The sequence below is a fragment of the Nelumbo nucifera genome, chromosome 6 (genome assembly GCF_055504915.1).
Source record: "Nelumbo nucifera cultivar China Antique chromosome 6, China Antique-T2T, whole genome shotgun sequence".
In the NCBI taxonomy this organism is placed as follows: Eukaryota; Viridiplantae; Streptophyta; class Magnoliopsida; order Proteales; family Nelumbonaceae; genus Nelumbo; species Nelumbo nucifera.
The window spans coordinates 57,271,601-57,343,689 of record NC_142654.1 but is presented as its reverse complement, the minus strand read 5'-3'; the positions used below and the strand labels follow the sequence as shown (position 1 = coordinate 57,343,689).

Here is a 72,089-nt window from a genome sequence, read left to right as displayed (position 1 = left end):
TTGAAAAATTAGAGGAGAAGAAAACGTGACAAATAGAAGGAATTGAATTGAAATGTTTGGATGTATTCTTTGATGGGATTTGGAATTACCCCGTCCACGGGACGCAGTGAAAGGGCAATTGCAAGTCAGCAAGCCTTATCAAGTAGGGGTGCAATTTGGGCGGGACTAGCCCGAGTCTGAACCGACCCGGCCTGAAATTCTACATAGGTTGGGCTTGGATTTTCTGTCCTTGGGTTGAGCTTGGGCTTAAGAACTTGGGCTTTTTTATTTTTTGGGCCAGGCCTGAGACCGGGCTTAGTCCTTAAGTAGCCCGAATCTATACTGAGCTCTCGACCCAATTATACACATTCATATATATATATATATATATATATATATATAATTTTAGAGCAGATTTATTGACCAACTTGAGCCCAAACCCAATCCAGTGCATCAAATTACAGTGCGGGTTGAGCTCGAATAGAAAAAATTAGGCTTAACCTCGGGCTTGAGCCCAAATTTTGGGGTCAGGCTTGGATTGGCCATAAACCTGGCCCAACACACCCAACTTGCACCCCTACTTCTTACTCTTTGGGTAATATGGGTAGATCTAGATATCCACTACTCATCACCAAGAAATAGATTCGGGTTCTAATTATATTGCTTTTTAAGGCAAGAGAGCCTCCAATTATTTTTTAATCATATATATTTGGACTTATAATAAAATTTAAAAAAATTAATTAAATGCTCATTTATAATTATTTTGTCTGCTTTTACCAAGTACAATTTATAGATATCCCCGGATTGCTCAAGTGCACTCCAATATATATATAGTGAAATTTTTACAAATTTTTATTTCATTTTAATTCAAAGTTGGGTTCTAAAGCCTAATAAAAGATGAATATACAAAAAATTCTGATCATAAATTCTTTCAAACCTAATCATCTCACTAAGCCCGACCCGATACAACCCAAGACCCGGACCCAGCCTAAGTTGTATTGGGTTAAGCTCGGTTTGAGACTTGATTTATAAACTTGAGTCTCAAATTTGCTTTTAACTTCCCATTCAGATTGGGCTGTGAACTTTTTATAAGGACTGGGTTCGGGTTCATGTTCAAGAATAGTTCCAAGGATCAGGCCAGGCTCAAGGCTTGGACATTCTTTTGTTAATAAATCGTAAAGCCCAACCCGACCCTGGCTCAGGCATTGTGCTAAGTACCACACCCCCATCTTTGAACCTTACACTTTTTTTTTTTTTTCTAAGGTTGGTTTAAGGCCTGTCTCTGAAATGGAATTTGACCCCAATAGACTTCAAAACAAGGTTCTTAAAACCAGATCCGACAGGGAACCGTATTGGGGACCGGTTCCTGGGTCAAATGGTCTGAATAGATGGCCCGTTTCAACAAAATAAAAAATTAAAAAACAAAAAATTTGTCAAAAAACATTGTTCAGGTGCAGCAGTTCACTAACCAAATCAACAATTTATGCCCAAAAAGCGATTTTAGATCAAACAGAACCAATCATGGAATCAGGTTCGGGTTTGGTATGCCCAATTCAACCCGACCCCCAACCCAAGTTAAGATCCTGGTCCTTTGACGACTCGACAAATCAATTCCAATGTGATTTTGCCTTTTTTTTATTTTTTTTTTCAAAACCTGTTCAGAGGCCGGTTTAAGGCTTCTCCACCCTCTGAACTGGTCAGAACCCTAATACACCCTCTATAGGAACGTATCAAGAAACCACCGGCACAATACGTATTGATACTTTGAACCTTGGATTTAATTAATATTTAATTGATTGTTGCCATCATATTCATAAAATCTCTTGATTAAAAGCAGTTTAATCCTAATTGGATGGGATGGTCGAACCGATGAACCGTTGACCAATTAATCAACTTTCAGTTTGGAATATAACACATGCTACGACTACAGTTTGGAATAAATTGAAAAAAGGTTAAAAATGAAGGGAAGATGACGTGATTAAACAATAAACAATTGTAATGTATCAATCAATCCATCTTCCATCATTGACCTAGCACGACGTAGAAATTAGAAAATTGTTACTGTAGACATTTCCATTAGACCATTCATCTGAGATATGAAGCGTGGTCCAATCATATATCCAGTTCTCTACGTTCTCCTCCACACATGAGTCTGAAGAAAATCAGTTTTCTCTCAGAAATATCCCTTTCAATTTCATCAACATGGAAAAAAAATTGAAAGCTATGTGTGGTCCATCCTCTGTATTCTTGTGGTCATTGAGAGCATCTTTTTTAAATTTCTCGTGATAATATGGGGTCATGTGGCCCTGTTTTAGACGGGTCTTTGGTCCTCCATGTGTTTGTTCATTCATAGGTACAAAAACAAGTCCCACAAGAAATCAGACAAATTCAACTCAAAACAAGAGGATAAGAGTTACGATGACAATTTTCTTCGTTCCCATTGCTACGTGGTCTTCCCACGCAATGGGATTGGGGATGGAGATTGCCTTGGCAGGGACGGGGACGGGATAGGGATGAGATTAATAGGGATAAGAAAGTTTCTATTTCGCCCTGGTCCCGATTATATATATCAAAATATATTTAAAATACTAATAATATTTTAAAATTTTCTTTATATGAAGTAAATCTATTTTTCAAAAAAAATACCGATCATGTCAAATTTGTCAAAAAATAGTCCCATTTGTCCATTCAACCAAAAAGATTTTGTATCGAGCAATTTCATTGACCTATTCATCCACGACCTCATTACACACTTAAAGACCATCTCCATTGTCCAAGTGGGCATTTCAAAATCTTGACTATTAGACCTATTCATGGGCTGGGTGGCTAGATGGATCGACCTATTTATTGTTGGGCTTGGACAAGATTTTAGGCTCGCAAGCTCATGCTCAGGCCCAAAACACTAAGCCCAACTTTTGTTTCAAGCCAAGCCCAAGGTTTCTCAAAAACTATAAGCCAAAGCCCAAGCCCAACCTAATAATATTTTATATAGTTAAAAATATGTCATATATTTTTAACAAATGAGCCTATATATCAGACTTAAATTCACTGGGCTCGAGCTCGACTCGATTAGCAAATGAGCCTATATATCAGGCTTAAATTCAGCTTGAAGCTCGGTTTAAACCGAACTGAGCTCGAATAGCTTGTGAAAGGCTTAGCTCGTGGCCACCCCTAGTATCGGGTGATACGATTCGATATGCACCGATACGACAGTGTATCGGGTGTCCATGTCCATGCCTTCATTTGACAACAACAAATCGCATCTCATTTAAAAAAAAAATGAGACTGGCATAATTCATACAGAACTAAAGCCACCCAATGACCAAGAGCATATGCCTCTTCAACCACCCGATCGATACACATCTTTTATTAAAAATGTAAACAATGACAATAGCATGATTTGAACTCAAAACACCGCATGCATGACACCAAAAGTCTTAAACCCACCTTCAAACCACTAAGCCATGTTAATATTTAATGAAATAACATATTTTTTATTAATGTCTATCCAAACATATGGTATGGAAAGAATTTTGACCAATCAAAACCAACCCATGACACTATCACATTTATGATTTTGGTTTATTTGTAAGTTGTTTTTCAAATATCATATCTTTTTCAGATCATAGTCAAACCCAATCAATATTTATTGATGTAGCGCAATCCAGGCACTCCTACCTAGCGGACGCTTGGCTCCTAACTGGCGACGGATGGTACTTGAGAAGAGGAAGGTGAAGGATTCTCAGGGAGCTCGTCCGGTGGGAATACTCCGATGCTTAAGTTAGGATACTTGGGAGAGCTGTAAAGGATGCAAAGAGAGCTAAGAGTGCAGATAGCGCTAGATCAGTAAAATTCCAAATTACCTTCGCCCCTTCGACCCTGGGGCCTTTAAATGCAGGTGTTCTTGTCAAATCGGGCGTAACCACCACTGGCCCTCCGTCGCAGCCGTTATTTGCTAGGGCTGCACAGGTAACTGTCGCAGAGTACTGCCCAATCGGATGAGAGACACGACCTGGAAAGGACAGACACGCCACCACCTGTCGAGAGACGTGGGTGCAGTCTACTAGGCTGGCAGGGACTGCACCGTCAGTCAGGAGACATGGTGCAGTCTGACGGGTACGATCTCATCACATAAGAAACTTCCCGAAAATGCAGCGTCGCTTAACAGCGAGTTGCTTTGTAGTGAGCTATCCCATAGCAAGCTGCCTTGTAGCGAGCTCCTGGATTTATCCCAAGGTCATTCCTCCTGAGGTTGCCTTTGGGGTAGTCTTCTTGCCTAAGTATTGGAGCGAGCTGATTCTCTCAGCTTGCGAGTTGGGATAAACTTGGCTTGGAGTATTCCCTTTCTACATACCAGGGTCCTTGAGCTCGTGCTGTAAAGAGCTCATTCCATGGCGAGTTGTAATGTAGCGAGCTACCCTGCGAGGACTTTAACAAGCTCGTTACTTAGTCGAAGCCAGGCTGTTGTGCTGAGCTGTTGCTTTCATTGAGTCACATCCACGTGTCGCCTTCCTAGGAGGTCAAGTCAAATCACCCTCCATCAATTGCCCTCCATTCCTTGGGCTAAGGGTTCTACCCTAGCGCGAGGAGTTCATGGAGTGCGACGGGTGGATTTGACCTGAAATTCAAACTTGATTGACTAATCGCATTAAATATACACGCAGATATCAGGCGATTTCTAGACTTTTCGAATGCCAAAAAGCATGCCAAAACGGCTCTCACCTCCGGAAGTCGTGCAGCCGGCCTTTCCTTAATCATGGAAGACGTGCAGCCAGTCACATTTCGGTTTCAGATGACGTGCGGTCAGCTTGACTGCGAACTGTCAGATTTGCCTTAATCTGAGCCGTCGGTTTGTGGGCACAGTGGCTATAAATAGGAAGGCCCCAGGCCTCATTTCCTTCATGCCAACTTGCCTTGCCTTCAAATTCTGAGGTCGCGCCTTCACCTAGCTGCTTGAGCTCTTATCCTGTTCACACCGTCTTTTCGGTTCGACTTTTTCTTGGTGAGTCTTATCACTTTGTCAGCATGTCTGGGTATCCGTACAACATCTTTCCCTAGGGCGGTAACCAAGATGACTCCCCTTCGAGCTCAGGGAGAGTTTGGGGGTAGGCTTCGGAGGCTCGGGAGGCCTCCGACGAAATGGCTTCCACCTCCCGGGGCAGGGAGCCATATAACTTTGGTCCTTCCTCCATGTCAATGGAGAGACTTAGGACCTTGGTCCTTCAATTCAACCTTCCTAGAAACCTCATCTATAGTCTCCCATCCGATGACTATCCTTGGGAACACGATCACGATGAGATCGTGATCTTCTAGGAACAACTCATCGCTGGCCTTCATCTTCCTCTACATCCTCTGATAGTTGAGGTTTTAAACCATTTTAACGTTACCATAGACCAGCTTCACCCCAACTCAATCCAAAATGTAGTTGGGACAATTTCTTTATTTTATGAATATTGTCTTCCTCTTAACCTTGACATCTTCTCCACCATCCTTTCTATCAAGAATGCTTCTCTCGGAGCGCCTCCAGAAAGGCGTTCCTATTATTTTTCTCCCCGTCCTGGATTCAAGCTCCCGCACGAGCTGCCGAACAGGATCCCGGCCTGGAAGCAGGACTATTTTGTAGTTCGCAACCCCGAAGGGTGGCCCTTCCCAACCCATTGGAGGGCCGCCATCCAGGATTCGGGTGTTGACTTGGATCCCAAAGTTCGGGAAACGCTGCAATCCTAGGCAACGGTTGGCTTCCATTGGTCGGACTTCATGACCGAGGACAAGCTCGCGAAGGCCAGCCTGAGCCCCGGTAGGTTGCCTTTTAGGTCGCACAATGCCTTGTGATTTTTTTTTTCAAAGTTAGTAATGAAATGTTTTTTCTTTTTCTGCTAAGTATTGTGTGCTCTTTCTTTTCTGTCGAAGCGATTTTATCACTCAAGCTGTTAGAGCTACATACATGAAGTAGGATCTTTCGGTAGTTGTTGCCCCGAGCTGTTCCTCCATACTTGGGGTAGTCTTATGGTATACCCCGAGGTGGTTATCATAGTAAGCCCGAGTTGTATGCACCTGGGTTAAGTTGACATGGGTTGTCCCTTATCGAGTTCAACTAATATGCCGAGGCAGGCTACACTTCATAAGGTTCCCGCCCAAGCTGCCTATGCCTTCGGTATTAATACTTAGCCTTTGCCGATGAAACAGTTAGGTCTTACACAGTGCCGAGGTCTTGGTTAACTCGGCATTTTTAGACCTTAGGCCGAGGGAGTGATTCGTAGTCCACTCTTAGAGTTCGCCCATGCCATAGAGGCGACTGGGTCTTATCGCGCCAAGGTCTTCGTTAGCTCGACTTTTTGGCCCTTAGGCTCTGGGAGTGACTCGTGGTCTACTTAGTAGTTCGCCCATGCCATAGAGGCGACTGAGTCTTATCGCGCCGAGGTCGTCGTTAGCTCGGCATTTTGGCCCTTAGGCTCTGTGAGTGACTCATGGACTACTCAGTAGTTTATAGGTAATATTGCCTTAAGTTGATAATATTCCATGTCCGAGGCACTTGTTTCGCTTCTAGGGTTTCGAGCTCGTATGTTCCTTCCCTGAGCACTCGCTTTACTCGATAGGGTCCTTCCCAATTTGGCCTGAGCTTACCAACACCGGGCTCAGGCACCTTAACTTTACGAAGGACCAGGTCGCCGACGCGGAGGTTCCGCTTCTTGACCCTGGCGTTATAGTACCGAGCTACTCTCTACTGGTAGGCCGCGGTCCTAATATATGCGAGGTCCCATACTTCATCAAGTAGGTCGAGGTTGGTGCGTAGCTCGACTTCATTTGCTTTGTCATCATACGCTTCTAGTCATAGCGAGGGAACCTCGATCTCGGCTAGGATGACTGCTTTAGTACCGTAGGTGAGGTTGAAGGGGGTCTCGCCTGTAGCGATCTTCACTGTGGTCCGATAAGCCCATAGAACACTGGGTAGCTCGTCTGCCCATAGTCATTTAGCTAGGTCCAGGCGTGCCTTCAGTCCGCGGAGGATAACTCTATTCGTGACTTCCGCTTGGTCGTTTGCTTGAGGGTGTGCGACTGAGGTAAAGTTCTGTCGAATACCCATGTCTTGGCACCAATTCTGGAATTTAATATCCTTGAACTACTTACCATTGTCTGAGATCAGTACCCGAGATAGCCCGAAGCGACACACTATACTTTTCCAAAAGAAGTTATGTACGTTCTGAGTTGTGATTGTTACGAGAGGTTCGGCTTCTACCCACTTAGTGAAATAATCAACTACTACCACTAAGAACCTCTTTTGGCCTATTCCTGGTAGAAACGGTCCGAGTATATCGATCCCCCACTGTGCGAAAGGCCACAGGCTGGTGAGATACTTCAGGTCGGCGGCAGGTTGATAGTGGATATTGGCATGCTTCTAGCACTTGTCACACTTTCTAACGAGCTCGACCGCATCTGCTTTCATTGTTGGCCAGTAGTACCCCTATCGTAGCGCTTTTTGGGCGAGGGCCCTGCTCCCCAAGTGTCCGCCGCACAGGCCCTCATGAGTGTCGTAGAGCACGAGCTCGGCTTCGGAAGGTCGCAAGCGTGAAGATTCTTCGGTGCAGTCGTTCGTCTATTATGACGTATTTGGCCGCCTGACGCTCTACCCTTCTGGCGGCATTGCGGTCTGCAGGGAGGGTCCCTTGTAGCAGGAAGCTCGCGAGCGGATCAATCCAGCTCGGCTCTGCTTGAACGACAGGAGCGACCTCCTCTGCCCCCCCGAGAATGCTAGGCCGAGGCAGGTTCTCTATCTACACGGTTCCCATGGTATTATCCCTAGTGCTGGCTAACCGGGACAGGGCGTCGGCCTCAATGTTCTCCAATCTCAAGATTTGCTTGATGAAGTGTGACTAGAAGTTGGGCAAGGTCTCTCTTACTTTGGCTAAGTAGGCGATCATGGTTGGTTTGTGAGCTTCGTATTCGCCTGTGACTTGATTGACCACGAGTTGGGAATCACTGTAGATGACGATATGCTTGGCTTTCACTTCCTTGGCTAGAGCCAGCCCGGCTATTAATGCCTCGTACTCTGCTTCATTATTGGATGCCATGAACTCAAAGCGTAGTGCGTACTCCAATTTTGTGCCGCTTGGGCCGTACAATATGATTTTGGCTTCACTGCCCTGCTGGTTTGACGAGCCATCTACGTGAAGGATCCAGGGCTCCTCATCCCAATTCACGCTTGGCCTAATTAGGAGAGATGTTGCACTAGTTTCTACCTCACGGTGCTCGAGCTCAACCGGCCTGGGAACTTCGGGCTGGCCCGAGCTGGGGGCCTCGTGCTCGACTGACCTGGGGACTTCGGAGTTGAAAGTGCATTCCGTGATGAAGTCTGCCAAGGCTTGGGCCTTGATAGCAGTTCGCGGCTTGTATAGGAAATCATACTCGCTAAGCTCAATGGCCCACTTCGTCAGTCTACCGGAGACCTCGGGCTTGATCAGGACTTGCCTCAGAGGTTTGTTGGTGAGGACGATGACAGTGTGAGATTGGAAGTATAGACGAAGCTTTCGGGCTGCAATAACTAGTGCATAGGCCAACTTTTCTATCTCTGGATATCTCATCTCTGCTCCCTGCAACACTTTACTAACATAGTAGATAGGTCGTTGGACCCGATCTACTTCTTTTATCAGTACCGAGCTGACCACCTTGTCACTTGCTAAGAGGTACAGCTCTAAAACATTGCCCTCCTCGGATCGGGTTAAGACCGGTATACTAGCGAGGTACTTTTTGAATTTGTCGAACGCGAGCTGGCACTCTTCGATCCATTCAAAACCTTTGCTTTCAATTGCCTTGAAGAAAGGCAGGCAGCGGTTTGCCGACTTGGACATGAAGCGGCTCAGATCAGCTATTCGACCATTCAGCCTCTGAACCTCCTTCAGTTTTTGGGGTGGTCTCATGTCTAGGATGGCCTTTATTTTATCCGGGTTGGCCTTAATGCCGCACCAGTTAACGATGTACCCCAGGAATTTACCTGAGGTGACACCGAAGACACACTTATTGGGGTTCTGTTTCATGTTAAATTTACGCAAAATTTCAAAAACTGAATGCAAGTCTTGTATTAAATCATGCGAAAATTGGGTTTTGACGGCCATGTCGTCTACATAGCATTCTATTTTTCTGCCAATCAATGGCTCAAACAATTTATTTACAAGTCTCTGAAAGGTTGACCCAGCATTTTTCAACCCAAAGGGCATGACTTTGTAACAGTACAGGCCGAGCTCGGTTATGAAGGCAGTCTTTTCTTCATCAGCTAGGTCTATCCTGATCTGGTTGTAGCCCGAATAGGCGTCTAGGAAGCTCAGCAACTCATGCCCTGAGGCCGCGTCCACCAGACGGTCGATCCTGGGGAGTGGGAAACAGTTCTTTGGGCAAGCTCGGTTCAGGTTGGTGTAGTCAACGCACATGCGCCATTCACCGTTAGCCTTTTTTACCAGAACGGGGTTGGCCACCCTGCTCGGGTAATGGATTTTCCTGATAAAATCGGCTACGAGGAGCTTCCCGACCTCCTCGTTGACTGCCCTCCATCGCTCTGGGGCTAAGTTGTGTTTCTTCTGTCTAACGGGCCTAACTACAAGATTAATATTAAGCTTGTGAGTTATGATGCTAGGGTCTATGACGGACATCTCTACCGCGGACCATGCAAAAACATCTAAATTTTCAAGTAGGAAGCATACCAGTTGAGATCGCAGGGGCTCCTCAATAGAAGCACCGATCTGAAGTGTTCAAGTTGGGTCCTCTGTCAATGCCGAGATGGAGACAGTCTCTTCCGTGGGTGTAGCTCGCTCCTCGCATTGCTCTGTAGGTCGCTCCAGCTTGAGGTCGTCAGCAACCTTGGCTTTCCCTTTGAGGGCGGCGATGTAGCACTTACGAGACTCAAGCTGGTCACCTCGTGCTATCCCGATTCCGAAGCTCGTGGGGAACTTCATTACCAAATAGTAAGTGGAGACCACTGCACGTAGGGCATGGGTGATCGGCCGACCTACGATGGCATTGTACGGGGAGGGGGTTGCGACCACTAAGAAGTTGTGGTTGAGCCTCACAATGCTAGGCCAGGTGCCAACTTCCACAGGTATTGTAATCCTTCCTAGGGGCCTAACTTCCTCTCTGCTGAAGCCTACCAGGGGAGTATTCGCGGGCTTCAGGTTGCTTTCTTGGAGCTGGAGCTGGTTGAATGCTGTTTTGAAGAGGATATCTGTCGAGTTGTCGGAGTCGACGAGGACACGCCTGACTTCAAAGTCATTAATCTTTATCTTTATGACAAGCGCGCCATCATGGGGGTAGTGGACCCTGCGCGCGTCGTCCTTTGTGAAGAAGATCGGATCTTCCATCCTTGGCCGCTTCGGGGGATTCTACTCTTCCCTAGCGGCCTCGCGAGTTGATGCCCGAGCTATAGCCGAAGTGCAGCCCGCGACAATCGAACCTCCGACGATCACGTGGATAGTCCCCCGAATTGGTCTCTCTTCCGTGGGTTGCCTCTGTGATTGTTCTTCCTGCCTGCTGGATTCGGGAGCATCTCTACCCACTTCACATACGAGGCGTCCTTGATTGCCATAAGGATCTCGGCCCACTTCGCGTTTAGGGGCATGTTGTCCGTTCTTTTGGCTGCTGGAGCTCGAAAAGGCTGGCTCAGCCTTGCCCCCTGAGCTGGGTCTTTTTTCTTCTTACAGTCCCCTCGAATCAAGGACTCGCCTTCCCTTTTTCTCTTCTCGGGCGCACTTGCGTCCTTCTGGTTGATTTCCTCCTCTATCCCTATAAACTGATCTGCGAGCTTGAGGAACTCGGTCACAGTTTTGGGCTGATTAACAACCACATGCCACTTGAATTCTTTATGGGTAATGCCTTGCTTGGCCACGGTGAGACGAACTGCAGGGTCCAGATCGGGTATTTGCAAACAAGCGTCATTGAACCACTTGATATAGCTCCGAATGGACTCCCCTTCCTTCTGGACTATGCCAAGGAGGCTTTCTTAAGTTCTTGGGCACCTCTTGCTGGTGAAAAAACGGGAGGTGAAGACTTGCACGAACTGCACCCAGCTTCTTACTGATCCGGGTGCAAGGTTTCGGTACCATGTGCGGGCCACCCCCTTTAAGGTGGTGGAGAATGCCACGTACATACAAGATTCACTGGCCCTTGCCAGGTGCATCTGGGACTGGAAGGCATCCACATGGTCATTCGGATCGAAGGATCCATCCTACTTATCCAAGGGAAGAAGCTTGAAGTCCTTTGGCATAGGGACCGCAAGAAGTTCTGACGACAGCGGGGAAGGAACTGAAAGGAGAGGAGTAGCTTTGACTTCATCTGAGCTTACTTCCTCCTTACCCTTGAGCTCGGGCAGGACGCGGGTAGCAGTTCGGCGAGCTCATCAGCGCCTCCGTTGCTGCTTCGTTGGCTCGGCGTTGGTGCTGCTTGCTTCAGTATTACCGAGCTCGATGGGCTCGAACTGCTGATGATAGCTATGAACCGAAGGGCCCTGCCTGTAATCTGCGGCTAGGACCTCAAAATGGTTTTCTGCGAGTGGGAGCTCGAACTGAGAGTGCAGAGACGATGCGAGCCTGACCGGCTGGGAGGCCCCCGACCTACCTACAGGCTGTGAGGTGGGGGTGACTAGTCTCTTCTTCCTGCCGTGGGACGAGGCTTGGCTTTTGGAAGGATTCTGGGTTTGAGAGGCCTCTCCCCAGCGAGGATGTTCACTCCGGCGGGAGGGCTTAGCCTGCTTCGTGGCTGGATGCCGAGGGGGAAGCGGCTGCTGGGCCTGAGGCAGTGAAGGGAACTGTTGTTGGTACTAGTACTGAGAAACTTGATGCAGCACTTGCTGCTATTAGGGTTGAAACTGCTGGAACTATTGCGTTTGAGCTTGCATGGCTCGCATGCACTGCACCAGGTCTTCGAGCTGGTTTTGGTTGCTCACTGGGGGGACAACGGAAGGTTCAGTGAAGGTTGCTCCAACCGCGGAAGGGAGTGGAGCGTTCACAGGTGCCACTGTGTGAGACACGTTCAAGCTGGGAACTTCGTCCACAGAGAGGGGGACGGTGAACTATCCAATGCAGACAGTGGGGAGCTGAGGTTGTTTCCCAGAAGCGTTCTAGTCGACACCACGTCCGACATTACTAGAGGAAGCCATGAATGTTGAGTTCTTAGAGAAAGTTGCAGAGATTAGAGGAAGGCTTTTTGAAGCATTCCCATTGACGATGCCAAATGATGTAGCGCAATCCGGGCACTCCTAGCTGGCGGACGCTTGGCTCCTAACTGGCGATGGATGGTACATGAGAAGAGGAAGGTGAAGATTCTCGGGGAGCTCTCCCGGTTGGAATACTCCGATGCTTAAGTTAGGATACTTGGGAGAGCTATAAAGGATGCAAAGAGGGCTAAGAGTGCAAATAGCGCTAGATCAGTAAAATTCCATATTACCTTCGCCCCTTCGACCCTAGGGCCTTTAAATGCAGGTGTTCTTATCAAATCGGGCGTAACCGCCATTGGCCCTTTGTCGCAGTCGTTATTTGCCAGGGCTGCGCAGGTAACTGTCGCAGAGTACTGCCCAATTGGATGAGAGACACGACCCGGAAAGGACAGACACGCCACCACCTGTCGAGAGATGTGGGTGCAGTCTGCTGAGCTGGCAGGGACTGTGCCGTTAGTCAGGAGACGTGATGCAGCCTGACGGGTACGGTCTTGTCAGATAAGAAGCTTCCCGAAAATGCCGCATCACTTAACAGCGAGCTTCTTTGTAGCGAGCTATCCCATAACGAGCTGCCTTGTAGCGAGCTCCTGGATGTATCCTGAGGTGATTCTGCCTGAGGTTGCCTTTGGAGCAGTCTTCTTACCTAAGTATTGGGGCGAGCTGATTCTCTCAGCTTGCGAGCGAGGATAGACTTGGCTTGGAGCATTCCCTTTCCACATACCGGGGTCCTTGAGCTCACGCTATAGCGAGCTCATTCTGTGGTGAGTTGTAATGTAGCGAGTTGTCCTGCGAGGACTTTAACGAGCTCGTTACTTAATCGTAGCCAGGCTGTTATGCTGAGTCATTGCTTTCGTTGAGTAACGTCCACGTGTCGCCTTCCTAGGAGGTCAGGTCAAATCACCCTCCATCATTTATGTTTATCAACTCCAACTAAAAACTAAAATAAATAATATTTAAATTAGTGTTTTATATAGAAATGGAATAAACAATCTATCAATTCTATATTTACATCAAAAGATGATTTTAATCATAAAAATTATACAAATAAAATATTAATAGTAGAATAATTACCTTGCTACTTAATATTTATAAATTTGCACATGATATAAATCTTACAAATTCTATATGTTTTTATAATTATTAATTAATATTTTAAGTTACACTAAATGATAATATATTTATTATTTACAAAAATAACAAATTTATTCATAAGATATTTAAGAATATAATATTAAATTGAATCTATCAACTCCACTAATTTACATTTATATAAAAAATTATTTATAATCTCAGACAAATAAAAATTTTAGTAATGAAATAATTATTTTAATAATTAAAAATTATGAATTTGCATATGATATGTCTTAGAAATTTTAACTGATTTCATATATTTCCAGTTAAAATTACATATTTTATAAATCATTAAACGACGATTTAGTTTATATTTGAGAATTTAATACTTAGTTAACATTTTTTGTCATTATTAAAAAGTAAAATAATAAAATAGAGAATAATTGATATAATAATTAGGATAAATAATAATAGGTCCATCTTGGGCTCTTAATTAATGCACTGTATGATATCTGTGCATTCTGTTATATTAATTATAATATATTTTTATGTACAACATTAAATATATTTCATATATATTTATACTATTTATGGCTATTTGACCATAAATTTAGTATTATTGATGCATTTATGAAATTTACATGTGTTTCCCAAGTGTATCTATGGTTTTTCATATTTTTTGTCCATATCCATGTGTTCCAAAGTGTATCCGTATCCATATTCAAATTGTCCGATACAATACTAGACACCGATACTTTAATCCTTGATTACCACCTTTTGATAATAAAAGAAACACATTAACCTTTATCAACATTAAAGTCTACTAGTCTACATACAACCCAAATAAATATATACTAATTTTCAACAACTCCAACTATAAATTAAAAAGAATAATTTTTAAAATTAGTATTTTATGAACAATGGAATATTTAATTTATCAAATCTACATATATACCAAAAAATGGTTTTTAATTTCAAGAAATGTATAAAAATAAATTTATTATTAATAAAATAATTATTTTCATACTAAAAAATTATAAATTTTCACATTATATGTATATTGGAATTTTTATAAATTATTAATAATATTTTAATTTGTATTAAATAATAATTTATTTACTATTAACAAAAATAAAAGTATTATTTACAAAATATTTGAGATTTAAACATAAATTGAATTGGTCAACTCTACTAATCTACATTTATATAAAAATAAAATAATTTTGTATTTTAGAAATTTTATAAAATAAAAATATTAATATTGGTATAATTACTTTAGTAATTAAAATTTATGAATTTTCATGTGATATATATCTTCAAAATTTTAATAGATTTGATATATTTTAAGTTAATATTATATATTTTTATAAAATATCAATACTTTACATTTTATAGTAACATATTTATATTTTAAAAAATGAAAATATTGTTTACCAAATATTTGAAATTTGATTTTTTTGTTAGTTAAAAAATAAAAATAGTAAAATAGAAATATTGATATAGTAATTCAAATAGAATAGTTGTATAGGTTTTGTGCCTTGGACTTGAATAGAAAATAAAATAATAATAGCTTTGCACATGTATTAATTTATAAGAATCTATATAATGTCTTAGATTCTTGATTGATGCATTATCTATAAAATTGCATAATATCTATGCATCTTGCTATATTACTTGTAATATATTTTCTTCATATATACCATCAAAATATAAAGCTCCTATGCATTTATATATTATTTATAATTATTTTGACATTAAACTTAATATTATTAATATATTTATGGAATTTCTGTGCATTGCATATCTAAGCGTTTCCATATTTTTCGTTCATATCCATGTGTTTTCCAAGCATATTCATATTTGTATCCGTATCCAAATTATTTGATATGATACCCGATACAAATACTTTGATCCTTGATTGATTATATCATTTTAATTGGTTGGTTTTATTTTATTAGAATACACCTTGTTGTATGTTACATTTTATTATTAAGATAATTCTTTTTTATTGAAACAATAAGTATGTTGCAAGATTCTTTGGATTTGAGTTCTGAACCAAGACCAAGAAGAGAAGATCGAGGATTGAGAAGTTTTCATTGTTTCAATCCAAGTTGTCTAGGACCTCTAGGTAAGTTTCTTCTTCTTCTTCTTCTTCTTCTTCTTCTTCTTCTTCTTCTTCTTCTTCTTCATAAATAGGGTTCTGCCCCAACTTTCTAAATATTTCCTATATTTTTACACTATTTTTTAATAATATTGATTTTGGAACAAAACAAGGGCTCCGCCCCCTTATTTTTCTCTCTCCTTTAACGTTGCAATCAACCTTTTTATTAGCTTGAAATAGGGTCTCCGCCCCCTTAAACACAGTCCAAGTTATCCTCTTACTCATGTATTTTTATTTTCTTACTTTTTAACATATGTGTTTTGGGGACAAAACAAATCCCCCTTATTTTTCTCTACATTTCTCTTTTTTTTGTTGGCTTGATACATGTTATTAAACATTGAAATGAATATATTTTAATGATATATTTATGATGGACTTTTATGATTTTATATGAAATTTATACTTAATTACTTATTTGAATGATTTTATTGCTAATAGGTAGTATACAAGTGTGTTGGTTAGTATAAAAAACTAATAAAGTAGCTTAGGAGAAGTAGGGATCTTTAAATTTTATATTGTCATATTCCACCGCTTAGGATAAGTAGGGATCTTTATATTGTCATATTCCACCGCTCATCGTGGGCTGCTCGAGCAAGTGAGGAAGAAGAAGTATGATGAGATAAAGACAATACAAGTGGTGATCCCCTCGGTATTCACCAAGGTAGTCACTAAGGAATACATCAAGATCCCAAGCGACAACTAGGTCAAGACGGGGACCTCCGAGGTGGATCCTTGGGCACTGGAAAAGAGGTCGTTTGTGTTAGAATGGCATACCCCTATCATTGATATTTACCCCGGGAGTTATAATCAAGTGCCCAAGGCATTGTCCTGAGGTGGACTGGGAGGAGGTCAAGTTTTAATCTACTGAGGTTCTTTAACCCCATGCCTACATGAAGGCACTTGAGGTCAATATACTTTCCTTCTACCTACGTTGTTCGGTTCATTTTTCCTTGTCGACCTAAGTGATCTTCTCTTGCAAGGCACCTTTGTTGTGAATGTGATCTATGGTTGCTTCGCCCAAATGTTGGTCAAGGAAAAGGTGGAGAACAAAGGGTTGAAGACTAAGACAGAGGTGAAGGCTCGTAAGGTCAAGAACAAAAGCCTGAAGGCCAAGGTGAAGGCGACCACGGAAAGGGCTCAGGTGGTAAAGGAGAAAGCTAGAAAGGTTGAGCAAAAGGCTTTCAAGCTCGAAACTTGATTGTATAAGGAAGGGGTTCATGCATCGAAAGACCATCAAGATGCCTTGAGCGAAAGGCTTTCAGCTCAGTATTCTTCCGTTTATCCATTCAGAAAGCAAAGATTCCATTATGATGCCTATGTTAGCCTAAACACTCAAAACCTAGATTCCGTTGATCTTAACACATCCGAACCGATCAAACCACACCGTTAAACTCTAGATACATTAAAACACCTGCCCATTAAGTTTCAACCCTAAATTCCCCCATTTTTCTCTTCCATCAAACTAAAATTCTATTTCAAATCATCCCATTAGCCCAAATTCCTATGATCTTAACTCTCCAAGACTAATCAGACATCATCATCAGATCCCGAGCATCTCCAAATACCCATCTTTAAATTTTCAGCCCAAAACACCTTTGTTTACCCCTTCATTGCACCAAGGTTTCGTTTCAATATTCCAAATTGACTGAATCAAACCCTTTCAAATCTGCATGATCCAGACCCATTTGGCCCAATCTGACCCCACCAATCAAATTGGAATGTCCAAAAACCTCACCCTACCAAACTTCAATCAAAACTACCCCCACTTACATATCCATCTAAAAAGATTTTATTTCGGATAATCTTGTTGGCCCACATACACAAAACCACTCTCTGTGGTCAAGGCCACCTCAACTCTCAGATATTTGACCCAGAAATCCCCACCATTAAACCAAAAAACTGATTTGACCCAACTTTTCAAAATTACCAAAATGCCCATGAATGACCTGGTTGGATCGGAAACCTCCACCTCTTCTTCTTCTTCTTCTTCTTCTTCTTCTTCTTCTTCAGACCTTTCTGTTCTTCCCGATTGTCGTTGTGACTCACAACATCAGCAATCTACTCACAACCTCATTCTCCCAATTTTCTATCCCTATCTCTTTTCCCTCTTTCGTCCCTTTCTCCCTTCCACCAAACCAAATCACCAATCAACCGAAGGCAAAAAAAAGTTATTATTCATCTTCCCTAACCTCATGACACCCGAACAGCGGCGGTGGCAATCCCCCTTCCCTCCGAGAAGTCTTCACAGTTGCGGCAACCTCCCTGCCATTATCTCATTTTCTTCCTTTTCCCTCTCTCTGTTCTCCTAGGCGACTTCGAATATAACTAGCAACAATGATGAACCCTCTCTTCCATAGCCGAGGCGACGGCACCATCACCTCTCCCTTGCCGATCAAATAGAGTTGATCAGGGGGATTATCATCGGAGCTCTCATCTTCAGTCAACTGGTGAAATCCATTTTCGAATTCATTTAGTCTCTCCTAACCTCTTGGTAGTTCTCTCAAGAGACCATCATTGCTAGAAGGCAAGTGATCTATGACTGAGAGTGGACGGAGTCTCCCCTATACCAACAATCAAATCCAGGCCAATCTAGCTCAAACCAACCCAACTGGACCCCTACATCTTGTATGATCGTCATTCAAATTGGAAATAATATGCAATCATGATCAACGACTTCCAACGTTTTGCCTCCACCGATCTACATATAACCATCCACGAGGGTTACTACTATTCAAGTGCTAAGAATCTGAGATTACAACAAACAAAAACCCCCATTGTTTCAACCGTTCGATCTTAGGCCATATATCTCATTAGGAGATATCTATCCTCATAGCATTCTTTTTTATTTTATTTTTATTTTTCGTTTTTTTCCACTATTTTGTTGCATTACTTGCCCTTTTTGCCATGGTTTAAATAGGGTTAAGGGGGAGGAAGAGAATAGATGGAACTTGCAGTTCTTGTAAGTTATCGATGTCTTCCTAATCCCGTCGTAGTTAGCTCTAGGTATTGATGGGATGGGTGGATTGGTTTGTGTTGTTGCCAAAGATGGGGCCGAGGGAAATAAGGTAACTTCACTGATCTCCAAGGCCGATGGGTCCAACATGTGAGCAGGAGAAGAGAACACATCAGAGGCCCCAGGTGTAATCCCAGGGGCAGAGACTCCGATGGCCAAGTTAGTCAGGTGCTAAAGAGGGGATGGACCAAGCTTGAGATGACGGTTCAAAGCTTAGTCTTTAAGAGCTCAGAAGAGGTCTCTCAAGATTATGAATGCAAGAGAGAAAGAGTGAGCAGGATCGGTTTACCTTGAGCTGGGCACCCCCTTCTATAGTTAACCTTGCCATGGAGTGATTAGAGGCATTTAGATATGGACAGCCAGGATCCCATCCAGTTGATGCCATGTGCGTCCACATCACTTGCCCCCCACTCTCAAGGTCATAGTGGCCAAGGTCATGCGGCACACTAAGCAGAGACCACAGCCTCGGCCAAAGAGAGTACTGCATTGCTTCTTGGAGACGTCAGATAGCGCATTAGATAGAGACCTTAGCTTTGGTCGAAGAGTGCTTCATGCAATGGTGTGGAGGAATCAGCCTCGATTGCTGAGGGCTCTTCTTGGAAACTGTGTCCAACACGAGTGTGAGGCATCCGCACTTATTGGTCGTGCTCCATACGAGTGTTGTTGTCATCCAGTGTGGATCCATATGTGGAACAAGCATCGGTGATGACCGGCTGTGGCTATGCATGAGATGGTGCACTGGGTCACCCAGTTTGAGTCGCTCCTAACCCGGGGTTGACAGGCGAACCGATTACTCACCCGGCGTCATTTCGTCTCCCCAAGGTCGATGCCATGTATAACGCATCAGTTCGGGCTGTCATGTCGGCGATGTCATGGTCGTTGGATCAAAGCAATCTGAACCGTACATTTTCCTTTAAATAGGGTTGTTGGTTAAGGAAATTCCCACAATTCGCTCAATTCTGTTTGTGATCCCAAAGACCTCAACCACCAACCAGCCGATCCCTTAAGCTTCTTCTTCATATTCAGGCATTAATTAAAGGATTGTTGTCTTTGAATCATGTCGTATTCAGACTCCAGACCTGAGTGTTACGAACTCCCCTACTCGAGTGAGACCAATAGTCCCTCTTCCACTTTATCTAGTAGTAGGAGTACTAGTAGTGAATCCGAGAGCTCCCCTCGGGCGCCTAGTGTCCAAGTTCTGAGGGAGAGGACCGCCCCTAAAGGAGCCGAGCACGACCGTCGGGCAAGGATTCCCCTAACGAAAGTACTGGCTCCACGAGGCTAAGGGCCAACGCCACAGGGAATGCCCCAATGCATCCTAAAGTGGTGGAGCCGGAGGAAGCTGGAGATCCTACTCTTGAGGAGCTTGCAGAGGCTTGACGCTAATGTGTTTCCCATGCTCTGACCTAAATAATGAGCTCTGCAAGAGCAAGTAAGAGCTCTTTCCGAATTGTACCATATACCCGGGGACTATAGGGTTAGAGTCTCGAGTGTCGGTGACCAACCGTGGTGGCGTGCGCACACACACCTTCCCCTTAGTCAACTTGCTCCAAACACGGTTAGGACCATAGTTGTTGTACTGGTGAACTTAGACATCTTTCGAGGTTTGTTCACCATGAGGAGGCATTCCGTCGGGGACGGTTTGTGGTATCTCCATTTTGCTTTTTCCTTCTTATGATGACTATAAACTAACGCAGTCATGATCCACCCATAGAATGATGCAGTCTCATAAGGCATAGGATTAGTTTAAAAAAAACTAGAGCCTTCAATAATATTTTCGTTCTTTCTTTTTTTTTGGTTTAGAAAAATAACATTCATTTATTAAATCTTAAATGGATGATACATTGATAGATATATGTAGATGTATGACATTTCTCACAAGTAGATGTCAACATTTTTGTTTTTAAAATGATAAATTAAGAAATATCATCACATGCAATGCGTATGCACATTTACTAGTATATATAAATGTATAAATATATATAAGATTTTATACTTTTCTAATAAATTTTGTTAGTAGGGATACAATTGTATCATGGTCCCTTCCACAACAGATTTATTTTATCCTTGTAATTGGAAGAGAGTTAGAGAGGGAAAATAAAGAGAAAACCCTTCTTGATCGACCCTTTCAAGTCTCAAGCTCTCACCTCTCACAGAGTTACAAAGGACATTCAAGCTCTGACCTCTCACAACCACTTAGTTTCAACTCTCACCTTATTCGGTTGAAGACGAGACAAAGATGGTCGTCAACATTTGACAACCAATGGCACTCATTCTGTTCTTAATCTGGGTGTTTCTTTCTATGGCTGGGACTTGGAACTAGAAGTTGAAAGTACCTCGGTTTGATTCTTTTTCTTCTTCTTCTTCTTCTTCTTTTATTCTTGTTTGGGGTTCTTCTTTCTATAATTGAAACTTGAAAGGACTAATTTGCATTTGGCTCACATCAACTCCTCTATAATGCTAAGGACCACCACCCCAATTAAGGGTGGAAAAACAAAACCTCATGTTCAATGTAACATCCTAAATGGCCACTTTAGTTTTCATTTTTTATTTAGTTTTCAATTCATGCTCACTTTTGTGACTGCCTACTTTTGAGTTGGGTTCAATTAATTACCCTTTTACATTCAGTAACAGTAAAACCATAACCCTAAAATTCTATTGATTCATTAGTAAGTCTTTGTCGTATCTAAATAGAATAATTTCAAATGCCCTATCGACTTTGATGATGAAGAAATCTTTTTGTGTAATCATGTACCATTACAAGTTCTTTTGATTTGTAATCCACTCAATAATGTCCCAAAGTATTCTTATTTAAATTTATTTGGTTTAACAGATAAAAAGTGGCAATGCTGATGAAAACTTGAGTGGTAAAATGGTTTTAAAAGAAAATGCTGAAAAGGTGTAGAATAATGTATTTAAAATTGGGTGTGGATTTCATGGAATAAATAGTGGTTATGATTTCTTGACAAAGTAGAAAGATCATAGGAGGTTCGAAAAGAAATGTAAAAGAAATCAAAGATAGTGATATAGCCTATCTTGAAACTACAAAGTTTGTAAGAATTGTTCCAAATGAGTTATCTATGTCATAGATAAGATCATACAGGCAGGTTTGCAACCAGATTTTTCCTAGATTCTTCGTCTATGTGAAGCACATAAACTAAAGGAGGCAAGAAATGTATGGGTGTTACTTAATGAGAAAGTTATATACATTAAGAGAGATTAACGTATCACATAATTTTACATGGAAAGATAAAAAATAGAATTAAAAGTATGTTAGATGTTGCATTGTTTGTAATTTGTCCATGGATTGTACTATCCATCACCACCCAAATGTTTGTGCTCGTTAGTGTAGAGAAATTTGGACACATAAATATATGCTTATCATGACTTGTATATGTACATATGTACACATAAAAGCACACATTGTTGGATTTTAATCTCATAAAAGATTAAATCTAATGGATTTGATTGGTCAATTACATGAGGAATTGCACCTACACACTTGATTGAAAAATTAGCTTTTCTCTTGCAAAACCCAATTTTGAACTTGTCCCATATTGGAAAATTATAAGTTTTGTTTTCAGTACTTTAATAGGAGTTGATTTACATTCCTTAGAAATAGTAGAGGAGAGTATGGGGGTTTGATACCGCGCAACGTGTGTGCACGCAATGAGGCGCTTTAGAGGCGCACTTTGCGTGCACCCGTGTGGCTCGCGAAGGGCGGCCTTGGTTTTGGTGCATTGTTTATCACCATTGATGATATCAACAGTCACGATTCGATCGAGTGTGATCAAGAGGCACAATTTCAAGGTGCCTTCTCACCTTAACTCTTAGGGTGTATTAGGACTTTCCATTACTCAATTTTATTGAATAGATCATCACTTTCCTATGCTAAAAGGTTATAGATAAGAATATCCCCTTTCTCCTTTTCTTTTCACATTGATTGTTGATATGTTTGGAAGACTTGTGACAAGGGCTGATAAGAGGAATATGGTGAGGGGTTGGAGAGTAGGTATGAATGAGGTGCCAATTACCCACTTACAATTTGTTGATGACACTATTTTATTCTGTGAAGGTAGAAATCTTGGGCGGGTAAGGAATTTGAAGATGTTGATACAAGTTTTCGAGAGGATGTTGTGAGCATCAGAAAATGACTCACTTGGGCTAGATTTGGAGTCGCCAGCCATCAGTTACAGAAATGGAGGTGATGAGACCTCTAAGAATGATTTTCAAAATCATTTTTTTAATAGTGACTCTAACAACTCGAGGCACCGACTAAACCAATATGGGTAAGTCTCAGATGGGAGAGGGAAGGGGTTAGGCACCCCCCTCTCGAGTCCAATAGGTGGGGTCCACATGGGGTTCAAAGCAATCATAGGCATAAAAAGCACAATTAATTATTCAAACCAATAGGATAATAATCATTAAAGACATCAAACTATAAAATAAATGCACATAAAAGAAAATATTAACTATTTTTACTTATTTATTTATTTATTCATTATCTTTCCTTTTTTTAATTAATTTTATTATTATTATTGTTTTGTTATTTTCTTATGAAACCCTATTTGTTAATTTATTTATCAATAATTTATTGGATCTATCACTTATTTAACCTATTCTATCCTTCTTTTATTTGTTTCTTTTTATTTTATTTTTTAAATTTTCTTATTCTTTTTTTAATCAGAATTCTATTTGATATCGCATTTTCCCCTTTTTTTCCTTTTTTCTAATTCCCTTCGTAATTTCAATCCAACTCAGAGACCCACATCCTCCATCAACTCAAAAGGATGTTCCCTTCCATACTCATAGACCAATCCCCTTTTGGATGTAAGTGGGCCTTAGCAAAAAGGGTGGAAGATTGCTCCCTCACCCCTTTTTTATCAGAACCCTCACCTTTGGACTCAGTGGAATGGTCTAATGAGAGAGGAAGTTCAAACCTCTCGGACCGTTGGAGAATGCTTAGACTGATATTAAACTGAAAGACCATTCTTGCTCTTATCATCTCCTCGTAGATCATCCCTACTTTTCCCTTTCAGTTTTTTCTTATATATATTTATCTTTGTTAGAGTATTTAAAATAGCAGAAGTAAATAAGACAAGATATACATATCAGCGATTAACGAAACAAATCAGATAATCCTCATGAGCATACTAGATAAAGCAATTGATGAACTATTGAAATAGGGTGGAAGACACATGTATGTGAATATCTGAAACCTATTAACCCTTTCAAACACAGTCTAATCTAAATCAATAGAAAGAAAAACACAACTATTTGATATACTCACAATGGACTCTTGTAAACATTCGATCCAAGTCAAAAGAGGGAGACAAGGCACAGATCACTATAACAGAATTGGGTTGGGTCTGAGAACCCAAAAGAATTGGTTTCACCAATTCCATTGGATCTCTCCCCTTCCCTCAAATCCCGATCACACTACAGTCAAGCTCCAAGACTATTAACATAGAGGGACAAAAGTTTCTTCCTTGATCGACCGAAGGTGACTGATGCTTGCAACCAGAAGTCATCGATTCCTCTAGATTGATGTAATTGGGGATTTTCAGCTAGATCCTTCTCCAACTGTGGCTTATGGTGGGTATTCAGTGTGATGAAACACTGGCAGATAGTATCTAGTGAAGAGGACGGAAAATAGGGGACCTGCAATCAACTTTGGGGCATCGCAAGGGATGAGGAAGAAAGACATGAGAGAGGGAGAATGATGGGAGAAGAGAGAGGTGGAGGAGAAAGAGGAATGAATGTCATCGCTGCTACGAGTTGCAGCGGCGGTTCATGGAAACGACAGTGATAGAGGAGGGGAGGCGGTGATCTATAGAATGGAGGGAAAATTACGTGTGATGGATAGAAGAGATAAGAATAGCGGAGAGAAAGAGAAGAATGAGCGAGAATGATGACAAAAGAATGTCATTATTGTTGGCTTTAGTTGCAGCGGCGGGTGGAAAGTCGAACAAGGATGCCGATAAGGAGAAGGAAGCAGGGAGAGAAGGGGTGAAAGGGAGAAAGAGAGAAAGAAGGATGGAAAGAGATAAAATACGAGTTAAGAGGATATTTGAGAGAAAACATGTCGTCGTCGTCAGTGCTATTCTTGTCGGGAGGAAGAAGACGGTGAATAGTAAAATTTCTCACCCCCCCCCTTTTCGAATTCCAAAAGAAGAAGAAGAATAAGGAGGAGGAGGAGGGGGAGGAGGAGAGGGAGAGAGAGAGAGGGAGAGAAGCAGAGAGGGATGGCCAAAAGAGAATCGGAGATGGAGGGGGTCGCCCTCAAGGTTCAAAGTGTCGAAAACATAAGGTATATCAAAAATGTAATTTTAAGAGACTTATCAAAACACATTTTGGAAACGCGATGCCGCCAAAAAATCCTTAAAAAATATATGAAGAACAAGAAAAATGAGTTTTATGTGATTATAACTAACTTATTTAAACATAAAACCATTCTTTAATGATTTGTATAAAAATAATAGAGGAACTAAAATGTATGTGTGTGCACTAATATTTATTATATATAGATTTCGATCATATTTATTATGTATACAAGTTAATATATACCTTAATTTTTAATAAATAAATATGATTTGTATTCATCTTATTATTATATAAATATTAATAATCAACTTTTAGCATTTGTTGTAAAATATCCACCAAGGCAAGAAAGATTACTTTAAGTATAGAAAACATGTTGTTATAATAAGCAATTAAGGTTGGCATAGTGGTAAATTAATAATTGTTGTAAGCAAATAACATAGGTTCAAAACTTGTTACTTTAGTTTGTGATTTTTAACAAGTTATTTGACTTAAATAACATTTAATGATGTATTAAATGTTGTAATTAAAGTTAACTCAAATGAGCATTTGATTAAATAATACTAACATTTAATGACGTCTCAAATTTAAAGGCTTAATTAAAATTGATATTAATGAGAGAGATTACTTTAAGTATAGAAAACATGTTGTTATAATAAGCAATTAAGGTTGGCATAGTGGTAAATTAATAATTGTTGTAAGCAAATAACATAGGTTCAAAACTTGTTACTTTAGTTTGTGATTTTTAACAAGTTATTTGACTTAAATAACATTTAATGATGTATTAAATGTTGTAATTAAAGGTAACTCAAATGAGCATTTGATTAAATAATACTAACATTTAATGACGTCTCAAATTTAAAGGCTTAATTAAAATTGATATTAATGAGAGAGAGAGAGAAGAGATGAATTAAACTTAAATTTAAAAAAGAGGAAAATTAAATTCGACTGATACATAATGTGTACCAGCCCATTTATTGTATCGGCCAATATATACCCAAAACAAATAAAACACAATAAAAAGAGCTTACAAAATAGTTGAATATGTATTTCCTTTTATAGGGTTGGTTGGAAAGTTGCTCCTCTAGTTCTCTCATATTTCCATAAGTATTAAACATATCAAAGTATGCCCTTAATATTGATAACCACCATTTTGTTTTTTCCTTCTTATGATTTATAAACTAACGCAGTCATGATCCACACATAGAATGATGTAATCTCATAAGACATACAATTAGGATAAAAAAAACTAGAGCCTTCGATAATATTTTTGTTGTTTCATTTTTTTTTTGGTTTAGAAAATTGATATTCATTTATTAAATCTTAAATGGATGATACACTGATAGATATATGTAGATGTATGACATGTTTCACAATTAGATACATGCTTCTCTCTCTCTCTCTCTCTCTACCATTAGTAAATACTATGAATTGAAGCTTTCAAAAAAGTTATGGGTTCAAAGACGTCTTGAATTTTTAATGTTCTGAATTAATATGATTTTGTTTTTAAAATGATAAATTAAGAAACATCATTACATGCAACACATGTGTGCATTTACTAGTGTATATATATATAATAAATTCGAATAGAAATGCCGGTAAGGAGAAGGAAGCAGGGAGAGAAGGGGTGAAAGGGAGAAAAAGAGAAAGAAGGAAGGAAAGAGATAGAATACAACTTGAGAGGAGATTGGAGAGAAAACTTATCGTCGTCATCACCGTTGTTCTCGTCAAGATGAAGAAGATGGTGAATAGTAAAAATTTCTCCCCCCCCCTTTTGAATTCCAAAAGGAGGAGAGAGAGAGAGATGGCTAGAAGAGAATCAGAGATGGAGGGGGTCATCGTCGCTCCGCCTCTCTTTGAATGAAAAAGGAGATGAACAGTACCCTTTTTTCTTAGTCTGAAACTTAGGTTTGTATTTATAATAGGGATAATGGCAATTTTGTAATTTTGGGGGTTCTGAGGGGTATTTTGTAATTTTGAGAAAATTGAGTCAAACTAGGTCTAAGAGGGTCAAATCAGGATTCTGGTTCAATGGTGGGGATTTTTGGGTAAAAAAATGAAGGGTTGAGATGGGTTTGATCGCAGAGAGTGGTTTTGTGTACGCAGGTCAATAAGATTGGCTAAAATGGAATTTTTCCCTATGAGTCGGTAAATTGGGGTAGTTTTGGTTGAAACCTCACAAGGTAGGTTCTTTGAACATTTTGAGTTGATCGGCTTAACTGGGCCTAGCTCAAGCTGATCTAGAGGCACAATGGTTCGATCAGTATAGGGCTTTGAAATGAAATCTTGGTACAATGAAGGGGAAATAAAGGCAGTTTTGGTGAAACTTCACAAGGTAGGGTTTTTGGACAATCTGAGGTGATTGGTAAGGTCAGATTGGGCTATCTAGACCCGGATTGAAAGGATTTGGAATTCGGTCAATTTGGAGTCTCAAAATAGAATCTAAGTGCAATAAAGGGGTAAACATAGGTATTTTGGGCTGAAATTTTATAGGTGGGTATTTGGAGGTGTTCAATATCTAATGGGTATGTCTGATTAGTCTTGGATGGTCAAGATCGTAGGAATTTGGGCCAATACAATGTTCTAAAATTGAATCTTGGTTTGATGGAAGAGTAAATGGGAGTCTGGGGTTAAAACTTTATAGGTAGGTGTTTTGGTGTATTAAAAGTTTAATGGTGTGGTTTGATTGGTTTGGATGTGTTAATATCAAGGGAATTTGGGTTCCGAGTGTTTAAACTAATAAAAGGCATCAGAATGGAATCTTCGCTTGATAAAGGGGTGAGCGGAGGAATCTTAAGATGAAATTTTATGGGTACGTATTTTGAAAGGTCTTGAGTCTAATGGTGGTGCCTGATCTGAGGGTAAAAGTGTATACAAGGGTTGACCGAGGCCATCAGATTGGTATCGGGTAGGCTTAACGGTGGATCCAAGGGCTCTCAGGGTAAAATTCAGGTTTCTTGGGTTTTTAGGTATTTTAGAAGGATCAGAAGGGTCTGATCAGGAATTTGGGGTGAATTTGGATTTAGGCAGCGAACTAAGCAAAAATCGGGTGCTAACAAATGTCTAATTTGAAAATCAATTTTTATAAAAGTTGTTTTTTGGGTATAAATATGGAAGAGAGAGATAGATTGTTGTAGGTGCTCAAGTTTTGGGATGTGAAGTAATTCAATAGCCTTTGACTTATTTGGGGTTACCTTTGGAGATAATCCAAGAGGAATTAATTTTTGGAATCCTGTGGTTAAAAGATTCACAAAGAATTTGGCATCTTATAGATGAGTTACTTATCTTTGGGGGGAAGAATTTTGCTTATTAGGTTTACACTTGTTAACTTATCGGTGCATTTCCTATCAGTATTTAGGATTCCTAAAGGGATTAGCAAAATACTAGAAGATTTGATGAAAGATTTCCTTTGAGAGCCAGGTGAGGAGAGGAATGACCATAAAGTAAAGTGGGAAGTGGTTAAGAGAAATAAGAAGTTTGGTGAATTAGGATTAAGGAACATCCAAAAAAAGAATATTTCTTTGTTAGGGAAATGGTTGTGGAAATTTCCAATGGATAGAGACAAGTTGTGGACAAAAGTAATCATTAGTATTTAAGGGCTTGCAACTGATGGCTAGGACTCTCGAATTTTGGCTAGGGCTACTAGTGCTTCTCCCTAGAAATCCATCCATGCGATTTCACCATCCTTCTTGTCATTTGTTAGGTAAAACCTTTGCTCCAAAAATCTTGTCAAATTTTGGGAACATGTTTGGTTAGGTAATTCTCCTATAAAGGAGCAATTCCCTCTCTTTTTGCCATTTCCAGTTATAGGGATGAGCCCATTTCTTCTTTCCTTGTTTCCTTTATTTCAATGTCTAGGTTTAATTAGGACTTGGGATTTAGGAGAGGGCTACACGAGTCAGAATTAAGTATTGTCTTGTCACTTGTCCAAAAGTTGGAAGGGGTTTTCTTGGATCCAAACAAAAGGGATTGTGGAATATGGACTCTTTCTTCGTCTCAATCCTTCTCTTGTGCCTCTTTTTTCTCATCCTTAGTTCAGCCAATGGACAGCTTGGGGATGCCTTTTCCTGTTAAGGAGGTTTAAAGTAAGCCTATCCCTCCTCGAGTTAGAGAATTCTGGTAGGAAGCCTTTCTAGAGAGAATTAACACCCATGATTTACTTCAAAGAAAATGACCCAATTGGTGCTTGTCCCCTAACTAATGTTCTCTTTGCAAGGCTGAAGGTGAGTCTTGCTACCACTTATTAATTTCCAACCCTTTTATTTCGTCAATTTGGGAATAGTTTCTCTCTTTGTTTGTATGCAGGTGGAACCCCCCACCAAACGTACAAAGCTTGTTTGCCTCTACCTTTGTTAGTTGGCCAAAGAAGACGGGAAGATCATTATGGAGATGCACAGGGGCGGTTATGTGTTGGACAACTTGGGAAGAAAGGAATTAGAGGATTTTTCTTGATAAGAAAAGTAGAGTTACTCTAATTGACGTCATTACAATTAGGGTGATCCATTGGGTAAAGTCTTTGGATTTCTTTGAGGGGGTCCATGCAGATGATTTGGTGATAAATTGGATGGAAGTTGTTGACTTCACTCCTTTCAAGGTTGGCTTAAGTCCAAGTTGGTGCCCACCTTCACATGGTTTTATTAAGCTGAATTTTGATGGGAGTACTGAAGGAAATCTAGGCCCTTCTAGCATGGGGGAGTTTTTAGAAATGAGGAAGGAAGAATCATAGCCATTTACTAGGGTCTGATTGGGGTGGAAGACTCTATGAGGACTGAAATAATGGTTTTGTTGGAAGGCCTCCAAAGGGCTAAAGGACTACACATTCATAAGCTTCTAATTGAGAACTCAAAGTTAGTTATTGAGTGGTTGCAAAAAGAAGAGGTTGGGTAGTGGAACTATATTAATGAGAAAAGAAGGATTAAGTAGTTGTCTCAAGGAGTGGAAATTAATGTACAATGGGTGAAGAGGAATGCTAATTCCTTTGTTGGTACTTTAGCAAATTGTAGCTCAAAATTCACCCGTTTAACCCCCCATCAATCCTAGATCCTATTTCAGCAAATCTCATTAATTAGAGATTGCCATTCATCATCCATACTTCACATGACCAATCAGACCTTACCATTGTATTCGGATACCCAAAAAACCCCATAATGTCAAATATCATGACCAAACACCTCTGTTTGACCATTGAAAGAGTAAGATTCCATTTTAGGCCCTCTCGTTGATTGGAAAATCATAAGCTAAGGCCATGATCTGAACTAAAACAATCAATCTACACCTCTTATAAAAGATCCATCACTTTCATTAGATTCAAGATGATCAAAAGTGCCAACCCACCAAATTTCATCCCAAAATTCCCCCATTTGACCATTCATCAAGCAAATATTCTATTTCAACAAATTTTGTTGACCCAAACTTGTTAGCCATAAACTCAATCATCCCGACCCGATTTGTCCGAGCAGATCTCACCACTATGTTCAGAGGCCCAAAAAACCCCCATCATGCCAAATTTCATGAACAGACTCATCCGTTTGGTCGTTAAACTAGAAAGATACAATTTTAATGCACCAGATTAAATTGCCATGTCATATATCCCAACCTAAAGCCTCAAAAGGGTGATGGATGATGTCAGACCCATTCTTGACTCATTAAGACACTTAGACCAATGAAACAATGCCTAATAGGCTTAAAAAGCTCAAAATACCAAACAGACTCCCACTTAAAGCTAAAAAAAGACAAAACCACATTTAAAAGTTCATCAAATTTACATTTTTTGCCACTATCAGCCCCAAATACGGGGGGCTGCAATGTCTGGCACGCCCCAAACACCTATTGGACGCACAAAACCCATGAAAACCACCCCCAAATCAAAGAAAATGTTTCACCAAAGAGGTAAGCTTGACTAGGCACCCATTTCTTCAAAGAATCTTTGCCTATTTGTATGAAAAACCTTTGTTGAATCCCAGTCACTGTAGCTGAATGAATTCAGACCTGACCCCCCTCCCTTTCTCTATAAATACTGACCTAATCCGAGCTCAAAGAGGAGGGAAGAGAGGAAACCTGAGGGAGGTCCCTAGAGAAAGAAAAAGGTCAAGAGAAAAAAAAGGCATTTTTCTCAAATTCTGTAATACACCTATTCTGTTTGAAATCCTAAAGTCCCTGAAGCCAAGCTCAAGCCTCATCTCCTGTCTTCCAAACTTAACACCAGAAAGTTCAACTCAATTCTATGCCTTACTCAAGTTTCATTTGAAATACTAGTTGTTGGAAAATTTTCGACAAGGTACATACAAAAAGGTGAGCCCTTTTTTAGTTTTCCTGGGTTGCTTGTAGTTCTGAAATGTTAGAGAATCATTGCTTGCAATTCCTCCTTGACTGAGAATAGAGGCAGAGAGGCGAGGGTCTTGGAGAAATTAGTACCTAAGACCCGATAACATCACCTCAAAATCGGTCTTAGAAGAAATTGAAAGCATGTTCCTCCGGATTTAAGAAATTCTTGCAACCATTTTTGTTTTTTCCCGAAAGAAGCTAAGCCTAAATAACTCTCATTTCGGGCTACTAAAGCAGCTTGGAGAGAGGGATGCCTTCCCTCTCCCAACCCTTGGGACCTAAAATATCTTGGTTGTGTGCTTTTTCTATGGAGGACAGAGTCACTATCAAAGACTTAAATTGAGTTTTCAAACCTAAAAATGAGGGCCCATTTCCTCTAATAAAAATGGGTGGCAACTCCATATCTTTGAGCCAACCATGAGCTTCCCGGAGCTCACAATGTTGTTCTATAATCCTGTAATCATTTTTTTTTTGGGTGAGGGAGAGTTAAGAAAGTTTATCTCTCCATCTATCCTCTTTGTACATCTTTCTTTATTATTAATGAATAGGTTTTTGTTATTCATCATATATATATATATAGATATGTTAGATAGTGTATGCCCTTATCTCTAATCAGATTGATGTACTTTTGACATTTATAGTAAATGAATAATAGTACATAATTGATTCATGTTATTATGATGTGTTTCTGTGTAATACTCTTAAACTAGACACTTATGAGACTTGTGTTAGTTTAGAATCTTCACAGCCGTTGGATAGACCTGGGAAGGTTTATCCTGCCAAGGCTGACACTAATGTGCTGCCAAATCGGTTGGGGTAGCTTGCCTCAGCTACCAGGGTGAAACCTGAAGCACATTTAGTGTGGGTTTGTTTGAAACTCTGAACCGGACCATTTTCCAGTTATGCCCTAGACCTTGGAGACAAATGGACAAAACTGAAAAATTACACCTAACCCCTAGACTCAATTATGGTACTATACTAGGTGTTGGATTACGCTATCTTTGATATGCTAATCAATGAGATCCTTAGCGGGGATCAAAACTTGGGTATGTTGGGGCAATCTGAGAATTCACCTAAGTGGGAGATGTCCCATAGGCTCTAGATAGCAACCAATCTAGAAGGTCTACCTGGGTATCTAAGCCTCCAATTTGTTATGACTATAATCAATAAAGTTACTTGATAAAAGCCATGAATAGTGATGAAGATCTCGTGACTTATATGAAAGGTATGTTGGACATAGATTCCTTGAAGTGGGTAGATGCCATCAAATCCGAGATGGACTCAATGGAGACCAATAAGGTCTCGACTCTTGTATGCCCACCCCCTGGGGTGAAAGCAATTGGTTGCAAATGGATTTACAAGAGGAAGAAGGGCCATGATGGTAAGATTGAGACCTATAAAGCTCGTCTTGTAGCGAAAGGGTACACTAGAAAGAGGGAATCAATTATGAGGAAAACTTTTCGCCTGTGGCCATGCTTAAATCTATAAGGATCCTACTAGTTATAGCACCATACCATGACTACGAGATTTGGCAAATGGATGTCAAAACCACATTCCTGAACGGAGATTTTATTGAAGATATCTACATGCAGCAACCGCAATGATTCATTGTTGCAGGTCAGGAACACATGGTGTGTAAACTTAACCAATCCATATATAGACTTAAGAAAGCTTCTAGGAGCTGGAACATCTGGTTTGACTCTATCGTCAAACAGTTTGACTTTGAGCAGAATCTGGATGAGCCTTGTGTTTATAGGAAGACAGTGGAAGATAAGGTTATGTTCTTGGTTCTGTATGTAGATGACATTCTACCCATTGGGAATGATGTAGGAATGTTAAAATTGGTAAAAGTGTGGCTTTCACAGCAATTCTTCATGAAAGATCTTGGAGAAGCCTCCTACATCTTAGGACTTTGACTCTATAGAGATAGATCGAAAAGGATAATAGGATTATCACAGTCTGCTTACATTGACAAAATTGCCAAGAGATACTGAATAGAGAACTCTAAGAAAGGAAATATTTCTTTCAAGCACGGAGTCACTCTCTCCAAGGGTATGTCTCCCAAGACTCCCCAAGGAGATTAAGGGCATGAGAAAGGTTCCATATGCCTTAGTCATAGGGAGCAACATGTATGTCATGATGTGCATTCGGCTAGACATTGCTCATGTAGCGAGTGTGGAAAGTCGATACCAGCCAAACATAGGACAAGAGCAGGGGACAGTTGTGAAAAACATACTCAAATACCTTTGAAGGACAAAAGAGTTTTGTTTGGTATTCAGTGGTAGTTCACTACAGATCCTAGGGTATACCGATGTCGATTTCCAGTCAGACCCAATTGATAGAAAGTCTACATCTGGTTACATCTTCATGATGGGGTCCTATGCAGTTAGCTAAAAATCAGCAAATAGGGGTCCACTGCAGATTCTACAACCGAGGTCGAGTACATTGCCGCAAGTGAAGCTGCCAAAGAAGCCGTTTGGATGAAGAAATTCATTCAGGAATTCGAAGTTGTCCCGTCCAACACATCACCCATTCCATTGTTGTGTGACAACACTAGAGCCATCATTCAGGCTAAGGAGCCCCGAGCCCACTCAAAGTCAAAGCACATCGAGAGGATGTACAATGTACTGCAGGAGACTGTTGGTAGAGGGAACGTCCAGATTCAGAAGGTAGCATCAGCGGAGAATGTGGCAGACCCATTGACTAAGCCACTAACACAAAAAGTGTTTGAGAAACACGTGGAAATTATGAGACTCCAGTTTGTAACTGATTGAACCTAAGTGCAAGTGGGAGCTATTAGACAGTGTATGTCCCTGGCTCTAATTAGATTGATGTACTTTTGACATTTATACTAAATGAATAATAGTATATAATTGATTCATGTTATTATGGTGTGCTTCTGTGTAATACCCTTAAACTAGACACTTATGAGACTCGTGTTAGTTTAGAATCTTCACAGTCGTTGGATAGACCTGGGGAGGTTTATCCTGCCAAGGCTGACACTAATGTGCTGCCAAATCGGTTGGGGTGGCTTGTCTCAACTGATAGGTTGAGACCTTAAGCACATGTAGTGTTGGTTTGTTTGAAACTCTAAACCGGACCATTTTCCAGTTATGCCCTGGACCTTAGAGATAGATGGGCAAAACTGGAAAGTTACACCTAACCCCTAGACTCGATTATGGTACTGCACTAGGTGTTGGGTTGGGTTGGGTTGTCTTTGATATGCCAATCAGTGAGATCCTTAGCAGGGGTCAAAACCCAGGTATGTTGGGGCAGTCTGAGAATTCACTTGAGTGGGTGATCATAGTGACAAAATCATCCCTTTTGTCGGACAAAGTGAATGATTGGGGAATGCACTCTTTGATAGAAACCTAAACTGCCAGCAATTGATTTCAATCTTGTTTAGATTTGTTTTGCAAAATATATTTATATAGAGATATACATATGTTATGATTTCACAAAATGTTTGCAAAAGGTTTTAATTCCAGTGATCTATGTGAGCAGAGAGTGCAACACCGCACCTTGCAGCCGAGGGAGAGGTCCTCCCTTGTCGGGCAATGTTTAATCATTATGGGCTGAGAGGTTAAGTGTAAGACCATTTAGGGCTTTTACCTAATGGGCTAATCTCACTTAAGTCCATAGTCCTTGGCCCTTCATAAGGTGGCTGGACCTAGGGACCATTTAGTGTAAATGTTGGGCCTACTAAGAGCCCATACTGATGGGCTCAGGGGTTCACTATGTTCAGTAGTGAATTTAACCAGGCCTTGTAACAAAGGTTAGACTGAACCCATATGACTTTTGTAGAGATCAATGTTAGGGTCCCACGCCATACAAAGAGAGCCAAGCTAGCCAACAAATTAAAAGGGAAGTGATCCTAATAATTAATTAGGTTAATTAATAGTGGGCGAATTTGAGTTTAGGTCTACTTTTAGATTAGCAAGAGGATAAGATATGTCTTATCCACTTAAGAGTTCAAATCCAAATAAAGATTTGGATCAAAGAACCCTTTCCTGATAGGATTAGGAAGCTGATCAAGAGAGGTTATAAATAGAGGGAGAAATCCTTTTGTTAAACACTTTTGCATATCCAGTTTTTCTCTCTATTCTTGCCGTCAATTTGATTTCCATTATCAAACTGATTAAGAATTGTTCTTGATTTTAATTCTTGCTTGAAAACTCAGATCTGAAGTTGTGCTCACATCCCCTACGTTATCCTTGTTGAAGGATTGCAATTCTTGCTGAAGAATTGCTTTGTTGATCCTGCCTCATCCTAAGTTGTGTCATCTTTAGTGGAGGTGGGATTTGGTGACTTCTTTAGGTGTGAACACCTACGTTGGGAGCTACATGTGTGGATTCTGTATCAGGTATATCCCTCCCTTAATCTTGGTTTCAGATCTGGTCTGGTTTGTTTCAAAAACGAACCTTGAAAAATGCAGTTTTTCCAAATCAGGGAATAAGATTCCTAAAAGGGGAAAGAAAGTTTTTGAAATTTTGCCTAGCCACCCTACATGTTTCGGCCATCCATATGATGGATCTCCCTTCCCTTCAATATATATATTGGCTACATCAATAAAGAGGTAATATCTCTTCATTTGTCTTTTATTTGTGTTTGCATTAATGTGTTCAACTTTGAGAAGTGGTTATCTTCATTACATGAAAATGTGAAACCTGACAAACACTTCAGTGCTCAATCTTAGTTTGAAACTCTCATAAAATTCACTATTTCTTGGATCTTGGTGTTTATGAACTCAACCAATCCAACTAATACCAGCCCTATTCAACTTGAGCTCAAGCCTGCCTAGCATGGATTATGTTTGGTTAAGCTCAAGTTAAGCCTAGGTTGATAAACTAGGGTATGATCTCAAGTTGGGCTAGACTTGAGCTTACATTTAGGACTTGGCCTAGATTTAACTTCATTCCAACCTAACCATCTTGGATTTCATATCAAAATTTTTTGTGCATTACACGGGCCTTGCTAGTGTGTGTGTGTGTGTGCGCGTGTGTGTGTGTGTCTTCATATATCCCCGCTGGGCAGCCCCCCAAGGGATTCTTCTTATTCTTCCCTGTCTTAGATGTCTTCGATGAGCCACACGAGTGCCAGCTAGGAGTGACCAGATTGCGCCGCATCATTTGGCGCCGTCTGTGGGAAAACGCTTCAAAAGGCCTTTCTCTCCAAACCCTCACAGTTCTTTTCTTCCTTGAAAAAAATCCAACGCTCATGGCTTCCTCTAGCAACGTCGGACGAAGCACGGAAATGGATAACTCCAGGGAACAACCCCAGCTTCCTACCATCTGTATCGGACAGTTCACCGTCCCCCTCTCAGCGGACGGAATCCCCAGCTTGAATGTGCCTCTCACAGTGGCACCTGTCATCGCCCCACTCCCTGTTACAGTCGGAGCGACATTCACCGAACCTTCGGTTGTGCCCCCAGCGGCCAGCCCAAACCAACTGGAGGACTTGATGCAGTGCATGCGGGCCATGCAGGCCTAAATGCAATAGTTCCAGCAACTTCTGCTCTATCAACAACACGTATTGCACCAGGTCTCCTAGTATCAGTATCAGCAGCAGTTCCTCCAACTGCTTCAACCTCAACTTTAGCCGCAGTTCCCGCCTCGGCACCCAGCCTCGCAGCAAGCTAAGTCTCGCCTCCAGGACGAGCACCCCGTTGGCCAAGGAGAGGCCCCCCAAAACCTCCCAAAAAACCAGGCCTCCCCCCGTAGCAGACAAGAGAGACCGTTACCACTATGTTCAAGAGTGAGGATAGCTCTGATGCTTAAGTCAGTACTCGGTAGAAGCATGGGAAAGACGAAAGGCTAAGAGTGAGGATAGCTTGTTACCACTATGTTCAAGAGGTCAAAGATTCAAGAAGAAGTTTCTCTTTTGCCCTGAGGGTTTTTTATAAGGACACTCACATTAGGTTGGGCATAACCGCCACTGGGCTCCTGCCACAGCCGTTACCTGCCAGGGCTGCGCAGGTGGCCGTTGTGGCGTACGCTTCGCCCGGGTGAGTGACACGTTTCCAAAGTGGCAGGCACACCTTTGCCTGCTGAGAGGCATGAGCGCAGACTGTCGAAAGGACTGGGACTGCGCCGTCAGTAGAGGATATGGCGCAGTCTGACCGGTACGGTCTGTCAGTCGGAAGCTTCTTGAAGAGCGCTAGTGCGGCTCGTTCGCGAGCTATTTTGTGGCGAGCTTGAAACACTCCAGGATCACCCTTGATGGAATTGGTCCTCAGAATGACTCGTTCGCTAGGGAGCTCAGGCGAACTAATAACTTTAGCTCGCGAGCTACAGTTGCCTCGGAGTATCTCTTTAAAGATAGCACGGGGAGCCCGGAGTTCATGTCATAGCGGACTCCTCCCCTCGTGAGCTATAACGTAGCGGACTGTTTTGTGGGCCCGTCACCTGGGCACACCGGGCTTCAACGCTGGGCTGTCGCTCATGCTGAGTCAGCGTCTACGTATCACCTTTTCATAGGTTGGGTCAAATCATCCTTCATCACCATGAATAGGAGATGTGGCTATGTCAATCATTGGTTATGGTTTGAATTATTTAGAATATTTAGGTTCTAGATTTTTTAGTTGCTTTATTGTTATAATGAGCATTGGAAGTTCAAAACTATAACTTCTTTCTTTAATTTTTTACTATTATGGTTTTTTGGTTCTTGTGAGATGTTATCTGATGATTTGGTTTGTTAATAAACTATTGACTGATAAGTGAAACAAACTTTTGAACTTATTACTTTTATGAATTATTGCTAGTTTGCTTCCCATGAAATCTTGTTAACCCTTTTTTCTAATAGTTAAAACTTTAGCTGGCATTCTTTCTATTGGATATTCTTGGTTTTTCTGATTTGGAAACTAGATATTCTTAAGTGTATTTGTTGAAATTGCTGGATGCTTGCATAAGTTGAAAAGCTTAGAGAAGCAAGCAATTCTCAGCTCATTCATCCTATATTCAAGTTTCTTTTTTTTTTTTGGGCTTCTAATCTTCTTATTTTTTCAGCTTGAAACCCCTCTAGAAGATCTAGAAAGTTGGGGGTATCATCCTTTTCTAACATCAATACACGATGCAATTTTTCAATCTTCTGCTGGTAATGAGGTGCGTTATAAATTGAAACTTATATTTTGAGAACTGATTAGTATCCTCACAAAACTTAAGTACTATGAAAAGTCCAACGGCACTTTTGGCATTTAATGTTTTTCTACTAAGTCCATAGCTGGCCTAGAACGACTCACCTTGACTAATCAGTTCGGTGGCATTGTTACAGAAAATCTATAATAATTGATCAGTAAAGGAACTAAGCACATTATATATAGGCTGTCCTATTAATCTTTGGTAGTAACACATTATGCAAAATCTTTTACCCTCTTTTTCCCAGACAACTTTCACTCCTTCCCAAACCCTTTCCTTTTAATTAGTTTTCTTTGATTACTCTAGCAGACCAGAAAGAATATCTCTCTTTCTCTCTTTCTCTAAAAAGAAGAAGAAGAAGAAGAAATAAACCAATTAGACAACCCAACAGCCCAGATGAGGCTCTCTACTCTCTTTCCCTTTGGAACAAGGCACTCATCTACTGGAGATACCCATTCAAGGCATTGTCTTAGTTGCCTTCACCTTAGCTGCATCTGTAGCTAAAGATGGGTGATAAGCTTGACTGTGCATTGTTGTATCCACCAAAAGAAACAGAATATGGAGTTTGATTTTCTTCTTTCTAAGAAGTTAGATCACCCTAAAAATTAGAAATTTCTTCTTAGGGGATTTTGTTCCGACGGAAGGATCTTCTGGAACCTATTCCATTTTCTGTATGTTGGTGCCTTTGGAAGGAAAAAGCTGTCAAAGTTTTGATCGGAAGGATTTCCCATTTGAATCAGTTATTGGAAGATTGAAGACCAGTTATTTTCTTGGCCTCAGTCTTGAAAGACTTTGAAGGTCTGGACTGAATACCAGTTATTTTCTTGGCCTCAGTCATGCTTACATTGACATGTGGATCTTTATTTTGCATTGCATATGGATTACACGGTTCTCTTTCATAAAAAAAATTTGCATCTTTTGGGTGTAAATTCATCTTGCCACATTTTCATTGCCTTTTGTGGGTAAGTTCATCTTCTATGCAACATACAATTTTCTGCTTCCCTGGCATTTTATAGATTATGATACCTCATGATTTCCCTGTGGGTGAACACTGGGATGCATTATGTAACTATTCTTAGTTCATATCTTTTATTGAAATATGATGTTTATGCATTTCTACCTGTTTATCTTTCTAATTCTAATGTATAACTATCTATTCAGATTTTTAATATCCCGTAGAGTTGGTGCAGTCTGTGTCTGTAGAATATATATCAATTGTGGTTTTAGTAACACTGTTTTTATTATCCATTACAGCCAATTAAATGGAAAGAGTTGTATGAACATTGAAGCTTCCATTATCTTATCTGAAAAGCTACTCAGGTTATTACTTGTTTGAAATTTGTGCATGTAGAATTAATTTATTTGCAGTCATGGCGGGATTGGCACAAGAAGGTTCACAATTTGATGTGTTGTCAGTATGATGCCAAAATGAATGAGCTGTAAGTCTCCTCCGCTTTAAAAAAACAAAGAAAAGAAAAGAAAAAAGAAAAAGAAAACAAAATGTGAAAAAGAAAAAAGAAAAGGAAAGGAAAAAACAGGAAGAAATAGGGAGAAAAAATGCTGGTGATACATTTGGTCTTGCATGAATCTCCTCTGTGTATGTATAGTTGTATTTGTCCACTTTACTCTTGTAAATTATGTTTAATCTGTAAATTAATTAAAAGAGGATTTTAAAGCCTTCCTAATGATGATTTTGATTTAATGAGCAGGCGCACAGCAGATGGACAAGATTTTTTTCCTCGTATGACAAGTTCTGAAAGTTTTGATGCCATGGGCTTGAAAGAGTATTCTGAGGGGCATCTATGCATATGGTAGGTTCTTCATGTTCTGATATTTTTCAGTTAAACAACTTGTTGAGTATTCACATATCACGTTTAGCATGAAGCATTTGAGATTTGACATGCCAATTTATGAGATTTTGCATCAGAATTGATCTGATTGGTGGCACCTGATAAATCTCACCTGGGGTTTGAAAATTAGAACATTTGTATTTGTAGGAGATGTGTTTATGTGGAACATGACATGGTCTGGACTCCCACCTAAACATTCTTTCTGAATTGTCATTGATGGTGTTATCATGAAATTTTGTGCTGCAATGCACCATAAAGTTTGTTTTCCTTTTATGTTATGGAACTTTTTTCTGAGCTATTCACCTGAAGTTTATTTTGATGATGTTTTGATGGTTTGGCACTTTTTTTTAAGGATAGAGTGTAATACTGAAGGTCTTCTACTTTATTTGTTTCAGCAGACACAATCAGGAACGGGAAAACAGCAACTTTCTGCTCATGAATCCTGCAGAAGCTTGATTATAATCTAATTGAATGTCAGACTTTGGTTCTTGCACCCACTCGAGAACTTGCACAACAAATGGAGAAGTGTCACACTTAAGGACATTTTTTTCTATAAATGCGTCACACTTATGGACATTTGGTTGCCTGAAAATGACTTGCATATTTGATGTGTATATTAAAATGTGTAACTTAGAAAAAGCATTTTGCACTAGCTAGCCTAAATATAATTATATAAATAACACCTTAGGGGCATCTTGTTATTGTAGTTAGAGTTTAAAATAAATTTAGAAATAAGATCTATCCTCTCAAATCCAGTTAACTTGATCTATGGTCAACAAGTCATAATAAAGGTAGATGGGTACATCTGAACAAGATTTCAGCCTCTTGCTGTTTTGTTTCCCTTATTGATTAAACCAGAAAGGCAGACACAGATAGAGAAGTAGTTTTCTTGCTCATGGTTTTCAACAATATCTGTACAGGACACTACTGCTTTTGAGAATGAAAAGTGTGGGATATGAATGGATTTATCTTATCATTGACAAGGGGGTGCTAGACTGCTGCCAGTACTGATATGTCCATGGATATATCAAGCATATTTTGTTGAAGTGTTATCAAATTTATTTTCTAAATCATTTATCAAACACTTTCCTAAAATTTTGGATTTTATGTAGTGATGGATGAAAAAAAAAAAGGATTTGGGGCTCCATGCTATTTCAGTATCATAACCTGAATTTCTTTGTTCTAGTTTAACCTTATGTCTTTGTTTCTTTAAATAATATCTTGTAATTTGTTTATTTATTTTTTACCCTTAAAGAAACTATTCCCATTCATATGTAGAGGAACCTATGGTAGCAGATTTGTATCACACTATCACCTATATACAATGGTATTATTATAATAAGCCCATCATAAACCTTTTGAAATTTGAAAATAGGTTCACCAGAAAGCTCAAAATTGAACTCGAATAAGCTTGATCCATTATCAAGCTTGAGCCAAATCAAGGTCAACATATGGATTTCACTCAAGCTGAATTTGAGGTTATATTTCTAGTTTCGGCTTGAAACCACCCCTATCCATAGCCCCTTTAACTTGCAATAAATAGTCACGTGACTCACGTCTCACGGGTGCCATTGGTGGTCTTCTATGCACATGACTAAAACCATCTTAGTCTACTTTCTCTCATTTTGTCACACCTATCAGAGCTACTCCTTAGTTCTTTTGGATAATTTCATTTCTGACCCTGTCCTCTCTGGTTTTTCCACTCATTCACCTTAACACACGCATTTCCAACATTCTGCTCTGTACATAATAGCTGTTGCAGACATTCCACCACAGGACAAAATAATTTTATCTTATAAATATGAAAAGTGTCAAAGACAGTGTCATATATAAAGAATAAAAGCAATCTAATCTCAACATTACACAATATAAGGGGATTCCTTCAGTCAACTAGAGAACAATGTACATAGCAGGGGAAAAACGAAAACCAAAGCAAAAATGTATTGAGAAGCTCTACCAGGAATATAATCAAGTGCTTATATTTTGAGATTCTACCACAGGGTCCATGCATCTTGAGCTCCCTTATGCTTTGGCCTTGCAATTCTCCAAATTAGACCCCTTATATAGAGAAAAGGACTGCTTGTCGCCATTCAATCAGAATGGAGATCTCTACTTTGGGACCTCCTTTCATGCCGATGGGAATGTTTGCTATATCTATGGCGCTTGTGAGAGTGTTCTTCCCTGTCAACTGAGCTCCTTGGTCTTCTAGGCGGTGATGGGACCTATAACCATTTAAGGCAATATTCATACTGTTACTGTTTCATACTAATAAGTCAGATTTAGCAGCAAAAGGCTCATCCCTAAACAAGGATAGGGCTGGTTTATCTTCCCCAACAAAGCTAGGGTTGTCAACCAGGCAATATTTCTCTTCTCAGCTTAGACTTAAAATATCAGCAAGGCTCATCCAGCCAATATTCCTATGACTCAAGGATCCAAGAGAACCAAGCTCTGATCAACCCATCTAGTTGAACAAGCTTCAATTAAGTCTGGGGCAGTGGAGCTTGTCCCATGAACCTAACTATTATGCTCAAGCCCACATCAAGTGAGCTGAGCACAAGGAGCTGAGTTAACTACACTTACTGACAGCCTTATAGATGGAACTTCATGCTAACTAGTTCTTGAATCTTGAATGACATGTCATAAAGTTGTTGAAAATAAAATGTTACCTGAAAGCGTGACATGTATCTTCCTTCGGGAGGAGGTGGAATCCCAAGCCTTTTCAAATCGTCCAAGGGAATTGGTCGCCTAGTTTCATGAAGGATACATGCAGCTTAATAATCAAAGATGCATATAGTTATTACTATATAATAAAAGAACAGCATTATTTTAACTAAATCCTTCTCATTTTAGTATGATATTAGGACCACATCTCTTTTTTATCCAAGAGCTCTTTCTAAATGTAACTTTTCAGTGAGAAGTCTTTACCTAACCTATGAACTCAAGTTAACAGATCTGTTAATACAGAGAACCATAATACAAATCAATGTCAATTGGGGCAAGTGAACATTTGAGCATTTGATGAGGTCAGTGTATCTGTACTTTCCATATCCAATAAGTTATCTTCCTGTTGGATATGTTTATTGTAGAGATGTAGTACAGTAGTTTTGTGGGGTCCCTCTTTATGTTTATGTTTCTTTTTTTTTTTTTTTGCTGTATTGTTTTCTCTTTTCATACAGGCGGCAGCCAGCAGGGGTATTAGTGTAATTGTACTGATGTTTTATTTTACAAACATATAAACAGAACTATGGGGTGGCAGGACCACCACTAACTCTACCCCCTTTTCAATCTCTCTTCTCTTCTGCTCTCCACTCTTATATTCTCATCAGAATATAGATTGATTTTCAGGCATATTATTCTACGTGTTGCTCTCAAATAAATTAAATTGTAACTTTCTATAAAATAATGTAACAGAAACAAATGTTAAATGATCAGAATGTAGGTGTACCATTCCAGTGTTGGAAACCATATAGCAGCATCATTACTTTCATGTGCATGGCCCTAATAAGCTAGTTGCAATCACCATAATCAACATTTTCAAATATAGAAGTAAAAATCATTCTATGTTTGAAAAACTGTCAAGAAGATATAGATGTTATGGGTAGGGCTGGCAATCTTGACCCCAACCCATTTGACCCACCCACCTTGGAACCCATCCATACCCACCCGATCTATTGGTAGGTCAATATGGGTCAAGTAACCCATTAGGGTCAATGAAAAAGGGTCAGGGTGGGTTGGGTCAAGGGTACCCATTAGGGTCACGATGGGTTGCATCAAAGTCAACTCTATCTATACTCACCAAATCTCAAAAAAACAACAGTTGAAGTGACTCGAACTCAAGCCTCTTAGCACATTCACATCTCATTTTACACAAAAACACTTTTACAAAAGCAATTTTATAAAGTAATTTTATGAAAAGGACTTTTACGAAAGCACTTTTACACGAAAGCACTTTTATAAAAGCACTTTTACGAAAGTACTTTTACGAAAACACTTTATGAAATCATAAAAACACTTTTACAAAAGTACTTTTACACGGAAGCACTTTTATGAAAGTACTTTTACAAAAACAATTATGAAAGCATAAAAGTACATTTACGAAAGCACTTTTACAAAAGTACTTTTACATGAAAGCACTTTTATAAAAGTACTTTTATGAAAGCATAAAAACACTTCTATAAAAGTGCTTTTACAAAAGCACATTTACAAAAGTACTTTTATGAAAGCACTTTTACGGAAGTACTTTAATAGTACTTTTGTGAAAGCACTTTTAGCGTACTTTTGTGAAAGCACTTTTACAAAAGCACTTCTATAAAAGTTATGCATTTTTTTGCATTTTACGCACTTTTTCTGCTATTTTTTGTAATGTTTTGGTATTTTTCTGCATTTTGTGCTTTTCTACATAATTTTTGCATTTCTCAGGTGTTTTTCATGCATTTCTTGCATTTTTCTAGTATTTTTTGCATATTTTCTGATTTTTCTACAAAAGTTCTTAATTTCCTGCAATTTTTTCTACTATTTTCTACATTTATCTACAATTTTTGCATTTTCGGGTATACGGGTTGACCTGACTCGGTTTTGTCACGTGACAGATTTGAATAAATTTAGGAAAGATTAGATTTGAATAAATTAGGAAAGATTGATTAAGGGAAAGATTTAATCAATCCCTAATTGAGAGAGATTCTAGGAGTAAATGAGAGAGATCCTAGGAGTTTGTCTCTCCTATCTTTTCTTATTTAAGCCGTATGCTCAACATGTTTTATCAACACATTATCAATACAGAAATATTTCTTCTTCTCTCCCTCTTCATTTCTTCTTCTCTTCCTCTTTATTTTTCCACATGGTATCAGAGCTTTAGGGTCTGATCATGAATTTTAAGGCCGCCATGGTTGGCTCTGGTTCAGCCTCTTCAGATGCTACCAGTGGTGTGACATCTTTGGAGGGAGGTATTCAGTCAGCGGCCATTCTCTCTCTGAGAATTCTCTTCAGATTACCATTCACAAATTGAATGGAAAGAATTATCTTGAGTGGTTTCAGTCCGTGCAGTTGGTGATCGACGGCAAAGGAAAGCTCGGCTATTTGAATGGCAAAGTAAAACCGCCAGCCACTAATGATCCAAAGTGCAGGCAGTGGCGTTCTGAAAATTCTATGGTTACCGCCTGGTTGATCAACTCTATGGATCCTGTGGTTGGAAAACCATTCATGTTCCTGCCAACTACTCGTGATGTGTGGGAAGCTGTTAGGGAAACCTATTCAGATCTGCACAATCATTCACAACTGTTCGAACTGAATACCCGAATGTGAAAGATGCAGCAAGGTAAGCATGAAGTAACTGCTTATTATAATGAGATGATGGCTGTTTGGAAGGAGCTGGATTTATTTGAAGAAGAAGAATGGGAAAGTCCGAGTGACAGTGCTTGGTACAAAAAGAAGATAGAAAGAGGTTGGGTCTTTGTCTTCTTGGCTGGTTTGAATAAAGAACTCGATGAAGTTCGGGGACGTATCTTAGGGCGAAAGCCCTTGCCTACTATAAGAGAAGTTTTTTCAGAAGTGCGTAGAGAAGAAGCACAGCGGCAAGTGATGTTGAAGATTGTTAATGAAACAAAAACCGAGAATGAAGGGTCCGCTCTTGTAGCCCGAGGTGCAGATGTAGACGGAGATAAACGAAGAGGAAAGCAAAGGCCTTGGTGTGATCATTGTAAAAAGCCATGGCATACTCGGGAAACCTGCTGGAAGCTACACGGGAAACCAGCAGGTTGGAAGAAAAAATCAGACAATGACAACAAGTCAGGGGGAGATGTCCGCGCGCTTCAAGTAAGCAATTCGGATCCAGGGCAAAAATCATCCTCAGAGTCTCTTCCTTTCACAAAAGAACAAATATAGCACTTATATAAAATGTTTCAATCTCAACCGTTAAGAAACTCTAACCCATCCTGCTCTCTAGCCCAGTCAGGTAATTTTTTCACTGCAGCCATTGCTTGTACCAAATCTAATGGCTCTTGGATATTAGATTCAGGTGCCACTGATCATATGATCGGCACTTCACAATTCTTTTCTTCATATACACCCTGTGCAGGGAATCAAAAGGTTAAAATTGCAGATTGTTCCTTTGCTACTGTTGCTGAGAAAGGAACTGTGTCTATTTCTCCTTCTCTAAACCTTAAAAATGTTCTACATGTTCCTAACCTATCATACAATCTCTTATCTGTCAGCAAACTAACCTTTGATCATAATTGTCGGGTTATTTTTTTTGTCTTCTTGTTGTGAATTTCAGGATTTAACCTCGGGGAAGATGATTGGGGGTGCTAAACTGGATGGTGGTCTCTACCTCTTTAATAAAGGATCAACCTTTGGAAGGCAAGACTGACAGACTTGTTTCAGCTCTATCTCGGTTTCTAGTGACAGTGAAGTTTTGTTATGGCATATCAGTTAGGACATCCTAGCTTTCAATATTTAAAGCATCTATTTCCCAAGTTATTCATGAATAAAAATCATTCGTGTTTTAAGTGTGAATCTTGTGAATTAGCAAAACATCATCATGTTGTTTTTCCGTCCCAACCATATAAAAAATCAAAACCATTTACCATGATTCACAGTGATGTTTGGGGTCCTTCTAGAGTAACAACTCTTTCTGGAAAGCATTGGTTCATTACTTTTATTGATGATCATACTAGGGTCACTTGGGTTTTCCTTTTAAAAGAGAAATCAGATGTTGAAACTGTGTTTAAAACTTTCTATAACATGGTTCAAACACAATTTCAGACTCAAATTAAAATTTTTCGAAGTGATAATGGAAAGGAATTTTTTAACAATGTGTTAGGGAATTTTTTTGCTAAGAAAGGAATTGTACACGAAAGTTCGTGTAATAATACACCTCAACAAAATGGGGTGGCTGAAAGGAAAAACAAAAATCTCCTTGAAGTTGCTAGAGCCCTAAGTTTTCAAACTAAGGTTCCTAAGTATCTTTGGGGAGAAGCCATTTTAACGGCCACTTATTTGATTAACAGACTGCCTACACGAATTTTGGATTTTAAAACACCCATACAGGTTTTCATTGACTGTTTTCCAAACTCTTGGCTAGTGACAAGCATTCCCTTAAAAATTTTTGGAAGTGTGGCCTTCGTTCATAACCATGACCCTAAACATTCAAAACTTGATCCAAAAGCACATAAATGTATTTTTGTAGGCTATCCCACTAATCAGAGAGGTTACAAATGCTTTGATCCAGTTTTGAAAATGATGTTTGTGACATAATCTTGACTGGAGAGGTTACAAGGTATCGGTTCTGGTTGTCTATGTTAATGACATAATCTTGACTGGAGATGATATTGAAGAGATGAGCAGACTAAAGCAGAGTTTAGCCAAGGAATTCGAGATTAAAGACTTAGGCCAGCTAAGGTACTTTCTTGGAATGGAAGTGGCTAGATCAAAGAAGGGCATTGTGGTTTTGCAACGAAAATATATTCTAGACCTCTTGAAAGAAACTGGAATGAGTGAATGCAAACCTTCAAACACTCCGATAGAAGTTAAGGCTAAACTCAGAGAAGTTAAAGATGAGGTTCCAGTAGATGCAGGTAGATACCAAAGGCTGGTAGGAAGATTGATTTACTTGTCACACACACGTCCTGACATTGCCTTTGCTGTGAGCATGGTGAGTCAATTTATGCACTCCCCGTACGAAGAACATCTTGAAGCTGTGTATCGAATTCTTAAGTATCTAAAAGGCACACCAGGAAAAGGACTCTTCAAGAAAAATGAGAAGAGAGGGGTTGAAGTGTATACAGATGCAGATTGGGCAGGCTCAATCACTGATAGAAGGTCAACTTCGGGGTACTGCACATTTCTTTGGGGCAATTTAATTACTTGGAGAAGCAATAAGCAAAGTGTAGTTGCTAGAAGCAGTGTTGAGGCTGAATTCAAATCAATGGCTCAAGGAGTGTGTGAGGTTCTTTAGCTAAAGGGGGTGCTAGCAGATCTTAAGAGACCAGTGAGTTTTCCTATGAAACTGTATTGTGATAACAAGGCAGCTATCAGCATTGCTCATAATCCGGTTCTACATGACAGGACTAAACATGTTGAGATTGATAGACACTTTATAAAGGAGAAACTTGAAAAATGAATAATTTGCACTCCGTTTGTACCAACCACACAGCAAGTTGCAAATGTTTTGACTAAGGGATTGTTGAGAGAACCATTTGAACTTCAAGTTAGCAAGTTGGGCATGATAGATATCTTTGCACCAACTTGAGGGGGAGTGTCGACAAGATATGATTTGCGGCAAATTAAGAAAGATATGATTTGCTACAAATGTAGAATGATTTGATTTGGTTTATTACATATTTGATTTGATTGATTACAGATTTGAATAAATTTAGGAAAGATTAGATTTGAATAAAATTAGGAAAGATTGATTAAGGGAAAGATTTAATCAATCCTTAATTGAGAGAGATTCTAGGAGTAATTGAGAGAGATCCTAGGAGTTTGTCTCTCCTATCTTTTCTTATTTAAGCTGTATGCTCAACATGTTTTATCAACACATTATCAATACAGAAGTATTTCTTCTTCTCTCCCTCTTCATTTCTTCTTCTCTTCCTCTTTATTTTTCCACTCTCAAAAATAATTATTTCGGGTATACGGGCCATCCCGACCCATTTTTGTATTTATAGGTGAGGGTAGATGGGTTAGTACGGATGAGGGTGATTAAAGGTCAATATGGATGGGTCAAGTGGGTCAGGGTTGATTAGGGTTAGGGTGGGTTATGACCCTTTAACAAGGATTGATGATGGGTCATGGTGGGTTGGTGGGTCAATATGGTGGGTTGGTATTCAACCCTTACCCAACCCACCCATTTGCCACCCCACCGCTTATGGGCTGCCTCTAGAGAGATCCATTAAAAACTAGATGAGTTTTTTGGACTGGTGAAGGTGCTGTTGTTCTAGCATTCACAGTAACTGGTGAACAGAAGGTGCTAATATTGTGATTTGATAGATGAGAGGCGAGACAAGCCTAATCAGCTGTCACAACCCAATTAGCAGATTAAAGACAGATTCTTTAGTATCCATAGTCAGCCATCATTTCATCAAGATCCTAGATCAATCAATTAACTAGCAGATAGTCTTGCAAGAGAGGGTATTTTGAGGACTATCAGTGTCTTTGAGGGCATATTTTACCAGTTTTATAATTAAAGATAAACAAGAGCTAATAAAGAACATCTATTTTCAGGACTGACAGGGAATTACATAATAAAACAAACTGGGTGTAGAAGAAAGGTAGTGGAAGCAACCATCCAAAAAATAGTTATCAAGATTAAAGATCAACTAATATATCCTCCTCACTTCATAATTTCCACATAAATACATAATGCAAATAACACATGCATATGTACATATGCACACACATGTATATGAAGTTCAAGCCAGAGTGCAGAATCTCCGGCTGGAACAGAGGCACTACAGGCCAAGGCTGAATCTAATTCTGGCCTCAAAAATGAGCCAGGGCCTGAATCTAAATCTGAAGTAAAAAATGAGCCTGCATCCAGCCCTTTCCCTATTGACATTTGGGAAGGAATGATTCTCTCTCTGGCTGCACCTCTTGGGTTCAGGACGTGCCAAGCAAAATCGCAACCTTAATCATGAATAATGAAGTTGACCTAATAGATTCATATTTTGGATTGGCAGTTTCTATATCATTGAATCACATGCATCTGAATTCTCAATCCAATGCTGCAGTACAAGCCAGAATTGAGTGGTCCAGGTAAAAATAAACATATTAAACATGAAGGTTCATACAGTGGAGCTCGAAATGGTCTTTCACGTCCTCCAAAGCGAAGCTGTCCAGACTCCTTCTTACCACCAAGGCCCCCTCCTATTTATGAAAGAGAACATTTAGAATGATCTTGTAAATAAACACCTATTGGTTAAAATGGAGCTTCTTTAACTGACCTAGCCTTCGTGGAATCCACCCTGGCATCAACTGCTGCCTGTTGTAATCCACTATAATTTCAGAGTCATCAATTATGGAATGATGTGCATCCTACATATAATAGGAAAATAATTCATCAAAAAATGACCATAAACTAGTTTTTTTTGGCTAAAATACTCCACAATATTTAGTCAAAAAGTCAAGAATGTCAATTACTTCAAGAAGCATCTGTCCACCACAAAGTCACATGTATCCATAGGTAAAACCTGTTCAAGGTCATTACAAATGTATTACAGTTGTCCATATGAATAAAGGTGGCTGACCATGTTATCCCACATCTCTTCAAAATGAAGTTTCCATAGTTTTAACGAGTTAAAACATAGCATAACAAGATAAATTCACCATTTCCTCAACCATTAAACATTATGACCTTAATAGCTTGACCATGGACTTCAGGTTGGCAAGATTCTAGTCAACTCAACAATGCCTTATCCTATTATTTGTGGCAAGTATTCAGATTGACGAGGTTGTTGCTAACTATTTGAGGAATTATCATCTCCCGCTCAAAGGTGATAATAAAGACTAAGGTGTTATTTGGTATCATTGACACGTCTACCTGCAACATTTGGAGTTGGTCAATACAAATTTTTAAGAAATGTGTCTTGTCGCATCACATAAGATAGTCACGTTAACTAACAAAGTGCATGCATGGTATTGATCATTGGCATTACAAAATGTCAAATTTGACACTGCAGGTAGAAATGGCAATTTGTATTGATCAACGCAAAAGGCTTGTGGTCGAAAAAGTATCTTCTCAAAAATTTGTGTTCACCAACCCCAGACGTTGCAGGTAGAGGTAGCAATGATACCAAACAACACAAATATTTTTACCAAGACATTACAATCATTGACAGTGTTGTCATAAATCTTGCATACATACACCAAAAGACAAAATGATAGAGGAAATATAAAAATATAACAAAACCAAAAAATGGACACCACCAACACCTAGAAGGAACCAAGATAGCCCATCGCACATAAACAACAAAGTGAACCTTGGATGACCATCAAGAGGTATCAAGCTCTCATATAAAACAAAGAAAATATCCCAGAACACCTAATAAATGGTGTTGAAGATTAATTAGTTTTATGATGTTTTTCTGAGTAGATGTTTTATGTTAGTTGTTAGATAGGAGGTGGGGACCACAGTAGTTATGTGAGTCCAAATTTTATTATTTTTTTGAGTGTTATATATGCTATTTTATGTTTTGCCACCCTATAAGGGCATAGTTGTCTTTGTACTGTTCTATTATTTTAGTATAAATAATAAGTGAAGGGGGCGGCCAAATTATTGCTCTCTTTTCTTTTCAACTTCTCTTCTTCTCCTTCTCTCCTCCTCTCTTCAAGAAACTACTTTCTTTCATATTTTTTTCAGCATATTCCTACTTGGTATCAGAGCATCGGCTAGGGTTTCTTGAAGCATTTTCATGCAGCCCTAGATCAGCCGACTACATGAAGTAGTAAAGGGCTGATCGATCTGCTATAGATTGCCCAGTTCTTGGAGTTTTTTGTGGGATCTAGACATCAGGAAGGTGATCTACTATTCGGCATCAAAATCAGGAAGAACTGGAGTACGGGGAAGAGTCCCAGAAAAGTTGGACTCTTTGTTTTTTATCTGATCTTGGGCGCCCAGGTATTGTTAGTTTTCTTTTGATTTTCTGAACAGGGCAGTTTGGTTTCTGAAATTTTCTAGGCCTCCTGGAGTGATCAATTCACTTTTCTCTCTGTTGGTAGGCATGGGGAGGAGAGAGATTTCCCTCCAACTAGGGTTTTCTTCTTCCAGAAGGTTTGGTTTTTGTGTGTGTGGTATTAAATTATTTTTTGAAGGTCAACAATCTATTTTTTCTTACTGTTGAACTGTTTGATGTAAAATGGAGAGTTGGAATACCGAGATGAAATCTACCAGTAGTACTATGGGACTGGGTGTTGGAGGTTGTAGTGATATTTTTGGGTCTGGGATCATTATTACAGTAAAACTTGATGTTACAAATTATTTGGAGTGGGCACAATCAGCTAAGATGGCTATTGGTGCCCGTGGAATATTAGGGTATCTCACTAGGGAGAAGAAACTTGATACAGACTCTTCCCGATGAGTGCAAGAGAATTACATGGTAATGTCTTGGCTGTATAATTCTATGTTACCTCATATTGCAAAAAATTTCCTATACGCTAATACTGCTAAGGAGATTTGGGATGGAGTGACTGAAACCTACTCTCCAAAGCAAAATGAAGCCAGAGCCTATCAGTTAAGAAATCAGGTGATAAGTATGAAACGGGGAGAAAAACCTCTTGTTGTGTATTTCTCCATGCTGAAAACCCTATGGCAGGAAATAAATCACTTAGAAATTGTGGTATGGGAAAGTGTAAATGATACAGCAACTTAACACAAACTGGTAGAGAAGAATAGGGTTTTTGAGTTCTTGGCAGGGCTGAACCTTGAATTTGACATTGCTAGGCAACATATTCTCTCTAGGGAGAGTGTGACACTCTCTTAGGCCTATGCTTTTGTCTTTGGAAAGGAAAGTAGGAGGAATGTAATGCTGAGACAGCTTGGGATTGACCAATCGGCTATGGTTGGTACAACAAAACCTAAGCCGAATGGAGACAGGAGGAGTAGTGAGACTAGAAGGGAAGATAAGAAGGACTTGGTGTGTGATTATTGCAAGAGACCTAAGCATACCAGGGACACTTGTTGGAAGCTTCATCCAAATCTTATGCCTGCTCGGATAAAAAACAAAAAGGGAAATGCAAATGTAGCCACTACAGGAGACTCTTCAGCCCCTCTCTCCCAAACTAATTGGGAATCCATTGCAGTAGCAGCAGTGAGAACAGAACTGGAGAGGTTTGGACAACTTATGAGTAAGAAAGATTCACCCAGCTCTAGCCTTCCAGATGGACAGTAGAATGCAGGAGCTAACTACACCACTTCCTTTGCACATACAAGTAGTTCATATGCAACTGCAAATCTTGCATCCACTTCAGGTAAGGAGGGACCTCCCTGGATTATAGACTCAGGAGTATCTGAGCATATGACTAATGCCCCTACCATTTTCAGTTCCTATCAATTGTGCTCTGGCAGAGACAGAGTCTCTATAGCAGATGGTTCACATATGCCCATTGTTGGGAAAGGGACAGTTAGAGTGACCAATGATATAACACTGTCTTTTGTTTTACATGTCCCTAGACTACATACCAACCTACTGTTTGTTAGTTCTTTGACAAAAAATTTGAATTGTTCTGTGACCTTTCTTCGTGGTAATTGTGTTTTGCAAGATCTGGAGTCAAAGAAGATGATTGGGAGTGATCATGAGGTGAATGGAGTCTACCTTCTAGATGAGATTCCGAGACATCAGGGCCATCATGTTAGCAGCAGCAGTAGTAGTGGGTCAGAGTCAAGGAACCGGATTATGCTTTGGCACAATCACTTGGGACATCTTTCTTTTAGTTCTTTGAAATGACTTTTCCCAAAGCTGTTTGAGTCTATTCAATTATCTAGTTTGGAGTGTGAGAGTTGTCAGTTAGGAAAGCATTGTAGACAGTCTTTTAAGCCAAGTAATAAAAGGAATACTTCTGCTTTTAATATTGCTCACACTGAAGTATGGGGGCCATATCAGATCCCTTCCATGGGAGGATTCCATTACTTTCTCTTGTTTGTGGATGATTATACACGATATTTTTGAATATATTTGATGAGATCATGTGATGAGGTTCCTAACTTAGTATGACAAATCCACCAGATGGTTCTCACGCAATTTTGAGTGAGAACTAAGGCTTTTAGATCAAATAATGCCAAAGAGTACTTTGAGAAGGACCGAACCACGTATCTCTTAGAACATGGTGTAGATCATCAGAGCAGTTGTGCATATACACTACAATAGAATGGAGTTGCTAAGAGGAAAAATAGACACATTGTGGAGGTGGGAAGGAATCTTATGGTGTGTGCTTCAGTTCCTGTGCAATTCTAGGGAGATGCAGTTCTTATAGCTGTACATGTGATTAACTGTGTTCCTTCATGGACTTTGGGGTTTAAGGTGCCATTTAGCCTTCTTTTTCCAGATGGAGAGATATTTCATATACCTCTGAGGGTTTTTGGTCGTGTTTCTTTCGTTCACATTCTTGGCCCTTATCGCAAGAAATTGGATTCTAAGGCCAAGAAATGTGTTTTTCTTGGGTATGCTCAGAACCAAAAAGGGTATTGCTGTTATGACCCAGTGTCGATGAGTAGATTTGTCACTATGGATGTTACCTTTTTTGAATCCACATTCTTCTTCTCGAGTGGTTCTCCTTAGGGGGAGAGTTTTGGGGAGGATAACTCACAATCTGTTCCTCTTCCTGTTTCTGTGGTGCCTCCATCAGCTCAGCCAGCACCTACATTAATTCAGCCACCACCTGCACCATCAGTTCAGCCAGCGCCTGCACCTCCAGTTTCATTACCTGAGCCACTATGGTCAGCCTCACAGCAATGGCTCCACACATCCTCGACCCACAACACTCTCTGTCAGTCCTTCTGAAACTCCAAATTCGGCAGATACAGTTCCAGGTATTCCTCTTGAGCCTGAGTCTGTTATGTTTTCTGATGATAATGTTTATGTCCCTAACACCATTATTGCAGCTGATCCCACTGACCTTAATCTTCCCATTGCACTTCGTAAAGGGAAGAGAAAGTGTACAGCCCACTACATTTCACACCATCTTTCCTATAGTGCCTTATCACCCTCCTACCATGCTTTTCTTTCTTCCCTGGATTCTGTGTCTATGCCCAGGAATGTTACTGAGGCTCTCTCCAAACCTTAGTGGAAAACAACCATGCAAGATGAGATAGATGCTTTGGTCAAAAACCAAACTTGGGAAATAGTTGATCTCCCCCCAAACAAGGAGACAGTCGAATGTCGATGGGTATTCACAGTGAAGTATAAGGCCGATGGCAAAATTAAACTTTGGGATGCCTTCGGGTGATAACTGCACCCAGCCCAAAACAATAATGAATGTGTATCGGACCCCCCCCCGGCCGGTTTTTTAAAACTTTAACTTTGATGGGAGTAGTCGAGGGAATCAGGACAATCGGGGATTGGAGGTGTGTCTAGGGATGAGAATGGGCTGGTTTTAGCCTTGTTTTCAGGCCCAATTGGAGTGGGTGATTCTCTCAGGGCTGAGATTTTTGCAGTTCTGTAAGGAGTCCAAAGAGCTAAGGAGATGAATAATAGAAAACTCATCATTGAAGGGGACTCGGAGGTGGTGGTAGGGTGGCTGAACAAAGAAAATAGCAGTTTATGGATGTACAGTAATGAGAGGAGGAAACTTAGATGGCTTGTTCAAGAGATGGAAATTAAGATCTGCTGGGTGAAAAGGTCAGCTAACTCCTTTGCTGATGGGTTAGCTAAGCAAGGAGTTAAAAGGGAGTTAATGTTTTGGGCACAAGTGTAATTTTTCCGTTTTTGTTCTTGAGAGCTCAAGCTCCAGCTAGAAGATAAGAAAGTTTATCTTCATCCTTGTAATATTTTTTTGATTAATTAATGAAATGTAGTTATTGATCAAAAAAATAACATATGACTTGGGTTATAGTTTGAAAAATGCTTAGATTTGTCTATCAGCGACAGGAATGTTGATTAGCAGTTTGTATATTAGTAGGTGAAAATGGGTTCAGTTTGAGTTTGTGAAATCAACAATAGAAAAATTTACAGGAGAAAAGATACCAAGGACAGAGAAAAGTTTGGGTATAGGAGATAACCAACATACCACATATGCACGGCGGATCTCCTTTTCGTTTTCATACTCAACAAAAGCATAACCACATGATGCACCAGTTACTGCAGATAAGTTACCAAAGAACTATGAACAGCAGATCTTCACACATAAACAAATCCATAAAGAGAACTTGCAACTAAATTCAATAAATAAAGAACATCAGTAGGATTTACCAACACTACAAAACTTTCCTTGAAGCATAGCAAGATCAACTATTCTGGATTTGGCAATATCTTGTTATACCATGCTAATCAAATAGTATATTTGAGGTAGTACCAACTCAGTTCTAGTCCTTAGAGAATGTTGAATGGTCTTCTTGGATCAGAATTTTATGGCTGTTTTTTTTTTTGATAAATAATTTTATGGTTGTTGATGGCTGTAATGGCTTCTTGAAGGAATAAGAGAGAAAATACCTGGAATCACTCACACGGTGACTAGAATCACTCTAGGGCATGGGAATCGCTCACCATATAAGCTGAAGAAAACTCAATAAACTTCATTGCCTTTGTGTAAAACGTCCATACATATTTCTAGACTCTAAACTCATAACAATCCTAGGAGTCAAACTGTTAGACTCATAATAGTCTTAGGAGTCAAACTGTTAGACTCAATAATCCTAGTAGGACTCAAACCAAGCTGTTAAATCCTATTTCCATTCAAAGAAAACTCAATAACTCTAATCCTACTTATGCAATGACTATAAAATTTTAAATATAAACACGCTATAACTAGACAAATTAAACCCTATCAATGGACCCTACAAAAAAATGCAAAATGACAAAAATACCCCCTAATATCCCAAAATACAGAAATACATAAAATTCCAATTTTGATTCTTCAACTTTTGCATCAATATTAGAAAATAATACCCAAATTCAATGTTATCATACTTGATCCAGTAAGCAAATGCAGACAAAATAGTTGGATGGCAAAAAAAAAACATTTAGAAGCATCTGCAATCTAATGTCAATGTGAAAATAACTTGAAGCATGTAGGTTATATGAGATCATAACCACGAAGTTAATGCATATTAGCACTAAGAGAAACATTATACCAAGAGAGGCATAGGTTGTTGATATTTATACATGCTACAAAATAGGAATACTTATCCTCCAGAAGTTACAAGAACCAGCTAGCAAAATTAGTAGAAAAGACTAATAGTAACTATTATTATTAAAATGCAATCAAGAACTGAGCCTCAACTTTTTGGTTACCAACCATGAATACCAGACAGGAAATAGCATTCCTCATCATATATGTAATGATTTTACACAACGCCATTTTTTTATAAGTAATGAAAATTTTATTAATTCAGAGATTCAAGCTTAATACAAGCATTCCTTGGAGAGGCGCAAGTTGCAGCCTCTCCCAAACAAATTACAAAAGGAGTAAATATCAAATTACATCTGAGCTCAAAACAAATGTTCCCTACTTGCCCCTTGCTTGGCTAACCAATCAGCCAATGCATTTGATGATTTCCCCACCCACTATATTCTCACAAACATTTTGTGTCAGCCATTTAAATTTCTTGATTTCATTCTTATCCACCACACAGCTTGCTCTCGGAACCACCCCACCACCACCTTCAAATCCCCTTCAATCAAAAGTTGCTCCATGCCTAATTGTCTTGCAAACTGCAAACCCTTGCAAGGCAGCTAATAATTCTGCCCTAGTAGAATCCCCAATCCCCCAAAGAATCCAAGTAAAGAAATACAACCTATCCAAATTCATTTCTCAAGGCACATCCCATTCCAGAGGGACCTGGGTAGCCTTGACTGCTCCCATCAAAATTCAGCTTCAAAGAACCTCCAGGAGGGAGTACCCAACTTGCTGATACCCTATTCTTTATAGATGAACACCTAGCTACTGTTGGCCAATTCTTCCAAACACCATTAAAGGAAAATGGTGAAATAACTTCAAAGTCTTTAACCAATGTATTACCCTATTCAGCACACTCTCCTTTAATTCTTGACAGTTTCTCTCCTTTTCTCGAAAGATTCTAGCATCCCTTTGTTCCCACACTGTCCAAATCAGAGCTGCCTTGGCACATCTCCACATAAACGTTCCTTTGTTTTGAGGCAAAGAGAAAAAAGAAAATTGCATGCTTACTTCTACTAGCATATTCCGCCTGCACCCAAACAACGAGAAGAGCCAAACCCGTAACTCTACAATAAAAGAGCATGAAAGTAGTATGTGGTAGCAACCCTAACCACGATACCTACAAAGGAAGGGTCTTCACTTTTGTAAGTTATCCAAGGTGATCATTTTCCCATAAAACACTTCCCAACAAAAAGCCATAATCTTAGAAAGAGCAGGCCTACACCAAACTTCCTTAGTAGAGAAAAACTGAAGAGGAGACTGGCAAAAGGGACTTAAAGAAGGAAGCACAAGAGAAAAGTCCATTTAGGTTGAGGAAACCAAACCCGTTTATATGGCTCAGAGGGGTACTATAGAGAAGAGGGGTAGTTTTATCCTTTATTTTTTCCATTGTTGGGCCATGTATTCTATTGTATACTACATCAGCTTGTAAATTCTTCTATTTTCTCTTTCTTGTGAGGGCATTATTGCCATTCATTTATTGATATAAATATTCTTTTTCTAGGTTGGCTTGGGTAAGACCAACTGAACAATTTTGTATCTCCATTGTTCTCTCTTCTCACAACTGCAGTAAGCATCCAGTTCTTCTAACGTCTAGGCCTCCTCCTCCTTCAGCACCAATGCCAGGTTCTCCTCCTTCATCCACCACCATTGTAAGTTCCCCTTCATCTACTGCTCCATTACTTGCACATGTTCCTTTATGTCGTTTCTCCCATATTTCTCGCCCCCTAACTGTCATCACTTTCTTTTTAACCATAGCACCTTATTTGTTATGCAATCCTCTATAGATATACCTTGATCTTACCACCAGGCGGTTGCAGTTAAACATTGGAAAGATGACATGGACTTAAAAATTCAGACCCTGCTAGAAAACGATACTTAGGACCTTGACTGTCCACCCCCCAGATGCATCTATCATTGGCAGTCGTTTGGTTTTTTAAGGAAAGGTAACAAAGTTTTATTAATAAGAGAGGAAGTACATGAGAAGATGCACAAAACAAAGGGGAAACCCCAGGAGATTATACAGGAATGAAACTATCGCTATATAAGACATCCAAATGGGCACCATTCATGGCTCCATTAATACCTATGATTTGCTTCAAAGGAAAAGACCAAACTGGTGTTTGTCCCCAAGTTGGTGCTTCTTATGTAAGTTATTTGGTGAGATTGCTCTTCACCTCTTAGTTTCCTGACATTTTGCTTTCTCTGTTTGGGAGAGGTTTTCTTCTCTTTGGTTGCAGATATGGCGCCCCTTGATAGCTTGGAGGGACCATTTAGCTCTGTTGCTTTTACGTGTTCTAAAAGAAGAGGCAGGATTTTGGGGAGATGCACTAGGGAAGAAATGGTTTGGACACTTTGAGAAAAAAGGAATATAAGACTCTTTGAAGACAAGGAAATAAGTAAGGAAGCTCTAATAGAGGTAATAACCTTAAGAGTGACTCATTGAGTCAAAAACTTAAAGCTCTTTGTAAATTTTAAAGTTGAAGACTTTCTCAATTCGTGGGGCCTCAATTGCTGCTTCATCCTCTAGAAAACAAAGAATAACAGAGGTCTGGCCGCCCCCATGTGCCGGGTGGAAGAAATTGAATTTTCATGTATGGGCAATCCTGGCCCATAGAGTATCGGTGGGGTAATTAGAGAAGAAAATGGAAACATCCTAGCATTGTATTCAGGTCCAGCCGTCCAGTTCAGCAAGCTGGTGGTGAGATCAGAATTATTGGCAGCAGTTTATGGGGTGGAGAAGGCTAAAGAAATGGGGATTGAGAGACTAACCATTGAAGGGGATTCAAAAATGGTTGTGGGCTGGCTGAAAAAGGAGGAAGGGGTAATTTGGCAGCTAAGGAATGAATTCAGGCACTTCAAACAGCTTTCTAGAGATATGCTTATCCAAATAAGATGGATCAGAATATCTGCAAACAGCATGGCAGATGGCTAGCTAAACAAGGAATTCAGAGACAATCCATGTTTTGGGCTCATTTATAAATTTGGGATAGCTTTTTGGGTTTGATGTTTTTTTCACAACCTCTTGTTGTATTATACTTCTACTCTAATTTAAAGAATTAATTTTTCTATTGCTGATCAAAAGAAAGACATCCAACTGGGCACCTATTTTAGCTAAACCATATGCAACAGAGTTTAAATCCCTTGGAATCCAAGTAAAGTTTGCATTTAGCAATTCCAGAGAGTCTCTAGATTCTGTCAAAAAATGGCTCAATCTCCATGGACCACCCTCTTTATCTCTTAGCCATTTTATGGTATTTGCAGAATATCCCGCAATGATTAAATTTTGAAGGCCCAGGGTTCTAGTTATTCCAATTCCGGTGAGAGCCTCCAACACTTCCCCCTTGGTGGAGTTTGTGACAACACCTATTTGACCACTAAAAGTCCAAATAACAATACCCCTTCCATCTCTTACTATACCTCCTATACCAACTTCTCCTAGACTGCTTGACGCGCTCCCATCAAAATTTACAGTCATCCCTCCTTCCCTTCTTATTACTAAATCACTGGGGCCAGCAGGGGGGTGGCTGAGTGGAGGAGAAAAAACTAAGCACTTCTTCTGAGATCATTCACTAAGAGTCCTCTAAATAGATCAGAATTGATGGCCTAAGTAGCAAGGTCTAAGCATGGTATTAATTTGTGTTAGAGGAAATATGTGGTTAATTTGCTGGAGGAAACAGGTTTGTTAGATGCTAAACCAACTGAAACACCTATGGAAACAAATACTAAGTTGAGCAGTGATATGGGTGAAGTGTTTGAAGACCCTGGTAGATACCGGCAACTTGTAGGTAAACTGAACTACCTAACCATTACTCGGCCAGATATTTCATTTGCGGTTAGTGTGGTAAGTCAATTCATGCAGAAACCTCTGGTTCCTCATTGGGATGCAGTTCTAAGAATTGTGAGGTATTTAAAAGGGGTTCCTACTCATGGTTTGATATACAAAAGTGTTGGAAAACTTTAAATAGAAGTATATACTGATGCTAACTGAGCCAGTTCTATTTCTGATAGGAGGTCTACCACAGGCTATTGCACTTTTCTTGGGGCTAATCTGGTGACATAGAAAAGTAAGAAGCAGACAGTCGTGGCGAGAAGCAGTGCAGAAATATAGAGCTATGGCACATACTACTTATGAATTAGTGTGGCTAAGGAACCTTCTACAGGAGATAGGATACAATGTTAACACTCCAATGAAGCTCTATTGTGACAATCAGGCTGCAGTTCATATTTCTTCTAATCCGGTGTTTCATGAAAGAACCAAGCACATAGAAGTTGACTGTCACTTTGTGAGAGAGAAGGTGCTGAATGGAGTGATAGACACTACATATGTTAACACAGGGAATCAGTGGGCAGACTTATTTACAAAAGGGTTGAGTCGGGGAAGAGTGGACTACATATGTAACAAGTTGGGATTATATGATATATACTCACCAGCTTTAGGAGGAGTGTTAGTGTAGGGGTATTTCTGTCTTTATACTTATGTTGAGGCTGTAATATTATACTAGAACTAGTGTCTCCTCATTTAAGTAAGGGCACATGTGTCTTTTCCATTATGTTAGTAATATAAAACATGTTTGGCCGAATGGGAGAGGTAATTGTTTTCTCTCATTCAAACCAGACTTTTCTTCTCTCCTTTTCTCCTTTTTTCTCTCTCTTTTTTTCTTCTTCCTTCTTCTCTTTTCTTGGCTGTTATCAGACTAACAGAACTCAAGGGCAGGTCGAATCATAATAAGTTGTCTCCAAGTCATCCACTAAAACAAAGTATTATGCAATGTCTTCTATCTATAGTGAAATTGTTTGGTTCAAGGCTCTGCTTCATGATATGGATGTTGATCATCGCTCATCTATTCCCCCCTCTTTGTGGACATCATGAGTACCATCAAGATCGCTTCCAATCCTATCTTTCATAAGTGCACTAAACATATAGAGGTGGACTACCATTTCATAAGAGATCTCCTTGTTGGCAACATTTCTCTCCCACATGTTTCTTCTAGCTTACAACTTGCTAATCTTTCCACCAAAGTCATGACCAAGGCTAGGCATAACTTTCTTATGGACAAATTGATGCTTGTTCCCCAACATCAGCTTAAGGGGAAAAGTACAGAATAGGGGTAGTTTTGTCCTTTGCTTTTGTCTATTGTTGGGCCATGTATTCTATTGTATACTAATCAGCTAGTACATTCTTGTATTTCCCCTTTCTTGTAAGGACATTAGTGGCCATTCATTTAGTAATATAAATACTCTTTTACTGATGAGTGAAAGACCAGCATAAATTATCACCTAAAGAAACAAAGCCTAGAGACTCCATGCAAGTGAGCAATGAAGGACAGGTGATCAGCACACTTTGTCTAGTGGTTATAGAAGAGACAGCTGCATGAAGGAATCAGGTTCTCCTCAGTCAAACAGTTATTGAGTACTGCTTTCCAGATCACAAATGCCACCTTTAAAAGAATTCTATGGTTCAAGACACCTTGAAACTTGAAAGGGATACCATTCCCACTATCACCCGTCATACCATTTGGACAAGACTTCACTGAAAACAAGCCCAGATGCTTCCATTTCTACACCCTTTTATCAGCCACACCAATTTTAGGTATATGAGACTGGACTTTCAGAAGAAACTCAGTCATCTCCTCCAATCCAAATCTAGCAGATTTCTTCGAAACTTTGAGGTCCAACATGAGAATTAGTAACTTCATAACAGTCTTTTCAAGAGCTTCCTTACATTCAGCCACCTAGAAACAGATAGGAAAGAGACTTCTTAGGGGCCTTTGGTCACACCAAGCATCATACCAGAAGCTAATTCTGGTTCCATCTCCCACTTTGTAATGGATGCCTGCTAACAAAGTATCATGCGATGGGCCTCCAAAATGTCTAGGCAATCACCTAGTCACAACTCAGTGCAATACTTTAACTACACTGATAAGGTATAATTTTTCTTTTAGCTAAAAGGTTAGGTATTATTCGCTAAACCAATAAATTTGAAAAAACAAAATATACGCACTTCAGAATATAAATTAAGAATTAAAGCTGCACCAATAAGAATGTCCAAGTTAGAGCATTATCTGAATACAATAAAAATTAGAATAAATAAAACAAATTCCAAAAATTTTAACAGACAACCCATTTCTGAACGTTTAAAGAGAAACAACGTCAGACACGAGAAACAAGAGGAAGAAATTACCGATATGCCTAACCAAGCGTAGGTTCTTTACCTTTCCATATCTACTCATAGCCTACAAGAAGAAACAAGGCCCATCAAAATCAATTTAAAACTAAACAATAGAAAAGACTAAATGAGGGAGTACCTTCCGCAGCGTGTCTTCAGTTGTGATGTGAGAAAGGTGCCCAACAAACAAAGTACAATAAGGATCTCCAATAACTTTGGAATCCCCAAATGGGTCGTCTGCAAAATCGATGTTGAGTAAGGTTCGATGAAGAAATCGGAGCCATATACGAAAAAATTATACATATGAAATTAAAAAAAAAAAAAACTTTTTATTCTGTTTTAGCGAGAAATTTACAGAGTCCGGCAGATGAACAGAGGAGAGCCCTGTAAATGGCATTGTCGTGAGGAAGAATATCTGTGCCGTCAATACTTCCGGCTTGGATTGGATGGTAGGAATCTGCATAAAAAACTGAGTTTATGTTGCTGGACGCCATTCCTTTGTAGACTCTCGCCTGTGTATTCTGTTTCTCGTATCAATATTTCAATGTACACGGAAATTCGAAGCCCACTCCCACAGTACTATTCCTACGAATGGAGTAGGAATCCAAAACTGCAAACGCCTCTACTGATTTAGGCTTCTGCCAAACATTCTATACACATTCGCCGTTAATTACTTCCGAGGCCCTACGATGTCAGCTGTAGACGTCTGCATATTTAGATGAAGCCGATAAAAACGAGACTAGACGAAGCTTGCTTGAAAAAAGGAAAGGTATAATGCTTAGCTCCGTGTACTTGGATTTTGGAGTAGACAAATGGGATCTTTTTCTCTCCTAGTTTCACAGCCAAATTATAAAGGGTCAATCTTACAGTTTCACGGATTTATTTAAATATTTCCTATAAATTTTCATTGTACTAAAACACAATTTGTGTTTGGCACAGGTTCTTTTCATTAAATAAACGTTTGTATTTGATTTATCTTCAAAAAAAAAAAAAAAAAGTACTTGATAAATCCAGAGTCAATTAATGTTAAACTATTGGGAGAAGCATTAAAATGAATTTTTTCCTAATAGTTGGTGCGCACATAAATCAAAACTCGTTTTTGTGAATATCAATACGTAAAGATGAACATAATAAGAAAAATGTTGATTTGGCGATAACATAACAAGGTTTTAATAAACGCCTATCACAAAACGTGCACAGAACACATGCTTAATGATCTTTTACTAGCAAGTGTTTGTTTTGATATCGAAAAATAGTAATATGATCACCTATATTGTATGGAAAATGTTCTAAGGATATAGGTCCATAACTACTTATTTTAAAGTATCCATTGACATTTTTTTTGTACAAAAAGATAGCATTGACTAAATAGAGTCAAATAGAGTAATTGGTGGTATTTTCATTTTTTATTTTTTTTATTAAATTTATTAAAATGGACATTAGGGTCAAAATTGTCATTTTTCTCTAATGCCATCTAATGAAAGGTCAATTAAGTAAATCCGTTATAAACTAAAGCGGTTTTTAGTAAAATGCAAACTATAGAGTAGATTTTAGTGAATTCAAAAAATTATATAGGGTGTTTTAGTAAATGACCCATTAATAAATTATAAAATCTATCAACCCATTTACCTAATGAACGTTTTGTACGATTTTGTCTCGAAAATCAAGATAAAGTTTGTTTTAGATGTTCTTTTGACAATTCAGCACCACGAAGACTCGAATCACAACATTTATCAACCACACATCGAGAACATCTCTTGTCCTTCAATGTTAATATTCATGGTAGATGTTCCCATTACACAATCGGTGTAATGATAAATAACTCTCACATAAATCAAGAAACATGTTTATGATTTATTAATTGAACGACTCAACCAAACATCATTTTTGGCATTTTATGTTAAACCCCTATATGGTGCTGAGCTAGTGAGGGTGCTCCAAAAGAAAAAAAAAAAGGCAAACACCATAAGGGTAAAATGCAAAAACCTCCCTACAGTTTTTAACAATCATAAAAACCTCCCCTATAGTTTCATTTTTAGCAAAAATCTCCCTTGGATTTTTAAATGACTTGACAAAAACCTTCCTTCCTTCCATCAATGATCCAGACGGAAAATGGTATATCGATGCATCATTTTTTTGAAATACCCATTTTACCCTTTTATAAATTAGTTTGTATATATTTTTATTGAAATACTCTATCGATCTATTATCCTCTTTTCCTCTCCTCTATCCTCTTTTTCTATCCCTTAACTCATATTTTTACTGAAATGCCCTATCGACCTATTATCCTCTTTTCCTCTCCTCCATCCTCTTTTCCTATCCATTAACTCCATCATCTGAGGAGGAGGAACTCAGCTCTTTCGATCTATCATTCAAACATAGATGGAAACATGTTTAATGATATACCATGTTTTTACAAAAGCATTTTTCTTATAAAAAATGTTCAAAACAGCAATTGTTTGTGCTAATGGAATGATGTTTTCAACACAGAATTAATTAATGTCTGTAAAGAGACTGGGCTGAATGGGCCCTAATAGCTGCTTGTGTGATATCCTTTATTTTTATCTTTTATTTTATGTTGATGGGCCTCACTTAATGGGCATGTTATTTGTTCTTATTTTATTTTCTTTATGTAATTGCCAAGTTGGCCGCCCACTTAAGGGCATACTTGTCATCATTAATTTTTAGAGATTAATAAAATAGGGTTAGAGCAGAAGGGTGAATTATTCGACTTCTTCTTCTCTTACCTCTTCTCTTCGACATACACAGCTCTTGCACTATTATTCAAATCTGATTTGCACTATTAATTACTGATTTTAAACCTGATATTAGAAGACTAATTCACATCTTGGTATAAGAGCGGGTACAGTTCTTCTTTCTTCCTTTTTTTCTTCATTCCTATACACTCTAAAATCAAGAGAGTGTATAGAGAGATAGGTTCTCTATAGTATAGAGAATCACTTGCCTAGTTGGTAGAAGGGTTTGGAGATTTAAGTTATGGCCGAATTTTGCCAAGAAGTGATGTTGTTTTGCTATTGCTCGAAACCCTAGCCAACTAGAGATTTTTGATGTTACCAAGAAAGGTGAAACTTGGGTGTGGCGCTCTATACTTGGAAGGTGTCTTGTGACTGCTAAAGGAGGGTGGTTCAGGTTAGGAAGAGTTTGGATCAATTTGGTTGGTTTGACTTCAAGTAAGTTTGCATAGTTAAAATTTCAGTTCTTTGATTTTCGTTTGATTAATGGAGACATACGAAAGTGAGTTCAAGCAGGTGTCAGTTTCTGGACCTGCTCCAGTAGATTCTGTTTTGACTGGTGTTACCACGATTAAGCTAGATGGGACAACTATCTTGCCTGGGCAGATTCTATAAAATTTTATGTTTGTAGTAGAGGAAAACTCGGGTATCTCACAGGCAAAAAGGTGAAACCCGAAGAGACAGATCATGAATTTGAGAGATGGATGCAAGAGAACTATACCGTTATAGGATGGTTAGTTAACTCTATGCAACCTCATATAAGCCAGCACTCTCTCGAGATGTCTTCTGCTAAGGAGATATGGGACAGTGTAACTAAGACTTATTCACAGAAACTGAAGGTAGCCCGGGCGTACAAATTGAAAAGTGATGTGAAGAACCTGAGACAAAGGGAGAAGAGTGTAGCAATCTACTACTCTATACTAAAATCCCTATGGCAGGAAATTGATGTTATGGAAACTGTGGTATGGGAGAGTAAAAGGGATGCTGAAATGTACAGAAAGTTGGTGGAAACTGTGGTATAGGTGATGCAGCGCGATCCGGGCACTCCTAGCTGGCGGACGCTTGGCTCCTAGCTGGCGACAGACGGTACCTGAGAAGAGAAAGGTGAAGGATTCTCGGGGAGCTCGCCCGGTGGGAATACTCCGATGCTTAAGTTAGAACACTTGAGAGAGTTGTAAAGGGTGCAAAGAGAGCTAAGAGTGCAGATAGCGCTAGATCAGTTAAATTCAAGATTACCTTCGCCCCTTCGACCCTGGGGCCTTTAAATGTAGATGTTCTTGTCAAATCGGGCGTAACCGCCACTAGCCCTCTGTCGTAGCCGTTATTTGCCAAGGCTGCACAGGTAATTGTTGTAGAGTACTGCCCAATCGGATGAGAAACACGACCCGGAAAGGACATACATGCCACCACCTATCGAGAGACATTGGTGCAGTCTGCTAGGCTAGCAGGGATTGCACCGTCAGTCAGGAGACGTGGTGTAGTCTGACGGGTACGGTCTCGCCAGATAAGAAGCTTCTTGAGAACGTTGCATTGCTTAACAGCGAGCTGCCTTGTAGCGAGCTGCCCTGTAGTAAGCTATCTCATAGCGAGCTGCCCTGTAGTAAGCTATCTCATAGCGAGCTGCTTTGTAGCGAGCTCGTGGATGTGTCCCGAGGTGATTCCGCCTGAGGTTGCCTTTGGGGCAATCTTCTTGCCTAAGTATTGGAGCGAGTTGATTCTCTCAGCTCGTGAGCTGGGATAGACTTGGCTTGGAGTATTCCTTTTCCACATATCGGGGTCCTTGAGCTTGCGGAGTAGCGAGCTCATTCCGTGGTGAGCTATAATGTAGTAAGCTATCTTGCGAGGACTTTACCGAACTCGTTACTCAGTTGTAGCCAAGCTGTCACGCTGAGCTGTTACTTATGCTGAGTCGTGTCCACGTGTCGCCTTCTTAGGAGGTCGGGTCAATCACCCTCCATCAATTGCCCCCACTCTTTGGGCTAAGGGTTCTACCCTAGCGTGAGGAGTTCATGGAGTGTGACAGGTGGATTTGACCCAAAATTCAAACTCGATTGACCGATCACATTAAATACACACGCGGATGTTAGGTGATTTTTGGACTTTTCGAATGCCAAAAAGCGCGCCAAAACGGCTCTCACTTCAGGAAGTCGTGCAACCGGCATTACCTTAATCATGGAAGATGTGCAGCCAGTCACATTTTGGTTTCAGAAGACGTACGGTCAGCTTAACTGCGAACCGTCAGATTTGCCTTAATCTGAGCCGTCGGTTTGTGGGCACAGTGGCTATAAATAGGAGAGCCCCAGGCCTCATTTCCTTTATGCCAACTTGCCTTGCCTTCGAACTTTGAGGTCGCGCCTTCACCTAGCTGCTCGAGCTCTTCTTCTGTTCACACCGTCTTTTCGGTTCAGCTTTTTCTTGGTGAGTCTTATCACTTTGTCAGCAATGTCTGGGTACCCATACAATGTCTTTCCCTAGGGTGGTAACCAAGATGATGCCCCTTTGAGCTCAGGGAGAGCTTGGGGGCAGGCTTCGGAGGCTCGGGAGGCCTCCGGCGAAATGGCTTCCACTTCCTAGGGTAGGGAGCCGGACAGCTTTGGTCCCTCCTCCATGTCGATGGAGAGACTCGGGACCTTGGTCCTTCAACTCAACCTTCCCAGAAACCTCATCTATAGTCTCCCGTCTAGAGACTATCCTTGGGAACACGGTCACGATGAGATCGTGATCTTCCAGGAACAGCTCATCGCTGGCCTTCGTCTTCCTCTACATCCTTTGATAGTGGAGGTTTTAAACAATTTTAACATTACCATAGACCAGCTTCACCCCAACTCAATCCGAAATGTAGTTGGGACAATTTCTTTATTTTATGATTATTGTCTTCCTCTTGACCTTGACATCTTCTCCACCATCCTTTTCTATCAAGAATGCTTCCCTTGGAGCGCCTCCAGAAAGGTGTTCCTATTATTTTTCTCCCCGTCCTGGCTTCAAACTCCTACATGAGCTGCCGAACAGGATCCCCGCCTGGAAGCGGAATTATTTTGTAGTTCGCAACCCCGAAGGGTAGCCCTTCCCAACCCACTAGAGGGCTGCCGTCTAGGATTTGGGTGTTGACTTGGATCCAAAAGTTTGGGAAACACTGCAATCCTGGGCAGTAGTTGGCTTCCATTGGTCGGACTACTTGACCGAGGACAAGCTCGCGCAGGCCGGCCCGAGCCCCGATAGGTTGCCTTTTAGGTCGCGCAATGCCTTGTGATTTTTTTTTGCTGGACTAATGCCTTGTGTTTTTTGGCAGCCAACGTGTCTGGTGTAGATGCGTGCCACCTTCTGTCAAGCAACCAAAAGTGCACGACGAAGAGGTCGCCCTAACCGAGCTTCCACTTCCGGGAGTGCCGAGTTTGAGGCTGTTGATCTAGCCTTCGTTCCACCACCACCTGAGGTCCCGCCAGTCCCATTCGAGGGAGTTGCCATGGAAGGTGGCACAGAAGAACGCAAGGTCCCGGTGCAAGGGCAATACCCTCCACCTGAGTAGTCCCATTCCTTCGCCTTCCCGCGGTTCCCTACCGAAGAGTGGTAAAGCGTCACTGACTTCGTCGTGGCTTTGCGAAGGAGTGGAAAGGCGGTCACCCACGAGGAGGTCGCCAGCTGGGGAGGGATGGACTCTAAGCAGCTCGCTAGGCTGGCCACAGCTCACTGCATGGTGGTAAGTGGCTGCTTTTTTCTTCTTTTCCCTTCTTCTCCTTCTTTGTTTTCTTTTTTGACCTCTACCTTTTGTTGGCAGGTGAACTCCGCCATTCACGCCATGGCCCTCTAGACCAACATTCACTCTGGCGACGCTCTTGCTCAAAGGCCAACCGTGCAGAAGCTCTAGGGTGAAGTCCTTCAAGCTCGAAAGGGGAGCGAGGCCCAGGAGCTGCTTGTCCGGGACCAGGCAGCACAGATCGCCCGACTGTCTGGGGAGAGCGTTCGCCACTGGGAGGAGTCGTCGAGGGTGATAGCAGAGAGGGAGCTTCTTCACCAGCAGGTCCAGGATCTGGAGTCCACCCTTCAGGATTGAACTCGGAACTTCGACGCCATGGTGGAGGCTAAGCAAGCTAAAGCGGTGTGGGACTTCAAGGACTCTCAGGAGTACCACGACCTCTAGGTGGAGTACGGCACGAGCTCCTACCGTTCTGGATTCAAACTCTTCCGCTAGCTGGTCCGGAAGAAGTTCTTTGGGCTCAACCTTGGGGGCATAACAATGAAGGGCTTGGATCTAGAGATGGCGGACATGGCAGAGGAGGAGGAGTCTGATTCTCCGGAGGATGATGAGGATGTGGAGGCGGCGAATCCTTGAGGCTGGTTGCTCTTGTTTTTCTTTCTTCTGAATGATGTTCTGAGGCGGTTGTTCCCGGGTGTCTGAACCCGGTTTTAAATATTTCTTCTTTGATGAACTCTCTCGGGCGGTTGGGCCCGGTTTTTTCTTTGTTTTTGATGAACTTCTTACGGGCTGTTAGGCCCGGTTTTTTGTTTTTAAGAACTAGTAATGAGATGTTTTTTCTTTTCTGCTAAGTGTTGTGTGCTCTTTACTTTCTGCCAAAGCGACTTTATCACTCGAGCTGTTAGAGCTACATACACGAAGTAGGATCTTTTGGTAGTTGTTACCCGAGCTACTCCTCCATACTTGGGATAGTTTTATGGTATACCCCGAGGTGGTTATTATAGTAATCCCAAGTTGTGTGCACCTGGGTTAAGTTGATGTAGGTTGTCCCTTATCGGGTTCAACTAGTATACCGAGGCGATCTACGCTTCATAGGGTTCCCGCCCGAGATGCCTATGCCTTCAGTATTAATACTTAGCCTTTGCCGATGAAACGGTTAGGCCTTATATAGTGTCGAGGTCTTAGTTAGCTCGACGTTTTAGCCCTTAGGCTAAGGGAGTGACTTATAGTCCACTCTTGTCACACTTTCTAACGAGCTCGATCGCATTTGCTTTCATTGTTGGCCAGTAGTACCCTGTCGTAGCGCTTTTTGGGCGAGGGCCCTGCTCCCCAAGTGTCCATCGCACAGGCCCTCATGAGTGTCGCGGAGCACGAGCTCGGCTTCAGAAGGTCCCAAACAGCGCAAGTAGGGGAGTGTATTTGGTCGCCTGATGCTCTACCCTTCCGGCGGCATTGTGGTCTGCAGGGAGGGTCCCATGTAGCAGGAAGCTTGTGAGCGGATCAATCCAGCTCGGCTCTGCTTGAACGACAGGAGCGACCTCCTCTACCCCCCCCCCCCCCCCCCGAGAATGCTATGCCGAGGCAGGTTCTCTATGTACACGGTTCTCATGGTATTATCACTGGTGTTGGCTAACTGGGACAGGGCGTTGGCCTTAGCGTTCTCCGATCTCGGGATTTGCGTAATGAAATGTGACTGGAAGTTGAGCAGAGCCTCTCTTACTTTGGCTAAGTAGGCGATCATGGTTGGTTCGCGAGGTTCGTATTCGCCTGTGACTTGATTGACTACGAGCTGAGAATCACTGCAGATGACGATATGCTTGGCTTTCACTACTTTGGCTAGAGCCAGCCCGGCTATTAACACCTCGTACTCCGCTTCATTGTTGGATGCCGCAAACTCGAAGAGTAGTGCGTACTCCAGTTTTGTGTCGCTTGGGCCGTACAAAATGATTCCGGCTCCGCTGCCCTGCTGGTTTGACGAGCCATCTACATGAAAGATCCAGGGCTCCTCATCCCACTTCGTGCTTGGCCAAACTAGGAGAGATGTCGCACTGGTTGCTACCTCATGGTGCTCGAGATCAACCGGCTTGGGAACTTTGGGCTCGCCCGAGTTAGGGGCCTCGTGCTCAACTGGCCTGGGGACTTCGGAGTTGAAAGTGCATTCCACGACGAAGTCTGCTAAGGCTTGGGCCTTGATAGTAGTTCGCGGCTTGTATTGGAGGTCGTACTCGCTGAGCTCAACGGCCCACTTCGTTAGTCTACCGGAGACCTCGGGCTTGAGTAGAACTTGCCTCAGAGGTTAGTTGGTGAGGACAATGACAGTGTGAGCTTGGAAGTATGGACAAAGCTTCCGGGCTGCAATAACTAGTGCATATGCCAACTTTTCATTCTCTAGATATCTCGTCTCTGCTCCCTGCAACACTTTACTAACATAGTAGATAGGTCGTTGGACCCGATCTACCTCTTTTATTAGTACCGAGCTGACCACCTCGTCACTTGCCGAGAGGTACAGCTCTAAAACATCGCCCTCCTCGGGCCGGGTTAAGACCGGTATACTAGCGAGGTACTTTATGAGCTCGTCGAACGCGAGCTGGCACTCATCGGTCC

The 72,089-nt window shown here is 40.4% G+C and overlaps 1 protein-coding gene across 1 annotated transcript; it reads right to left on the bottom strand.

Moving 5' to 3' along the window:
* Nucleotides 1-41,823: 41,823 nt before the first annotated feature.
* On the bottom strand, nt 41,824-63,876 carry LOC104601990 (RNA-binding (RRM/RBD/RNP motifs) family protein). Its single transcript, XM_010265519.3, has 8 exons — nt 63,394-63,876; nt 63,178-63,275; nt 63,054-63,105; nt 55,763-55,833; nt 49,987-50,077; nt 49,834-49,909; nt 42,715-42,793; nt 41,824-42,270 (listed from the first exon to the last, which is right to left on the bottom strand). The coding sequence occupies exons 1-8, from the start codon at nt 63,530-63,532 to the stop codon at nt 42,139-42,141; spliced, it is 738 nt and encodes a 245-aa protein (XP_010263821.1). The 5' UTR covers nt 63,533-63,876; the 3' UTR covers nt 41,824-42,138.
* Nucleotides 63,877-72,089: the final 8,213 nt, after the last annotated feature.

Bases quoted from the DNA above. Each gene is read 5' to 3' on its own strand.
- LOC104601990 (XM_010265519.3), bottom strand. From the start codon at position 63,532: ATGGCGTCCAGCAACATAAACTCAGTTTTTTATGCAGATTCCTACCAT. The intron at 55,834-63,053 runs GTAATTTCTTCC...ACTTATCTGCAG, and splicing joins ACGCTTGGTTAGGCATATCG to TAACTGGTGCATCATGTGGT. The intron at 49,910-49,986 runs GTCAGTTAAAGA...TTTCATAAATAG, and splicing joins GTGGATTCCACGAAGGCTAG to GAGGGGGCCTTGGTGGTAAG.